Source organism: Diospyros lotus, chromosome 12, assembly GCF_014633365.1.
Source record: "Diospyros lotus cultivar Yz01 chromosome 12, ASM1463336v1, whole genome shotgun sequence".
Lineage (NCBI taxonomy): Eukaryota > Viridiplantae > Streptophyta > Magnoliopsida > Ericales > Ebenaceae > Diospyros > Diospyros lotus.
Genome location: NC_068349.1, coordinates 36,511,584 through 36,583,672, shown reverse-complemented (window position 1 = coordinate 36,583,672; position 72,089 = coordinate 36,511,584). Strand labels below are relative to the sequence as shown.

Here is a 72,089-nt window from a genome sequence, read left to right as displayed (position 1 = left end):
ATCAATCAACCAAGATTTGCGAAGAACCCTAATATTAGCACAACCAGTGTAATACCCCGAGAGCCCAGAGAAGTTAGTATATATCGAGGATAGTGTAAGAAATGAAACAACACCAGCTGGATACCTTTTGGACTGAATCTTGGCAAAAAATTCTCAAGTTAAACGTGCTTAACCTGGGGTAATCCAGGGATGGGTGACCCCCCCTGGGAAGTTCGTGTAGGCCCATCAGGGTAAGTTGTTCTGGTTCTTCCTATCGCTCGATGCGGGATGTTACAGGTGGTATCAGAGCCAACGCTTGGCGAAAGCGGTCCGATGAGGGCGGGGAGTGGCGCCGGGGCTCGAGGGCCTGTACAAGGAGCGGCTTCTAGCAGGCTTCTAAGGATGGCATCGCATGACGAGGACGTCATGTGCTCAAAGGGGGAGAATGTAATACCCCAAGAGCCCAGAGAAGTTAGTATATATCGAGGATAGTGTAAGAAAGGAAACAACACCAGCTGGATACCTTTTGGGCTGAATGTTGGCAAAGAACTCCCAAGTTAAGCGTGCTTGACCTGGGGTAATCCAGGGATGGGTGACCCCCTGGGAAGTTCGTGTAGGCCCATCAGGGTAAGTTGTTTCGGTCCTTCCTATCGCTCGAACGGGATGTTACAAAATGGTATCAGAGCCGACCCCCGAGCCTCTGAGCGCGGTGGTGGGGCAAACCTCAGCGAGGAGGCTGACTCTCGAGGGGGGCGTGAGGCCCCTATGGGGGGTGCGTGTAGGCACCTTAGGCGAATCCCATATCGGCCATGCAAGGGGGGAGAGATCTGGGACCGGTTGTAAGGTCGCATGACGGGGACGTCATGTGCTTAAGGGGGGGAGAATGTAATACCCCGAGAGCCCAGAGAAGTTAGTATATATCGAGGATAGTGTAAGAAAGGAAACAACACCAGCTGGATATCTTTTGGGCTGAATGTTGGCAAAGAACTCCCAAGTTAAGCGTGCTTGACCTGGGGAAATCCAGGGATGGGTGACCCCCTGGGAAGTTCGTGTAGGCCCATCAGGATAAGTTGTTTCGGTCTTTCCTATCGCTCGAACGGGATGTTACAAAATGGTATCAGAGCCGACCCCCGAGCCTCTGAGCGCGATGGTGGGGCAAACCTCAGCGAGGACGCTGAGTCCCCGAGGGGGGGTGCGTGTAGGCACCTTAGGCGAATCCCACATCGGCCATGCATCGGGGGGAGATCTGGGACCGGTTGTAAGGTCGCATGACGAGGACGTCATGTGCTCAAGGGGGGAGAATGTAATACCCCAAGAGCCTAGAGAAGTTAGTATATATCGAGGATAGTGTAAGGAAGGAAACAACACCAGCTGGATACCTTTTGGGCTGAATGTTGGCAAAGAACTCCCAAGTTAAGCGTGCTTAACCTGGGGTAATCCAAGGATGGGTGACCCCCCTGGGAAGTTCGCGTAGGCCCATTAGGGTAAGTTGTTCCGGTTCTTCCTATCGCTCGAACGGGATGTTACAGGTCGTATCAGAGCCGACTCTTGGTGAAGGCGGTCCAATGAGGGCGGGGAGTGGCGCCGGGGCTCAAGGGCCTGTACAAGGAGCGGCTTCTGGCAGGCTTCTAAGGATGGCAGCCCCCAAGGGGAGAAGGTCTGGGACCAGTTGTAAGGTCGCATGACGAGGACGTCATGTGCTTAAGGGGGGGAGAATGTAATACCCCGAGAGCCCAGAAAAGTTAGTATATATCGAGGATAGTGTAAGAAAGGAAACAACACCAGCTGGATATCTTTTGGGCTGAATGTTGGCAAAGAACTCCCAAGTTAAGCATGCTTGACCTGGGGCAATCCAAGGATGGGTGACCCCCCTGGGAAGTTCGTGTAGGCCCATCAGGGTAAGTTGTTCTGGTCCTTCCTATCGCTCGATGCGGGATGTTACAACCAGAGATTGTACAGTTGATAATACTTGACATGTTGTATCAAGTAAAAATGAAATAAAAAATCTAACAATTAATATTAAGTGCATTCAACATTTATAGTGTAAATTCAAAAACATAAATAAAGGGGCACTATATATCTTGATCAACGAGAGTATAATTTTTAATTTTTTATTTCATTTATTTGTGTATTTATATTTTATTATTTTTAAAATTAATTTATATTTTATAAATAAAATATTTATTTTTATTAGTATTTATATTATTTATATTGTTTTATGTTTGAATTTTTAAAAATAAAATAGTATATTTTAATATTTTAAAATCAAATATTAAAATAAATACCCCCACCACCCCCACGTGTCCCCCATCCCCCTCCCTGGCCCATCCCCACGTCCCCCCTCCCTCCCCCTCCTGGCCCGCCCCAACCCCCCCACGTGTCCCCCTTCCCTCTCCCTCCCCTGTGCCTACCCACCCCTTCCTCTTTCCCTGGCATGCCACGCATCCCCCCTTTCCCTCGCGCTAAATTGAAATTTCCCCGCCTTTTCGTCACGCGAAATTGAAATTCCCCCCTCTTTAAATCCCCACCTCTTTTCCCTCCCCGTCCTCTGCACTCCCTCTCTACATCTCTCCCTCCCTCCCTCGCTCTCACGATAAAGCAGTATAGTTGAGCTCTGCTTTTCTTTTACAGTGAGGTATTTTTCTTTTTTTTATCTTTATATTTTATTTATATCATTTTAATTGTTAGGTATATTTGAAATGTTTATAGGATAAAAAATATTTATGTTAGTTATAGATTGTTTCTTTTTAACTGATATGTCAATTTCATTGTAATATCCCGAAATATGGAGATAAATATTAATTATTATTTTTGGTATTTGAAGTCATTAAGAAATATTTGAGAAATTAAGAGAAAATAATAATTAATGTTGTTTGAGGCAATAGAAAATTAAGGGTAATCAATTAAATTTTTGAGAAATAGTTGATCATTATTAATTATCGTATTTGTGGTAATTATTGAATGTTTGCTGGTTAAAAAGGAAATATTAATTTATTTAGGTATTTGGAGATTTTTGAGAAAATATTTATTTATGATATTTTGAAGAAATAGGAAATTAAGGTGATTAATTAAATTAATTGGGAGTATTTATAAAAATAATAAAATAAAATATAGTAAAAATAATAATAATAGTTAGAATAATAATAAATGTGTAAATTATATTAATTTAATTTAAATGAATGAATTAATATATAAATATATATGGATATGTATAGGTGCGCACGGGGCATCAATTTGTAAAATCAGAGGAGAGAGAAAGGGAGGCCAATTATTATATATATATATATGTGTGTGTGTGTGTGTGATATGGTGTGTGTGTGGACGCGTGGCGCGCTGAGGGCCGTCGAAATTGCCTTGGCCTCCAAGCTCCTGGCTGTGTCATTTATAAGGCCAATTCGGCCACTTTTGCTGACAAAACAGAGAAGGAATTAAGAGGAATTAATGGGAGAAGAAGAAGGGCGCGAGCAGCCATGGAAATGGAAGAAAAAGTGAGAAAAATTAAGGGATTTTGGTGATTAATTGATGTTTAAAATTTTCAGATAAGTGGGTAAAATTAATATAAGTGTTATATGTTTAAATTATGGATTTTATACGGTTAAATTATACAGTTTATGCGGTTATAATTAATTAATTTAAGTCATGGTTATGTTAACTGTTAGGAAATATTTTACTTCGCATCGGGAGCGTAAAAAGGGCAAGAATCAGCCAAATAAAGGCAAGCTCCTAACTCTCTCATCGCGTTATTTATTTCCCTTGAAAGTTTTCGAGGTTTCTTGTACTCTAAACCCTCTCTCACCTTGACTTGGTTATGTAAAAACGATAATGAGATGCTATATAAAAAAAATATATATGATTTTAATAAGGATCGTATGTGAGTTGTAGTTATATTATTATTCGGTATCATTTTAGTAATGACCCTCTCACGGATCTTCTATGCTAGCGGGGGCTCCGGGAGGCGGGCCGTTACATTCATTATCTTAGTTATAGATTGTTTCCGTTTAATTGATATGTCAATTTTATTTTAATGTCTTTGTTATTTATATTTATTGCATGTATGTTATTGTTTATTTTATGTTTATATAATTATATATTTTGTATATATTATTATGTATTGTGTATATATTATTGATGATTTATATAAAAAAATTATTAAAAACGTGTAAAAAAATTATTATGTCAATCAGCATTTGTAAATGAAATATTAAGTAATTATAAAAAATAAAATGAATATACAATTTTTTTAAACATGTCGTAGGTAGTTATTTATTAAATATACTATAATAATTTTAAATAAAAAGCTTAATATTTATATTTTAACTAGTTTTTATTTATATTTTAATATTAAAAATACAAATATAATATTATAAATATTGTTAGTCAGTTAGGTATTTATTAAATAAAAAATTTTAAATTAAAAATAAAAATATAATGTTATAAATTTGTTTAAAAATACAATCAAAGATAAAAATACAACCCACGTGTCCCCCTCCCTGGCCCGCCCCCGCCCCCGCCCCCACCCCCACATGTCCCCCTCCCTCCCCTCGCCCCTGCACCCAACCCATCTCCCCTTTTGCTGCCATCCCCCCACCTCCCCCCATCCCCACATGTCCCCCTGCCAACCTCCCCTCCCCTCCCCCTACACCCAACCCATCTCCCATTTCCCTGCCATGCCACGCCACCCCACCCTCTTACCCTTAAATTATTTTAATTTCTTGCCCACGCCCCCTCCCATTTCCCTGGAACGCCACGCATCCCCCTCCACCCTTATTTAAATCCCCACCTCCCTTTCTCTTTCCCCTCCCCCTCCTCTGCATTTTCTTTCTGCTTCTCTCCCTCCCTCTCTCGCTCTCACGATAAATTTATATTTTGCAGTATAGTTGAGCTCTGCTTTTCTTTTACAGTAAGGTATTTTTTTTTCTTTTATCTTTATATTTTATTTATATCATTTTAATTGTTAGGTATATTTTAAATGTTTCTAGGATAACAAATATTTATGTTAGTTATAGATTGTTTCCTTTTAATTCATATGCCAATTTCATTATCTTAGTTATTGATTGTTTCCTTTTTGCTGATATGTCAATTTCATTTTAATATCTTTGTTATTTATATTTATTGCATGTATGTTATTGTTTATTTTATGTTTATATAATTGTATATTTTGTATATATTATTGTGTATTGTGTGTTTATTATTGATGATTTATATAAAAAAATATTAAAAAACATGTAAAAAAATTAATATGTCAATCAATATTTGTAAATAAAAAATTAATTAATTATAAAAAATAAAATAAATATACAATTTTTTTAAAATAGTGTTGTACGTAGTTATTTATTAAATAAATTATAATAATTTTAAATAAAATATTTATATTTATATTTATATTTTAACTACTTTTTATTTATTTTAAAATTAAAAATACAAATATGATGTTATAAATATTGTTGGATAGTTAGGTATTTATTAAATACAAACTTTAAAATTGGAAAAAAAATTATAATGTTATAAAATTTAATAAAAAATTTAAATAATATTTTTTTGTCAAATAAATATTAATTATATATAAAAAATTTAATAAATATATAAATTTTTTTGGGTAAAAACAGTGTTTTAAGTAATTATTTATTGAATATATTATAATGATTTTAAATAAAAACCTTAATATTTGTATTTTAATTAGTTCTTATTTGTATTTTAAAATTAAAGATACAAATAAAATGTTATAAATATTGTTGGTTAGTTAGGTATTTATTAAATATAAATTTTAAATTTGAAAAATACAAATATAATGTTATAAAATTTAATAAAAATTTAAAATATATATTTAAAAAAATTATTAATTATATATATAAAAAATTAATAAATATACAATTTATTTGTAAAAACAGTGTTTTAAATAGTTATTTTTTAAATATATTATAATAATTTTAAAGAAAAAGTTAAATTTTTTTTATTGAAATTTAGTTCTTATTTGTGTTTTAAATTTAAAAATACAAACATAATGTTATAAATATCATTGGTTAGTTAGGTATTTATTAAATTCAAGTTTTAAAATTAGAAATATAAATATAATGTTATAAAATTTAATAAAAAAATTAAAATATACATTTTTTAAAAAAAAATATTAATTACATATAAAAAATTTAATAAATATACAATTTTTTTGGGTAAAAACAGTGTTTTATTTAGTAGTTATTTATTAAATATATTATAATAATTTTAAATAAAATTCTTAACATTTGTATTTTAAAATTAAATTTACAAAATAATGTTATAAATATTGTTGGTTAGTTAGGTATTTATTAAATACAAGCTTTAAAATTAGAAATACAAATATAATGTTATAAAATATAATAAAAAATTTAAAATTACTTTGTAAATGAAATATGAAATATAAAATATTGATTATATAAACGTTTTTTAATAAATATACAAATTTAAAAATGTTAAAATAGTAATTAAGTTAATGTTATTAAAATAATCATATTTAATGTTATAAAAATGTAATGTTTTAGAAATATTTAGATTTAATATAATAAAAATCTAAATTTATTAAAATATTGCTATAACATTAAATATAATTGATGTTATAAAAACAGTTAGATTTAATGTTATAATTAAGGACATTAGTTTTTTTCAATTTATGTGATACTGCACTTTTATTATTTTTTATTTTCAATGTAATTATTGAAATAGATGTCAGGACATTCATCTCCCAGAGCAAGCAGAGGTAGTAGGGGTAGTAAGGGTAGGGGTAGCCGTCGATGTCATAGGGATACACCTTCTCCAGATCCTTCTATTGCTGCCTCGGACTCTTCTCCTTCTGTTTCAACACATGTTGTCCCTTCTACTCCATTTTTTCCCCAATCAATGCACCCACAGGCTTTTGTTCCCATGACTCAGTTTTCACAGCCTTTTGGTGAGATGTCATATCCGGTGGGATATATTCCTATTATACCCACAACCCACCCACCTGAGCCTACACCACAATTTACCCCTTACCCGTACACATTTATGCCGACATCGCATCCACACCCTTCGTCCTCTCCACTACCACAGAATGTTAATCCATCTCAACTTGAACCAACAGATGCAAACCAAGCTGATCATCGAACATAATTATCTTGTAATTAGAACTGTGATCAGTGAGTATATTAATATAATGTCAAGTTGTCTCTGGTAGAAATAAGAAAGGTCGTATCTACGGTCTCAGCTCTCAAGGGAATCAGTCTTACCCATCTCCATCTGGTAGCACCTTTAATAGTTCATGTGATTCCGTGACACAAGATTTTGAACAAATGAAACTACAATTCACCCAGATGAATGAGGAGAATCAGCAAATAAGGCAGACGATGTCCCAAATGAATACTGAGAATGAACAGCTACGGCAACAAATGCAGCATATGCTGACATGGAGGGATCAGATGAATCAAATGATGTCCACAATATTTAGTAATTCAACACCTCCTGAACCATCGAGAAACTCACCGAGTGGAAATCCGTTTTGTAACGATGAGGGTAATGAGGCTGAAGATGAAGAAAAAGGAGAATGATGAAAATGATGATAATGATTGTTAATTCTATTGAAGACTATTTATGCTTCTAGTAATGGAATTTATGGATTTGAGTTTTGTGTCCATATTTGTTATCTCACAAAACTCAAATATTATATAAATTATAATATTATATAAATTAAAAAATTTAATTGTGAACATTCATAAATAGTAATATTTATAAAAATATTTATTTTTATATAAAAATTAATTTATATAATTTTATTTATATTTCAGTTGTATTTAATTTAATTTAATTAATAAAATTATTTTTTTAATTTTTACATTCTTACATGATTTAAAATAATTTAATTTTAATTTTATTATTATTATTTTTTTAATTTAATTTAATTTTAATATATAGTTTTTATTTTGTAATTATTTATTTTTTAATTTTAATTTTTTAAATGATTTAAAATAATATAATTTTATTTAAATTTTAATATATATTTTTATTTATTTAATTTAAAAAATAATTTAGTGACGGGAGCCATGTACCACCCGTCACAGAATTTTGAAAAACTAATTTAATTTTAATTTAATTTAATTCAAATTTTAATATATATTTTTTTCTTTTAAAAAATTATTTAGTGACGGGAGTTCCCGTCGCTGATTAGCGACAGTAATTCCCGTCACAGATTTTCAAAAAAATAATTTAATTTTTATTTAAATTTTAATATATATTTTTATTTTCTTAATTTAAAAATTAATTTTGTAAGGCCCACTTCCAAATACTTGAAAGAAGGTCCTTACATAGATGATATAGAACAAAATTGAACTCAATTCATTTTATTTCTAGCAGTGGAAATTTAATAAGATTTAATTACATTCCCAATATCTCATAACTCTAGGCTCGTTGGCCATACAAAATAATAAGAGACTCAAATGCCCATAACATAATAAATTCTCATTATTACAACCTCACCAAATCACTAACTAGTATCTTTAAAACTAGGACACGTCTCCGTACACCACTATCCCTAGGCTGCAGTCCTACTGGACTCGCCCCCAATAACCGTCTTTCCTTTACCTGGAATGACCAAAAAGATCAAGTGAGCCACAAGGCTCAACAAGTTCGAGAAATAATGAACAATATATAGGATCCAAGAACACGATGACACCAAGAAGAGTAATCAAGGACTCCACAATTATCTACAAGATTCATAATTCATGAATTATCAATTCAACTCAATATATCATGTCACCATGTATCCCTATGCAAATGTGCATAAAATTTCAATGTCATTATTAATTCTCACAGGCTCGCAAGCCATCAATCAATACATGCAAGAGTGCATCATTTCATTATCAATACCAATTTCCTCGGCTCTCAAGCCATAAATCAATGCATACAAAAGTGCATAAGTTTCATAGATCCTCACAAATAAATATGGAGCCAACCTGCTGGGCTATGGCCACCTCGTCCCATGCCAAGTACTCTAGGGTACCCTTTCTCCCTCCGTGCAAAATAATAGGTGCGCAAAACATATATATATATATGAAACCTGTACATGTATGCATCATGTATGCATTTGCCAACCACATGTATTTAAATTCCTAATTCTACGATATTCATGATGTTAACATCACTTACCCATATCGGGTATTTTCTCCATCATCAGATAAATTCAACATATCTTACTTCATAATGTTTACCACATTCAAGATGTAATTTATGACACAAAAATGCTTAATGTAATTTACAACACAAGAATACTTCTTTGAGAAATGCTATTTAATATTAAATCTCGATTCACCAGTTGACGAGTATTATAAATTTAATAACTATTCTCCCATCATATGATTGTTGTGATTTCATTTAACCAGTTATAGTATGCATTTACTTGCATTCGTGCTCATAGCTCAAATTCATTATTCGACCCCATACAATCAAATGACCATACCACGTGAAATTGTTGACCAAACATAAACCTGAAATTTTTCTAAGGCAATGGCCCAAATAGAACATATTTTGAAAATATCTTCATTTTGAAAAACTAACTCTTGGTAATTTGATTACTAGCATTCATTGTTGTAAAAATGATTTTTAATGAATTTTTCAAGAAACGGAAACTATGTATTTCGATGGTAGTAAAATTGCAAATTCGTGGATTTGTACTAAAACCAAAATTCTAACTTTTTATTTTTATGGATTTTGATTTTTTTGATATTTTTATTGAATCCAAATGGGGGGTACTTTCTTATTTACATTTATGTATTAAAGTAAATGAAAGTAAAATATAAATTAAGGAAAATGCAAACATTTAAATAAATAGGGTGAGGGCTGATAGCTCCCATTCAAAGGCATGTGGGATGAGCTCGGGACCAGCTCGAGGTCATGAGCTTACGGCTTACGGAGAGAGATCAGGAGGGCTCACAGGACGGACAAGCGAACGAGCTCAAGGTCATGAACGAGCTCACGGTCAAGGGGTTGAGCAAGAGCTCGCTGGACGAGCTTGAGGTCAGGCGCGCGGCAAGAGCTTGAGAGATGAGCTCGCGATTAAGCTTATGGTCAGGGAGCATATAGGTGTGAGCTCGCGGCAAAGAGCTGGAACGAGCTCGCAAGAACATCAATGAAGTTGAACATGTATACATATATATAACTAGGTTTGTCGAACAGAACAAAACAGGGGCATTCGAATGACTGTTTAAGCATGAATATATGGTGGATTAGCTAGGCAGGGCATGCTCTAATAAGTTTTACAAATCTCTGAGGGGTATCAGCTCGTTACGCATGTTGCATATATGCATTTACAAGTGGGTCTCATATATGGGTGAACAACATATATATATATTTTCAGTTCAGCTTTTGCTGTTTGATGCAAGACCTTCGAAAACTTCAATAAAATCATTCGAATGAGTGGAAGATGACTTAGCATTTTACATTCTGACATAGCACATACAACTATAAGATGCATTTGGAACAACTACCTCATTCAAATGTGATATACACGCAAATATATATATATATATATATACAGTTAACTCTGTTTCTTCGGATGGAGAACGAGCAGAGGTTCTCATCCTTACCTAGCTATATAAAATGTCATTCACGAAGAAAGCTTGGGGTGAAAACAAACCCCATTTCGAGATCGCAAGAAGACCCGCAAAGAGATACAAAAGCAAAAGGTTGAACACAATGAGATAGAATGAACACAGTGAGCTAAAATGAGCTAAAATGGACACAGCAAGCCAACATATACGCATTAATCATGTTGGTAGAAGGAGATATATGAACGAACTTGAACTGAAAATCAAAGGGGAGTGCAAGAAGAACTTGCCTGATAACTTTGCTATGCAGAAAAATCCTCCCTTCCTAAAGCTACTATCAACCCAGACGAAAATACCAACAACCAGGAGGGAAAATGGAAGATAAGGAGAAGAAGTCTTAGATAGGAAATGAGAGTACGCACAAGAGAAAAGGTCTCCACTGCAGATGAAACATGAAGAGGGCAATGCACAGTCTGCACCTGCAACTTTGTCCAAATGACCTAATTGCCCTTCACCTTTACAATGGTCAAATGGAAGACCAAGGGCATTATTGACATTTGATGGCTAATTTATTTTATTATGATTTTCTTTCAAAAATTTCAAATCTCATTTTCCAATTGGGCTCAGCCCATACCATGGGTCATTCCATGGCCCAACTCATTAATCCAAATAAATTATCATAATCCAAGCCAATTCATAATATAATTAAAAATTTTGAACACATCACAATGGCCCAATTTATTTGGACTTTTCCCACATTGTTGGATCCCAATTAAATAGGCTACAAAATTCTTATTTCCACTTACTCTTTATTCCAATAAACAAGGGAGAATATTTTCAATCCTCAATTAATTAAAGCAAAAAATTTTTTGAACCCAAAATAAAATACCCAAAAATGTCTAGACCCCCTGACGGGTCGTTACAAATTTAGTGACGGGAATACCCGTCGCTGATCAGTGACGGGTATGCCCATCACAGATTTTTGAAATATAATTTAATTTTTATTTAATTTTATTTAAAATTTAATATATATTTGTTTATTTAAAAAAATCATTTAGTGAAAGGAGTTTCCGTCGCTGATCAGCAACTGTCATTCCTGTCACAACTTTTCAAAAAATAATTTAATTTTTATTTAAATTTTAATATATATTTTATTTTTTTAATTTAAAAATTAATTTAGTGACGGGAATACCCGTCGCTAATCAGCGAAGGCTACCGCCCGTCACAAATTTTAAAAAAATAATTTAATTTTAATTTTAATTTTATTTTATTAAAATTTTAATATATATTTTTATTTTTTAATTTAAAAATTAATTCAGTCCTGTCGCTGATTAGCGACGAGTACCGCCCGTCACAGATTTTAAGAAAATAATTTAATTTTAATTTAATTTTATTAAAATTTTAATATATATTTTTTATTTTTTTATTTTTTTATTTTAAAAAATAATTAGTGATGGAAAGCTCCGTCACAGATCAGCGACAGAGGCTTCCATCGCTAATCTGCGACGGGGTTTTCTGTCACTAATTCCGTCACTAAAACTTCCGTCGCAGAATTCCGTGACTAAATTTCAGCCGGGTTTTAGTGACAGAATTTGTTTGTCACTAAATCCGTCACTAAATTGTTTAGTGACGGATATTCTTATTTTAGTGACGGATTTTTCCGTCACTAAATTTGATTTTTCTTATAGTGATAGATGGTTATTAGACACAAAAGATAACCTTTTCTGTTTAGCTAATGGACATATGGAACAAGAAACATCCTTAGTGTTTTTATAGTTCAACAAATCTTTCAAATTTTCCATCTTATGAAATGAAATATGTCCAAGCCTATTATGCCAAGTATGTTTACTTAAAACATGGGCCATATGAGTAGAAGAAATACATGTTTTATCTACTAGTTGACATTCAGAATCAATAGAATCAGCATCAATGACATAAACCTCTGTGAAGATTACCCCTGCCAATCATCTTCAAATGTTTGACATCCTAGAGAATACATGTGAGAGAGAAGAAACTAAGACTCATACAATTTTCTTTTGTAAGTGCACGGACAGAGATCAAATTAAACTTGAATTGAGGCACAAATAGGACATTCTTAAGCACTAAACAGTGACTAAGCAATACATTTCCAGCATATAATATAGAAATTTGAAAGTGATCTGGTGGAGTAATATATGTGTTTTGAATTGGCCTTAAATGAACAAATGAAGATTGATTGAAGCATATATTACTAGTGGCCTAAGAATCCACTATCAAATACCTAGGATTATTGAGAATTCGACTCACGGAAATAGAAAAACAGGTACTTGATGCTTGGTCTTGGGAAGCATCAGGTTTTGCCCGTGTTTTAGCCACGTTTAGATGAGTGTTCAGCATGTTTAATAGATGCTGATATTGTGTAGGACTCAACGTTTGCATAAAATCTCCCATAACCTAATTACTGCTGGACAAATTTTGATGAGTCTCACATACTTGATTAACAGTGGAATTCATTTGATTATGATGTATTTGACCAGGGTTTCTCTACTTGAACTTATATCCAAGAGAATACGCGTGCAACTTATAACACTTGTCAACGGTGTGACCATGAAGCCCACAGTGTATGCACAATGATCTTTCTTTCTTTGTAGACCGACCATGACCAGTTTTATGCATATCATGTTTAACATTGAATAAAGCATAATCATTCCCAACAGTCTGATTTAATACATTCCTCTGATTTTCTTCTTGAGAAATTAGAGAAAAAAACTTTATTAATGGGGGGAATATGATCCATTAATAGTAATTAACCCCTAACTTGAGCAAAAGAATCATGCAAACCCATTAAAAACGACATCACATACTCCATGTGATAATGTTCTACTAATGCCCTAGTGCCTCCACATGAACAATTTTCGCATGTACAAACAGGCCTAAAATTACCAAGTTCATCCCAAATAGTTTTCAATTTGGTAAAGTAAGCACTTACATACAATGAACCATGAGTTAGGTTCATTAATTCTCGCCTCAACTGAAAAATTCGAGGACCATTACTCTGCTGGTACCTCTCTTTAAGGTTTGTCCAGATATCTTGGGCCGACTCAAAGTATATGACACTTGCGGAAATTTCCTTAGACAGAGAGTTAAGTATCCAAGAAATGACTATATTATTGTTCCTTAACCAGGCATTAAGTAAAGGTTCATCACCTGTAGGTTTCGATATAGAGCCATTTACGAACCCTACCTTGTTCTTCATCGACAAAGCAATCACGATCGCGTGGCTCCAGGAGGCGTAGTTATTTTCGGTTAATGGCTGGGACACCAAGACCAAGCCGGGGTTGTCAGAATGATGTAAGAAGAAAGGACTCATTCTATCGTCAATGGTGGAATTAATCCTTGACGAGGAAGATGACAGATTCTCTGTTGCCATAGATAAAAAATGAACAAACATTTTTGTTAATTAAAAGGAATTGTAAGATTCGCGATTTCCAGACGAAATCTTCGATAACAGATCTCCGAGCAAGGGAGAAAAGTTGTAGATCCAAAAAAAAATTCAGATCTCTCAATCTCAGAACAAAGAAGATACGAAGAGAAAATCAAAGAGAAAATTCCAGATCTCTCAATCTCCTAATAAAGAAGATACAAAGAAAAAATACGAAGAAATCAAAAAGGGAATTCGAACAAAGAAGACTCACAGAATCGTTGATCTTCGTATCACAGATCTTCGAAGATTCGAGGAAGAGGCGAAACGAAGTAGCAAGATTCGAAGAAGAGGCGATGCAAAACATGCGGCGAAAAACAACCTAGGGCTCGACAGAAAGAAGCCCTAGGGTTTCAAAATCACTCTGATACCATTTCACGAACAGAGAGAGAGACAAAAGATAATAAAATGCTTCATTAACCCATTTGGGGTTTCAACTACTTTATTAAATATTCCTAGAACTAATACATCAAAATGACAAAAATGTTGTTGTTTATTCAGTAACAAAAATCAAAAATATAACAACACAAAACTATTACAAAACTATTACACAACTAAAATACTCTAATACCTTCTTCCACAGTTAAGACACCAATACCATTTGTTTTCACGTAGCCATGGTTGACATAGTTAATCATCAAGTCTGGATGCTTCATGGCTAGGACCCATGTGTAGGCATTTAGGGCAGCTTTTGATAATGCGTATGCAGTAGAAAGATAGGTTGGCCAGCTCTTGGCTTCTGACAAACCCTTTTTGAAATCTTTCATGAACACATTCAATACCTCATCCACTCTGTCTTCAATAAGTGTACTTCAGCATTGCTTAGAACTCCCACAGCCCATTCATTGAGTACAAACTGAAATAAGAGACACAAAAGCACTGAGGTTAGCTAATTGTTACACTGCTGAAGTTTCTTAGACAAAATTAATCTTACAAGAGACTCAAATTGAAAGCACTTCAGTGTACAACCTTCCATCTATGGGGATGAAATGATACCCACATGTAAAATTTGGGAAAAGACTAGATAGCATTCTCATTAGAAGCAAAAGGGTTGTGAGCGGATCTAAGAAAGGAATTAGTTAGGAACACTTTCAAGGGTCGTCGCCTCTTGAGTGATGTGAGAAGAAGACCAATAGAGACTCCTACAAGAAAAGTGGATGGAATGAAGTAAGTAAGTTAGCAAAAAAGGGAGAGGAAGACCAAGGAAAAACTTAATGGAAGACTCTTAGAAATTATATGAGTTAAAAGAGCTTTATGGAAGATAAAACAATAGATAGAAATAACTAACAAACTAGAATTCATCTAGCCAACCCTATATTATGGGACTAAGGCTTGAATAGCTAATTGTTACACTCTCGAAGTTTCTTGGATAGAATTAATCTTACAAGAGACTCAAATTGATAGCATATTGTTACCATAAATTATCACCATTGCTTTAGGGTATAACCTTCCATCTATCAAGAAATGATACCCATATGTGAAATTTGGGAAGAGGCTAGATAGCATTCTCATTCGAAGAAAAAGGTTTGTGAGCAAATCTAAGAACGGAACTAGTTGAGAACACTTTCATAAGTCATCGCCTCTTGAATTAAAAGCAATTATCTTTTAATTCAAAATAAATTTACTTTTTACATGATTTAGAGAAAATATTTATATCATAAAAATATTTTTGTTAATCATCAAAACTTAATTAATATGAGCAAGTTAGCTCAACATATAGGATTAAAGCTTTTATGGATAATGTTTATTCTAATATTCTAAAATCTTTTTAGAATTATAAGTAATTGCCTATTCTTTTCATAAAACATTCAGAGAGATTTTCAAATGTCAAAGTTATTTAGTTTGTACGTTGTGTATAACTCCTAAACAAGAAAATTTACACTTTTTTAGTTTAAAGAGTTTTTTTGAACTTCTAGAGTTTTTTAGTCTTTTTGATGAACTTTTTCTAATGACAACAATATTCATTTGTAAAGAAATTAATTAATAATTATTTTGTGTGAATACTTTTAAATTGTTATTACTATCTAATTATGGGATTTTAGATAACTCATATAGGAGAGTGAAGTTATAGAGAGAGACTCGGCAAAAAGTTTACAGTGAAAGTTTTTTCATGCATTCTTTCTAGGATTTTGCTATTTATACATTGCAGGCTACAAACACATGTGCAAATAACGAAAATATCTCTCACCCAATTGCAAATTTACATCCCTTTCCCTTGGTTGCCTCATCTCTCCTCTCTTTCCTCTTCCCATATATGGTTGCCTCCAACAATTGCTAGTCACCTCGCCTTTTATGTGTCAACCATCGCCACATCCTCCCTTTCCACGAAGGATGCAGCAGTGGTCGAAGCGCGAGAAGCAAGGTGATAGGCGATTGCTGGAGGCGGCCATGAGAAGGAAAAAAAGAGTAAAATTGTAATTCTTTATTTATTTATTTATTTTTTTTTGTAGCCTGTGATGTACAAGTAGCAAAATCATTCTTTCTTATGTAACTTAACCTTTTGGTCAATACCAACTCTGGCATATTGAACCTTTCAATCAATACTAACTTTGGAAGATTGACTCAGCAAAAACGTTTTATTAGATAATAATGTTATAGTGGATGTGTAGTAATATAAGAAAAAATAAAATTAAAAACAAAAATATATGTAATAAAGTTGGAATGGCACATGTTGAAAGTAAGATTTGAGAGTTATGATTAAGATCATTTGAACATATGATAAGAAAACTAATAAAAGCACATGTGAGGAGAGTGGATGAAATGAAAAAAATATGTTGCAAAAGGGAGAAAAAAAAACCCAAAAAAAGAAGTGAAAAACGTTAGACAATATATAAGATATAATGGCCTTATATAAGATATAATTATTTATAGAGATACTTGAAGATATAAAATTCTTTCTTGTATCTAAATAATACCATCTAAGGAGACAAAGAGTCGTGATTATTGTTATTATTGTATGGTATAACACTATATTTATGTGCAACTTTTACTCTTTGTTTTTTTGTGAGTGTGTTGTCAATGGAACCTAGATGCCTCGTGAGATTGTGTGACAAAGAAAAAAAACAAGGAAATTGTGAAACTCCCTATTTGTGTGGCCAGTTTGTGGTGAACGTGGTGGTCAAGTTGCCTCATCTTGCAAGAGAAGAAATGTTTAAAGAGCGTAGAAATTTTTTTATTCCAACACTCTAATCCTTAAATTAGAGTCTGTAAATGTTAAAAATTCGAGAGCAATATTCATACCAGTATCAGAGGCATTCATTTTTTAAAATATGAGCTTGCTGATTTATAAAGGGATATGGAGCAATTTCAAGTTTTCAAAAATTATGATTCGTACCGATAATATTTATCTTGACATTTGTAGTTTTTCAATGAAATATATACTTACACAAGAAAAATATAATTTAAAATCTCTAAAGCAGTGTTATTTAGACTATAACATTCAGTTACATATTAATTTTAACATATTTTATTTTCATTCACATATATGTATATATATACATACATATGTATATATACATGGAAAATATTTTTTTTGAAATGAAAAAAAAATATTTAAACATGTATTTTATTTTATTTTTATTTTTTTCACATTTTCCTTTTATATTAAAATAAATGAATTTAGGATCGAAAATAAAATCAAACCATCAAACACACAAATGAATACAAAAGTTTTATGTGAAAATTTAAATTGAAAAAAAAAATTATGGGCAAAAAGAACAAAATATCACCATGATGATATTGTTATAATAATTTTAGTGTATTGAGTAATTATTTATAGATCTATAATTCATCCATAAATATATACAAAAAAAGATTTATATAAATTTATAATCTGATCAAGATGAGTTATGAAAAAGATAAATTTTTAATTGTAAATGTGTACTAATTATAGTCAAATTTAAATTATTAATTATAATTATCTCATTATTATTATATTTAGATATTTCACTAAATGAGTAAATGAGCTTGAGCCCGAGACAAGACGAGCCGAGCCCAAGCCTAGCTCACATGACTTGAGCTCAAGACTAAAAACAAGTTCACAAACCAAGACTGAACTCAACAAATCTCTCAACTCGGTTCAATTCCAATTCTATATATAACACGCACGTTAATAAACAAAGTATCAATACACTAACACTTATTATAGAATCTCATCCCAAGCACAAGCGATTCAGGAAACATTTTATTTAAGGGACATTACGGGTTGCCCACCCGATCATCCCGCTAAAGATGATTGAATGATAGATACCATTATCGTAATCTCATCATTCAAAGGATGAGACTTCACCCTTGGAAAAGAAAAGGCCAGTAGGGCCATCATCGGGCAGGAGGGCAAGTTTCACTGGACATTCAGCACCTTCTTCTACACTCCGATGGCCGGTATTTCCGTTAATGTCGGTTTTGACGTGACCAGGACAGACGCAGTTGATCCGAAAACCCGGGTTCTTCTTCGCTAGGATTCTCGTGTAGGAGTTCATGGCAGCTTTGGACATTGTGTAGGCCGAGAAGACGACAGGCCAGCCTCTGGTCTCCAATGATCCTGCTTTGAAATCTCGCAGGAACTCATCATTTATCAGCTCATCGATCTTCTCTTCTGTAAGGCTTTCCACATCATTTAACACTGTTCTAACCCACTCGCCTGGTATGGCCTGAAACAAAGATTTTTCGACCACATTCTAAGACCCAATGTCAAGCCAAATTTGAAGTGGCGAAATGAACATGGAAATAGGATTGTTCAATATTATGATTTTTACAGTTCAAGGGCTACATCGGTTATGAAGAAGGTACCTGTAACCGCCCTCCCATAGAAGAAACATTGACGATCCTCGGCGAAACAGATAGCTTTAGGAGGGGGATAAATGCTTCGATCATCCTCTTTGCACCATAGTAGTTTGTTTGCAAACACTCTTCAGCCATCTCATATGTCTGAGTCATCGCTCCGGCCAAGTTGTCATGGGTCAGTGCTTGAGGCTGAATCAACAATGGCATATCAAGCCTTCATCTAATTAAGTTGGGTCGGATATATGAATTTTAACTTGTTAATCATTTCTATCAATGCTAAAGGTCAAATATTCACAATCCTTAGTTAATAAAGACACATGTATAAGAACTTGAATTTAAATTAAGTTTATGAGATTAGAAGACGGAAGATTTGCACATTCAAGGTATTAGGGGGGCATAGGAAAAAAAAAACAGAAAAATCAGATTCCATAATCACAATTGCATCAATTTGAGTTCATTGATTGAGAGCAAAAGAAATGTGGTATAAAGACTCACTCCTCCCTTGGCCATTGTTGACTGGAAAACTTCCCAGTCCATGATGAGTCCCCCAATCCCAGCATTGTTCACCTACAAGGATTTGAGCAATTTAATTATTTTTCTCAAGAAAAAAACTAACTGAATATCTCAAAAATAGAGCAAGATATGAATCATTATGTGGGGTAGAACCATCTTTCCAATTAAATGGCATAAATGATCACTGAATTTTATACTAAAGTACAAAAAAATTCATTAAATTTTAATTTAATATATAATTCCATAACTACCATCAATTGTAATTAAAAGAGACTAACGAAATACTGATATTTTTATACTTTAATCTAAAGTTTTATGATATTGTTTTGCACTTTAGTGCAAAATTCAGTCTTTTTTTATATTTTAATGCAAAATCTAGTAACCCTTTTGTATTTTTTGGCAAAGTTTAGTGGTTATTTGTGCTATTTAACTATTTACGTTATTAGCCACGTTAACATCCTATTAACCTTCTTTAAAAGCAAATGGTGGTAGTTATTGAATTGTATACTAAATTGAAATTTAGTAATATTTTTACAATGCAAAATTCAATGACCGTTACTATTTAGTCCCATCTTTCCCTACTCCTTTCTTCTTTGTTTTCTGCTTCGTTTGATAGCAACAATTATACAATCAGGAACCTTAATCCCACTAGGTAGAGAAACAAAAAATTATAAAAAAAAAAATGCTCATCAGAACTTTGAATTCAATTTTTGATTCCATATTGCCCACAAGTTGAAAAGGGTAATACAGTTTGAGAAGGGGTGGAGAAAAGATTAGTATCAAATAAGCACCTTGATACAGCTAAAGTTAACTGTCAAGAGCCAAGCCAGCAGTTCTTAACCCAATCCTGGGAAGCTACCCAGAGAGTTTTGAACAGAAGACAAGCTAAGATTGCACAGAATTATAATAACAATAAAGTAGAAGAAGAACAACTGAGAAGGAATTAAGAATTGATTAGTGAATCCTACCAAAATATCAAGTCTTCCAAATTTGGTCTTGATGAAATCAACAAGGGAAGCAATACTAGATGGTTCCACCACATCAAGCTGATGGAAGAAGACATTATCAGAAAGGCCACACCCTTTGAGTTTCTCTAGAGCCTCAAGTCCCTTCTTCTCATCTCTGGCTGTTAAAACCACCAGGACCCCATTACAAGCCAACTGCCTACATATTTCAAACCCTATTCCTTTGTTTGACCCTGTAACAACTGCATATCTACACAACAAAAACAAGAAAGAAATGAATAACACAAGGTGGGGGATGGCTAGTTTAGAAACTAAGATGCAGCAGTGAAATTTCCAAGCAAAAGTACCTGTTCTTGTTTGGGACTGCCGGTGTTGCCTCCGCCATTGCTTAACAGAATGGACCTGCCCAGGGGATTCGGTTTCAGCAAATGGGTTGTTGGGTCTTCATTGCAACTTTAACTCTTTGTTTCTTTGTGGGTGTGTTCCCAGTGGGACCCAGATGCCTCATCTCATTGTGTGACACAGAGAAAAACAACCAGGGAAATTGTGAATCTCCCAATCAGTTTGGCCGTTTGAGGTTTGACATATTTAGAATTTTCCAAAAGCAAAAGGATATTCTTACAAATCATGCATGTGAAGGTTTCATTATATCGCTTGTTTGAGACCGCTGGTGTTGCAGCCGCCATTGCTGAACAGAGCGACCTGCCAAGGGGATTTGATTTCAGCAACTGGGGTTGTTGGGTCTTCATGCCAACTTTTACTTTTCGTTTCCTTGTGGTTGAGTTCAGTGGGAGCCAGATGCGTCATCTGATTGTGTGATAGATTCTAAAAAGAAAATGTTATTGGTACATTATTGTGTATACTTTAAACTATACAATGATATAGTAATGTTTAAAATGCCTTCACCCAAGATGACGAGACATAATGAGACGAGAGATATTTATATCATTTATGTACCTTGTGTAACCTAAAGTGTACATAAATAATATACAAATAGCATGACCCATTCAAAAATATGGACATTATCAAACACTGATTTTTTTTATGATGTCCAAGCAACATAAAATTTGCCAGACTCGGGCAAATAGAGAGAGGGGGTATGGGCCTCGAGGGTGGAACTTAACACACCCGCGCCTTCTGCTAGTCCAACACAGGCAACATATCATCCTTTGTCAAATTCCCTACGTGTTTGGCCAGTTTGAGATTGACATTTTGAATTTTCCTTGGAGCTAAAAGGATATTTTTACAAATCATGTACATGTGAAGGTTTGATTATATTTGTTATATTATCAAGATGTATAATGATAAATTTATTTAATTAAAAATATCATCGTCAAATTGTCTAATCCTACAAGAGAATAAACAATTAGAGAGCTTAAAAAAGTTTTCTCGTAAACACTCTGATACGTAAGTCAAATTCTATAAATGTTAAAAATTCAATAACAGTATTCACACCAGTATCAAATATATATATTTTTTGGAATGAGAATCTACTTATTTATAGAGAGGTATAGATAATATTTATCTTGACATTTTAAAATATGATAGGATTAGAGCTTTTATGGATAATATTCTAATATTTAAAAAAAAATAAAATTAAAATTCTTTATATATAATTGTCTATTTTTTTCGTAGAACATTTAGAGAAATTTTCAAATATCAAAATTATTTAGTTTGTACGTTGTGTATAACAACGTATCTAACTAACACCATCTAATAATAATTGAGTTTTTTTTCATTTACATATAAGGAAAGCAGGTGAAATAAAAAGAATATGTCACAAAAGAGGGAAAAAATACCCAAAAAAGTAAATGAAAAACGTTAGACAATAAATAAGATATAATGGCGTTATATAAGATATAACTATTTATAAAGATACTTAAAAACCTAGAATTCATGTATCTAACACACACCATCTAAGGAGACAAAAACTCGTGATTATCACTATTGTTGTATGGTATAACACTATATTTATGTTCAACTTTTACTCTTTGTTTTTTTGTGGGTGTGTTGTCAGTGGGACCTAAATGCCTTGTTTGGTTGTGTGACAAAGAAAAAAAAACAAGAAAATTGTGAAACTCCCTATCTATTTGGCCAATTTGAGAGGACATGGTGGTCAAGTTGCCTCGTCTTGCAAAAGAAGAAATGATTAGAGAGTGCAGTAAAATTTTTATGAAAACACTCTGATTTTTAGATTAGAATCTATAGATGCTCAGAATTCAAGAGCAGTACTCAAGTAGTATTAGAGGCATTCTTATTTTAGAATATGAGTTTGTTTATAAAGAAAGGGGATATGGGGCAATTTCAAATTTCTAAAGATTATGATTCATACCGATAATATCTATGTTGATATTTATAATTTTTCAAAAACATATTAATTTTAAAATATTTTATTTTCATTCACATATACATATGTATATAGACATGGAAAATATTTTTTTGAATTGAAATAAATATTTAAACATGTATTTTGTTTTATTTTTATTTTTTTCACATTTTCCTTTTATATTAAAATAAATGAATTTAGGATCAAAAATAAAATCAAACCATCAAACACACAAATGAATACAAAAGTTTTGCATAAAAAATATAAATTAAAAAAAAATTATGGGCAGAACTAACAAAACATCACCATAATGATATTGTTATAATAATTTCAATATATTAAATACTTATTTACAGATCTACAATTCATCTATAGAAGTATACAAAAAAAAGATTTATATAAATTTATAATTTGATCAGAAGATGAGTTACGAAAAAGATAAATTTTTAATTATAAATATGTATTAATCACAGTAAAATTTAAATTATAAATTACAATTATCTCATTATTGTTATATTTAGATATTTCACTAAATGAGCTCAATCACATAAATTTTAAATTAAAATGTTATTTCAACATTTCATTTGGATACTTTTAGATATTTTAGTATTAACATATTATATTTTATGTCACACCAATATAAATATATAACAAGGGTTGCAAATGAATCAAGTCGTTCTTGAGCAGCTCAATGTTCAACTCGACAAAAATTCGTTCGATTTCATTCATTAAGATAAACGAGTTGAATTTAAGTCTAACTTTAAAACTTAATTTATAAGCGAATTAAGTTTGAGGTTAGTAAAATTTAACTCGTTAAACCTCACAAACATGTTTAATTATAGGCATATGAATACTAATAGACTAAATTAGAGACTCATAAACATACTGGTGAGCCCAGGCTCACCAGCAGATGCTCGAGCTTAAGCCCAAGATGAGCCGAGTCGAAGCCCGAGCCTAACTCACATGACTCGAGCTCAAGCCTAAAATCAAGTTCGCGAGCCGAGACTGAAGTCAACAAACCTCTCAACTCGGTTCAATTCCAACCCTATATATAACACATTAATAAACAAAGTATCAATACATTAACACTTATAGAATCTCATCCCAGGCACAAGCTATTCGGGAAACGTTTTATTTAAGGGACATTACGGGTTGCCCACCCGATTAGCTCGCTAAAGATGACTGAATGATGGATATCATTGTCGTAATCTCATCATTAAAAGGATGAGACTTCACCCATGGAGAAGAAAATGCCAGTAGGGCCATCATCGGGCAGGAGGGCAAGCTTCACCGGACATTCAGCACCGTCTTCTACACTCCGATTGCTGGTATTTTCGGTAATATCGATTTTAACGTAACCCGAGCCGACGCAGTTGATTCAAAAACCCGGGTTCTTCTTCATGAGGATTCTCGTGTAGGCGTTCATGGCAACTTTGGACATTGTGTAGGCCAAGAACACGACAGGCCAGCCTCTGGTCTCCAGTGATCCTGCTTTGAAATCTTGCAAGAACTCATCATTTATGAGCTCATCTATCTTCTCTTCTGTAAGGCTTTCCACATCATTCAACACTGTTCTAACCCACTCACCTGGTATGTGCTGAAACAAAGATTTTTCAACCACATTCTGGGATGATCAGTTACAAATCTAATACCCAATGTCAAGCCAAATCTGAAGGGGAGAAATGAAAATGGCAATAGGATTGTTCAATCTTGTGATTTTTACAGTTAAGAGGCTGCATGGGTTGTGAAGAAGGTACCTGTAGCCGCCCTAATCCAGAAGAAACATTGACGATCCTCGGCGAAACAGATAGCTTCAAAAGGGGGATAAATGCTTCGATCATCCTCTTTGCACCGTAGTAGTTTGTTTACAAGCATTATTCAGCCATCTCATAAGTCTGAGTCACCACTCCAATCCCGTGGTCATGGATCAGTGTCTGAGGCTGAATCAACAATGGCATATCAAGCTTTCATCCAGTTAAGTTGGGTTTGGTATATGAATTCTAACTTGTCAATCATTTTTATCTATGCTAAAGGCGAAGCATTCACAATCCTTGGTTAATTAGGACACATATATAGATATCTATATATGTATATTTCTTAATCAAGGTGATTGCAAAAACAGATTAAACCCAGCTTCTAATTCTTAGATTATGAGATTAGAAGAAAGTTACACGTGATTTTTCATGTCCTGATGAGATTTGGAGCACAATGAAGATTTGCACATTTCAAAGGATAAGGGGGGGGGGGGGGGGGGGGGGGGGGGGGGGGCACCAATGGAGACTTGGATTAAATGGCATTCTCCTTGGGGAAAAGGGCATAGAAAAGAAAAGAAAAATCAGAATGCATAATCACAATTGCATCAATTTGAATTCTTCATTGATTGAGACCAAAAGAAATGAGGTATAAAGGCTCACTCCTCCCTTTGCCATTGCTGATTGGACAACTTCCCAGTCCATGATGAGTCCAGCAATCCCAGCATTGTTCACCTACAACGATATGAGCAATTTAATTATTTATCTCAAGAAAAAACTAAATGAATATCCAAAAAACAGAGCAAGATATGAATCCATTTAAGTGTAGACCATCTTTCCAGCTAAATAGCATAAATGGTTATTAAATTTTGTACTAAAATACAAACTTATCACTAAACTTCAATTTAATAAATAATTTCATAACTATCGTCAATTTTCATTAAAAGAGGCTAACGAAATTGCTGACATTTTTATATTTTTGTATAAAGGTTAATGACATTTTTTTTTTTGTACTTTAGTGCAAAGTTTAATGACTTTTTTTGTATTTTACTACAAAATTTAGTAACCTTTTTGTATTTTTGGACAAAGTTCAATTGTCATTTGTGTTGTTTAGCCATTTACGTTGTTAGTCACGTCAACATCTCCTTTAATGGCAATTGACTGTAGTCTATAGAATTATATATTAAATTAAAATTAATTTAGTAACTTTTTAACTTCAAATTGAAATTCAATGACTTTTTTTGCACCTTAATATAAAATTGAGTGATCATTTATACTATCTAACCCCATGTTTTCCTATTTCTTTCTTGTTTGTTTTCTTCTTCATTTATGGGATAGCAACAACTACAATCACGAACATTAATCCTATTAGGTAGACTCAGCTATACAAACATATAATTTACAAAACTTTATTTTTCTAGTTATGTTTAAGGGTTCTTTTGGCCTAGTTTTCTTTAATCTTCTTCTTTTGTAGTAAACAAAAAAATATAAAAAAAATGCTCATCAAAACTTTGAATTCAATTTTTTATTCCATATTGCCTACATGTTGAAAAGGGTAACACAGTTTGAGAAGGGGTGGAGAAAAGATTAGTATCAAATAAGCACCTTGATACAACTAAAGTTAACTGTCAAGGACCAAGCCAGCGGTTCTTAACCCAATCCTGGGAAGCTACCCACAAAGTTTTGAACAGAAGACAAGCTAAGATTGCACAGAATTATAATAACAATCCTGAGAAGGAATTAAGAATTGATTAGTGAATCCTACCAAAATATCAAGTCTTCCGAATTTGGTCTTGATGAAATCAACAAGGGAAGCAACACTAGATGGGTCCACCACATCAAGCTGATGGAAGAAGACAAGATCAGAAAGGCCACACCCTTTGAGTTTCTCAACAGCCTCAAGTCCCTTCTTCTGGTCTCTGGCTGTTAAAACCACCAGGACCCCATTACAAGCCAACTGCCTACATATTTCAAACCCTATTCCTTTGTTTGACCCTGTAACAACTGCATATCTACACAACAAAAACAAGAAAGAAATGAATAACGCAAGGTGGGGGGATAGCTGGTTTAGAGACTAAGATGCATCTCTGAAATTTCCAAGCAAAAGTACCTGTTCTTGTTTGGGACTGCTGGTGTTGCCTCCGCCATCGCTGAACAGAAGGGACCTGCCCAGGGGATTCGGTTTCAGAAAATGGGTTGTCGGGTCTTCATTGCAACTTTTACTCTTTGTTTCTTTGTGGGTGTGTTCCCAGCGGGACCCAGATGCCTCATCTCATTGTGTGGCAGAGAAAAAAAACAGGGGAAATTGTGAATCTCCCAATCTGTTTGGCCGGTTTGAGGTGAACTTCGTGGACAAGTTGCCTCATCTTGTAAGAGAAAAACGGTTAGGCGGCGCATAAAATTTTTATACAATCATTTCGATGTTCAGAATAGAATTTATAAATTTTAAAAATTCTAATATTTATATCTGTATTAGAAACGTATATTTACTATAATATACGTCTGCTTATTTATAAAAGATATAAAGTAATTAAGAGTTTATTAAAATTAAGATTTGTTATGGATAATATCTATTTTGATATTTGTTGAAATACCCTATTTCAGCATAAGGTGACATGCTTGTCACGATTAGAATATTAAAAATTAGCTTGATAATAAAAATAAGTTATCAAATCGACCGGAAGGTGTGACCTGAAACCTTGATGTCTAAAAAAAATGATATGATATTGATGAGTATTTCGAGATAAAATTTATGGTATTAAAATAAATCGGAATCGAGATTCTTTTCAATACAGTTACGATTCAGGTTAAAAAATAGAATCGTCGTAGGAGACTTTCAAAAAGTCAACGGAACCCTAAGAGGGCTCCAGTTTTGCGTAAGGATCAACCCTAAAGTAATTTCGAGATAAAGCAAAGGTCTTGTGAAAACGCAAAGGTAAAATCGTTCTTATTGAGTAATTTTGAAATTATTAATTGTGAATTTTCAGTATTTGAATTTGAATGAAATTTACTTCTGATGGTGTAATTGTAATTGTGAAATGCTCAAAGTGAGATTTAGAATTAATCGAGGGATTTATATATAATTTTCTTGATTTTAATAAATTATACATATATATTATGCATAGTGTATTATATAAATTATATGTGTGTGTTGAGTGTATGCGTGGTGGGCAAGAATTCTACAAGAAATATTATATAATATATATATAAATTAGAGTGGTGGCCAAGGGGCGGCCATTATAATATATGCGTATATGCGTGGAGCTGAAGTTAAGACAATGTATAAATAGGCTTAAGTGCAAGGGGAGATGGCAGGGAATGGATAAAGAAAAAGAGAAAAATAGTAGAAAGTTTTTAAAAAAATTTAAAAATTTATTTGAATCTCAAGGAATGTGTTGGGATTCGAAATTTAGCATTTAAAAACTTGACACCAGAGTTGAGATTGAGCTCGAACTTCGAGGTATTCTAAATTACATTTAAGGTGAGTGTTCTTATTTAAAAACTTGGTTTATTATGAGTAGTTTACTACCAAAACTTGGCTTGTTTATATAAATGGTTTGATTTGTTAGTAGTTCAATCAAAAACTTAGTTTATTTTGGGTAGTTCGAACCTATACATGATTTGTTTATACAAATGATTTGACCTATGATAGGTTGTTTGCATATAGATAGTTCATCCAGAGTGATTATTTACATGTGCATTGAATTTTGTATTTTAAATTATGTGCATGCAAATGTTAGTTTTATATGATGCATGGTTGGTGATAGGACATTGGCATGTTTGTGTGATGTCCATATGGGATATGGGTTGTCAACCTGTGTGTGGCACTTGAGTGATAGCACTCGGGATGCATACCAAGGATTAATACTATGTGACCCACTTGGAACGGGGCTGAGACAGACTTCACCCTACGGTGCTCAAGTAGCGAGACTGAGAATGGACACCACCCCAGATTCTTTTGAAAAATAGCATTATTGCCTAGATGAATGTTGATTCCTGAAATAGTGTTGATCATCTTGTGGCTAGAGTTGTGTTGAGATCCGGAATGCTTTTGTGTGGGAGCGAAATGCCTAACATGATATAGGGGTGATGTTTGGGTTCATGCGTTGAGATTGTCCCTCTTAAGCAAGATTGTGTTATGTCGATGTGTCGATGTGATTATGTTGCCTTTAGAGAGATTGCATTTTCCCCGGTTAAGGTTAAGTGCTATGTGGGAATCTCTTGGGTTGGGACATGTCAGGATATGTCGATTGTTTCATGGTCTTGCATATATTTCTAAAAATGTTTTGCACTCTCACTTAGATGATTCAGCATCTAATTTGGACTATATCCTTGAAATATTCAAATGTTTCAGGTAAAAACAACGGCGCTAAAAGAAAATAGGTTATCGAGATATAACCGTCATTTACGTTGGTGATCTTTAACGTATATTTTGTCTATATTAAAAGTGTTTAGTAGTTGTTGTTGAAAGATGAGTCTCTATATATTTTGATTTGAAATGTCATGTCAAATGATGATTCAATATCTAGGTTATGAATAAAGTGATGGTTCGATATCTACATTATGAATAAAGTGAATTCGATTATGTATACTTAAAGTTTCGATTCTACTTCCGTTGATGTGATGATATTACTAGTCTTACCTTATTCTTTTAAGTTAATATGCTGAGATGATAGATTGGGATTCGATTTATATTGCGTATATGTTGAGAGAAAAAAATATTTTTAAAATCTCAAATTAACGTACGCTTTAAAAAAAATCAGAGCGTTATATTTGTAATTTTTCAATAAATATATACTTACACAAAAATAATTAGAGAATTTAAAATCTCTAAAGAAGTATCATTTAGACTACAACATTCAATTACATATTAATTTTAAAATATTTTATTCTTGTTCACATATTCATACATATATACATACATATGTGTGTATATATATATAAATTTTGAAATTAAAAAATATTTAAACAAGTATTTTGCAACGATTTAAGAGGAAGGAGAGGCGATAAAGACGGTTGCTGGAGAAGGCGACATAGCGGCGGCAAGAATAGAAGACTCAGAGAGAGAGACAAAGAGAGGTGGAGGCGGACGATGGCTAGAACGGCGGAGGCGGAGGCTTTAACGGCTATGTATGAAGAAAGAGAGAGAGAGAGAGAGAATGAGGCAAAAGTGAGGGAAGGAGAAAAAGAGAGGGAGGGGGGAAGGATAAAGGGAGTATGGGCAGACACTTAATACAGAGTATGGGAACAAGTCACCAACTTGTTCGTGTAGTATTGTGCTTAATAAACGAAGTATCAATACATTAACACTTATTATAGAATTTCATCCCAAGCACAAGCGATTCGGGAAACGTTTTATTTAGGGGACATTATGGGTTGCCCACCTGATCAGCCTGGTAAAGATGACTGAATGATGGATACCATTGTCGTAATCTCATCATTCAAAGGATGAGACTTCACCCATGGAGAAGAAAAGGCCAGTAGGGCCATCATCGGGCAGGAGGGCAAGCTTCACCGGACATTCAGCACCTTCTTCTACACTCCGATGGCCGGTATTTTCGTTAATGTCGGTTTTGACGTAACCGGGGCAGACGCAGTTGATCCTAAAACCCGGGTTCTTCTTCGCGAGGATTCTCGTGTAGGCGTTCATGGCAGCTTTGGACATTGTGTAGGCCGAGAAGATGACAGGCCAGCCTCTGGTCTCCAGTGATCCTGCTTTGAAATCTTGCAGGAACTCATCATTTATCAGCTCGTCTATCCTCTCTTCTGTAAGGCTTTCCACATCATTCAACACCATTCTAACCCACTCGCCTGGTATGTTCTGAAACAAAGATTTTTCGACCACATTCTGAGGTGATCAGTTACAAATCTAATACCCAATGTCAAGCCAAATCTGAGGGGGAGAAATGAAAATGGCAATAGGATTGTTCAATCTTGTGATTTTTACAGTTCAGAGGCTGCTTGGGTTATGAAAAAGGTACCTGTAACCGCCCTGCTGCAGAAGAAATATTGACGATCCTCGGCGAAACAGATAGCTTCAGAAGGGGGATAAATGCTTCGATCATCCTCTTTGCACCGTAGTAGTTTGTTTGCAAGCATTCTTCAGCCATCTCATAAGTCTGAGTCATCACTCCGGTCCCGTGGTCATGGATCAGTGTCTGAGGCTGAATCAACAATGCCATGTCAGGCCTTCATCCAATTAAGTTGGGTCCAATATATAAATTCTAGTTTGTCAATCATTTCTATCTATGCCATGCTAAAAGGCGAAATATTCACAATCCTTGGTTAGTTAGGACACATGTATAAGAACTTGAATTCAGGCTGGGAGCCAACAAGAAAACGATCATGTGACATGTTAAATATATATATAGATATATATGTATACTGCTTAATCAAAGCGATGCAAAAACAGATTAAACCCAGCTTCTAATTCTTAGATTATGAGATTAGAAGACAGTTTATGTGATTTTTCATGTCCTGATGAGATATGGAGCACACAGAAGATTTGCACATTCGAGAGATTAATGGGGCACCAATAGAAACTTGGATTAAATAGCATTCTCCCTAGGGAAAAGGGCATAGAAAAGAAAAGAAAAATCAGAATGCATAATCACAGTTGCATCAATTTGAGTTCATTGATTGAGAACAAAAGAAATGAGGTATAAAGACTCACTCCTCCCTTAGCCATTGCTGACTGGAAAACTTCCCAGTCCATGATGAGTCCCCCAATCCCAGCATTGTTCACCTACAAGGATTTGAGCAATTTAATTATTTATCTCAAGAAAAAACTAACTAAATATATCAAAAACAGAGCAAGATATGAATCTACTTAAGTGTGGCAAGACCATCTCTCCCTATTTCTTTCTTCTTTGTTTTCTTCTTCGTGTCTGTCAGTAACAATCACAATCACGAACCTTAATCCCAATATGTAGAGTCGGCCATATGAACATATCCTTTGCAAGGCTTTATTTCTCATGTTATGTTTAAGGGTTTTTCACCTACATGCTCATCACAACTTTGAATTCAATTTTTTATTCCATATTGCCCACATGTTGAAAAGGGTAACACAATTTGAGAAGGGATGCAGAAAAGATTAGTATCAAACAAGCACCTTGATACAGCTAAAGTTAACTGTCAAGAGACAAGCCAGCAGTTCTTGACCCACTCCTGGGAAGCTACCCACAGATTTTGAACAGACGACAAGCTAAGATTGCACAGAATAATAACAGTAAAGTAGAAGAACAACTGAGAAGGAATTAAGAATTGATTAGTGAATCCTACCAAAATATCAAGTCTTCCGAATTTGGTCTTGATGAAATCAACAAGGGAAGCAACACTAGATGGGTCCACCACATCAAGCTGATGGAAGAAAACAAGATCAGAAAGGCCACACCCTTTGAGTTTCTCAACAGCCTCAAGTCCCTTCTTCTCGTCTCTGGCTGTTAAAACCACCAGGACCCCATTACAAGCCAACTGCCTACATATTTCAAACCCTATTCCTTTATTTGACCCTGTAACAACTGCATATCTACACAACAAAAACAAGAAAGAAATGAATAACACAAGGTGGGGGGATAGCTGGCTTAGAAACTAAGATGCAGCTCTGAAATCTCCAAGCAAAAGTACCTGTTCTTGTTTGGGACTGCTGGTGTTGCCTCCGCCATTGCTGAACAGAAGGGACCTCCCCAAAGGATTTGGTTTCAGCAACTGGGGTTGTTGGATCTTCATTGTAAGCTTTACTCTTTTGTTTCTTCGTGGGTGTTTTCCCAGTGGGACCCAGATGCCTCTTCTGATTGTGTGATCAAGAAAAAAAAAAAAACAGGGAAATTGTGAAACTCCCTGTTTGGCCGATTTGAGGCTTGTCATATTTTGAATTTTCCTAAGAGCAAAAGGATATTCTTACAAATCTTGTACATGTGAAAGGTTGTTATATTTGTTGTTACCTATCTCTAATAATAAATTTATTAAATTCGCAACATCGTCAAATTATCTAATTCTATAAGAAAAAATACGGTCAAAAAATATAAAAAAAATTATATAAATACTCCAATACTTAAATTAAACTCTATAGATATTAAAAAATTAAGAACAATATTCACACTAATATTAAAGACGTACATTTTTTAGAATGTGGATTAACTTATTTATAAAAGGGTATAGAGCAACTCTGAATCTTCTAAAATTAAGATTCGTATAGATAATATCCTGACAACTTAAAATCTATTAGGAATAGAATTTTTATGGATGATGTTTAATCAATATTTAAAAAAAAATAGAATTAAAAATTTTTATGAATAATTATCTATCATTTTTATGGAACCATCAACAATGTCAAAGTTATTTACTTTGCGTATTATGCTAAATCTTTTTAATTTCTAAAAAAAAATTACATATTTTTAAGCTTTTTTTTTTTGTGGTGTTTAAGCTTTTTTGATCTTTTTAATTGACTTTTACTTGTGAAATGATAATATTTGTTTGTAAAGAAATTAATTATTAATTATTTTGTGTTAATACTTTTCACTGTTATTAAATATTACTATCTAATTATGAGATTTTAGATCACTAAGACCGGAGGGTGAAGTTATAGAGAGAGACTCAGCAAAAAGGTTGCACAGAGAGAGAGAAAGCTTTCTTTTTCATTCATTCTTTCTGATCTTTCAGTCAATACCAACTCTGGAAGATAGACCACAAATTGCGGTAAGTTTTTAAATTCATATGTTGAAAGAGCAAAGACTATCAGCATTTTAAATACAACCATATATCAAAAAGATGGTTTGACAGCAATAGTGTCACAGCCTTCAACACTAATCATATTTTTATATTAGATGATAATGTTATAATAGATGTATAATAATATAAAAAAATAAAAATATATATAATAAAGTTAGAGTGGCACGCATTAAAAATAAGAAAAAAATAATTAAAATAATTTGCGCATATGATAAGAAAACTAATAGAAATACCTTAAAGGCGAGTGGATGAAATAAAAAGAATATGTTAAAAAAGAAAGAGAAGAAAACTAAAAAATATAAGTGAAAAACTTTAAACAAAACATAAAATATAATGTCTTTATATAAGATATGATTATTTATAAAAATACTTGAAGATCTAAAATTTATATATCTAATATTATCTAACGAAATAAAAGACTCATAATTATTGTTATTGTTATATGAAATAACATCATATTCATAATCATATATTAACTCACACTCAATATCAAGAGTTCCCAACTCCCAAGCAAAGGAGAAAACCTTTTCATTCTAGAAATATTATATCTACTAATTGACAAAGAAAAAGAAATCCATCACTAGAGTTCAATATTTACAAATGCAGTTGTATTATATACACATATATAAGAATTATGTAAGCTAATATACAAGCTAAAAATCCTAACTGCATAGTTTCACAGTAAAAAATATGAAATATCCAATGCTATTATCCCCTGAATAAGACATGAAATAGCAATTTTCAGAATTCATATTCAGCAATACCCATATTACAAAATGTAATTTTCAGAAACCTGATGCTTCCATTCTAGAAAAATACATGCCAGAAGGGCCACCCCCAGGAAGGAGGGCTAATCTCACCAGACTTTGGGCACCTTCTTCCACAGTTAAGACACCAATACCATTTGTTTTCACATAGCCAGGGTTGACACAGTTAATCATCAAGTCTGGATGCTTCTTGGCCAGGACCCTTGTGTAGGCATTTATGGCAGCTTTTGATAATGTGTATGCAGAAAGATAGGTTGGCCAGTTCTTGGCTTCCAGCAAACCCTCTTTGAAATCTTTCATGAACACATTCAACACCTCATCCACTCTGTCTTCAGTAAGTGTTTCAGCATTGCTTAGAACTCCCACAGCCCCTTCATTGAGTACAAACTGAAATAAGAGACACAAAAGCACTGAGGTTAGCTAATTGTTACACTGCTGAAGTTTCTTGGACAGAATTAATCTTACAAGAGGCTCAAACTGAAAGCACTTCAGTGTACAACCTTCCATCTCTGGGGATGAAATGATACCCATATGAAAAATTTGGGAAGAGGCTAGATAGCATTCTCATTAGAAGCAAAAGGGTTGTGAGCAGATCTAAGAAAGGAACTAGTTAGGAACACTTTCAGGAGTCGTCACCTCTCGAGTGATGTGAGAAGAAGACCAATAGAGACTCCTACTAGAAAAGTGGATGGAACGAAGTAAATAATTTAGCAAAAGAGGGAGAGCTAGACCAAGAAAAACTTAATGGAAGACTCTTAGGAATTATATGAGTTAAAAGAGCCTTATAGAAGATAAAACAATAGATAGAAAAAACTAGCAAGCTAGAATTCATCTAGCCTACCCTATATAGTGGGACTAAGGCTTGATTAGCTAATTGTTACACTGTCAAAGTTTCTTGGGTAGAATTAATCTTCCAAGAAACTCAAACTGATAGCATATTGTTCGTGTAAATTATCACCATTGCTTCAGGGTATAACCTTCCATCTATCGAGATGAAATGATACCCATATGTGAAATTTGGGAAGAGGCTAGATAGCATTCTCATTCAAAGCAAAAGGTTTGTGAGCAGATCTAAGAAAGGAACTAGTTGGGAACACTTTCATGAGTCATTACCTCTTGAGTGATGTGAAAAGAAGATCAATAGAGACGCCTATGAGAAAAGTGGATAGAATGAAGTAAGTAATTTAGCAAAAGAGGGAGAGGAAGACCAAGAAAACTTGGTGGAGGACTCTTACGAATTATCCGAGTTAAAAGAGCCTTAATAACTATAAAGCTAGAATTCATCTAGCTATTTGTTTAGTTGACTGTTCTGTTAAGTTTGTACCTGTAACTGCCCAACACCGGAGGAAACGTTAATGATTCTTGCTGAATCTGATAAGAGGAGGAGGGGAATGAATGCTTCAATCATTCTTTTTGCCCCATAGTAGTTTGTTTCCAAACACTGTTCAGCCAAACTGTAAGTTTGTGTTGTAATCTCTTTCCAATTGATCTTTCTCCAGTCAATTTCAGCTCCTTCTCTCTGTAAACACTAGAAAATAACTCAATCCTCCTAACTAACCCCAACTTAACAACAACTAGAGAAGGAAAGGTAAACAAAGGCATGCCATGTTGCCATAGTTTCGACCACAAGTTAGTTCCAAATTTGGGTTAGTATGTACACATAAATAAAAGAACCCTAGGGGTTCTTGGAATCCACTTAAAAGATGTTCCAAGTAAATGGGATCTTGAAGGCGTACCCCTCTTGAAGCTGCTAATGCTTCAGAATCCACTATGATCCCGCCAACTGCCGCATTATTCACCTGCAGATTTCAACTTTGCTCATCATTTCTTTAGCTAAAAGTTATGTGCAAATATCATTTCCATTGGTTAAATTCCAGCAAACTTCTCTGCAGCTTCAATCTATAAAAAGTTTACCATCTAAAAGGAAAATATTATAAGGTAAATGAAAATGGCAGTCCTGGAGCTCAGAATCCTCTGCCTCAAATTGTTTCAATTCCAAAGAGAGACCTTGCAAGTCAAAAATTGTCACTAACCTGGGGATATAATTAACCAATTTGTTAGGGAACAAATCAAAACAAAAACAAATTTTGGGCTAAATTGCATAAATGATCACTGAACTTTTTTATCAAGGTACAAAAAAGTCACTAAACTTCAATTTATAACCAGAAGATCATTGAACTTCAATTTAGTATATAATTCCATAACTACCGTCAAATGTTGTTAAAAAAAACTAACGAAATGCTGATGTTTTTATACTTTAGTGCAATGTTTAGTGACGTTTTTGTGTTGTTTAGTCATTCACATTATTAGTCACGTCAACATCCCATTAGCCTCTTTTAATAGCAATTGAGGATAGTTATGAAATTATATATTAAATCAAAGTTTAGTGACCTTTTGGATACAAATTGAAGTTCAGTGACCATTATGTATCTTAGTGCAAAATTTAGTGATTATTTATACTATTTAGCCCAAATTTTGTAACACCCACCCAAGATAACAATGAGAGGCACAGGGATTTAATGCTGTTCGACAATATGCTTACATTTGCAGGTGAAAGGAGAGCATAAATTATAGTGAACAAAGAAATACAAAAGAGAAACTCTGGCTCTCAACCCGAAACCCCAATACGCTCAATCTCACTGAGATTCGCTATTTATAGAGAAATGATAGGACAGAAATCCCAAGCTCACAGAGTTTTGGATTGTGTATAGAAATCATATTCCCAACATATTTATAATTGAAAATCAACCCAATTCGAACTCAAGGCAATCTCAACACAAATATCAACATATATGCAGCAAGAAATGTACCAAGATATCAAGCTTCCCAAACTGGGTTTTGATGAAATCAGCCAATGAAACAATGCTACGAGGGTCTAATAGGTCAAGCTGATGAAAAAGCAGATGACCAGAGAGACCAAACCCTTTGAGCCCTTCAAGGGCTTCAATGCCCTTCTTCTCATCTCTGGCAGTCAACACTACCGTCACTCCATTGGAGGCCAACTGCTTGCAAACTTCCAACCCTATCCCTCTATTTGCTCCTGTCACAACTGCATACCTGATTCATATACCCACATATACATACACTTATACCAAGCATGAATAGATTGATTTTTGTGCAATGGAGGAGATAAGAAATTGACATAACCACTGGTGACAGTTTTCCTGATTCATATACCCACATATACATACACTTATACCAAGCATGAATTGATTGATTTTTTTGCAATGGAGGAGATAAGAAATTGATATAACCACATTGGTGACAGTTTTCGCCGGGGGGGGGGGATGGAAATATTAATCTGGCAATAGCTCACTGATTAAGAAAAGGTAACAGCCATTGATGATGATGATGTACCTCTTTGTTGCAGGGAAGGAGGTTGCTTGTTCCATTGCTGATCATATGATGCCTTGTGTGTGTCCACTCATGATATATATATATATATGATGCCTTGTGTGTGTGTGTGTGTATCATGATTCCCAGTTAAAGGTGGACTCAAGAAATCTAGGAACTTAATCTCCCTGTTTTTTTTTTTTTAAATATTTAATTTTTTTATTATTTTAATTACACTTTTAAATAATATATTTTTAAATAATTTAATTCTTATATTTTGAGTCTTTTTTATTAATCCCTTACACTTACACTTTCACAATTATATTTTTGAGATGTACAATTAACTCGAAAATACATAATCAAAAATATAATTAAAATAATAAAAAAATTAAATTATCACATGAAAAGAATATTAAAATATATAGATTAAATTACTTAAAAATACATCATATCAAAATAATAAAAAATTTAAATAGTCATAAAAATATAATAATTAAATTATAAATTTAGCCAAAAATCTAGGTCAAACTAGATAATTCTCATCTTTCCATGGCCCTTCTATTGAGTGTAGAAAAGATTTTAAGCTCAATATCATTATTATACAAATATTTAAGAAATGGATGATGATTGATTGATGGTAAACATTTCAGCCTTTCTTAGTGTGTAATCAACCTTAAATATGTTACTCTCTCCAACATTGTTCTACCTCTTAATGTCCAATAACCCATCATTATTCTTAATAGATTTTCTAGATTCTATGTTTTCATTTTTAAGCATCTATCAAACAAGCTGTCATACCCAACATTTTTGTCTTATTTTGTGGACGCTTATGTTGATTGTATGAGCCCAAAATTTAGAAATTCTAATTAAATGAATGGTTTGGATTATGTGTGGAGTGAGTGTAATTAATTTGCAAAAGATGTCAGCTGATGGAAACTTGTTAACAACTATGATATCTACTGGCATCTCTGTTCTGAAGAAAGAGAAGAGCAGAAAGGATTAATAATTCTCATGGATTATGCATTTGAGGACCCAATGTGTTACTTTAACCATTAGCATTTTGGTGTAAAAATATGTGAAGATATAACTTTATGATTGTTGGAGGCATTTACCATCAAGATCAAGACGATTTTTAGGGGTGGATTTATAAAAGGTGATTCACGAACGAAAATTTATATAATTAAACTCGTTACCAAGTTTATGATTGACAGAAATTTGAGTCTTTTAAATAAAATTTAATGTGATCACGAAAAAGGAATATTTAGGGATGGATATTGGAAATATAGAGCAAGAAAAGCAGAAAAACTAACTACATTGGGCAAATTGCTAAACTCTAGTTTCTCTCGAGCAATAATTAGTTGTGGATCTTTCTTTGAAATTGTACTCTTGCTTGCTTGACTTATTTCTTTTTACATTGTGGTACATTTTTATCACTAAGTTATCATTTAAGTGATCTTGTTGTTGTTAAAATACAACAATAAATTTGAAATTTGTTTGCAATGAGAGAGTATTTCAATTGTAATCTTCGAGAGACCTACAAAGAAAAAAACCAATTAAGGATGTGGGTGAGTCTCTCGCACAGACCCTCTAATGCTTAAATCAATCTCATACTTAAAGTGTAGAATATAGAAAATAAGTAAAATTGTAGTTTAAACAGAGTTGTGAGCCTACCTTTACTAAAAGAGGAATCCCCTATTTATAGTAGGCAAAGGAAATTGACAAATGGAGAAAGATCTACAATCTCTACCAAGTATCTTAGTCTCTCTCTTGGATTTGTAAGCTAACATCTCAAGGGTATGATTGATTTTGTCCTTCATAATTTTGCATGAATAGTATTTGGAGATCAAGTTTCTTAAGATTTATAGTCTCCCAAAAAAGTTCTTACGCAATTGGAATATATGTTTTTGAGTCTGGATGGCCCACGAGAATCTTCTAAGTAGCAGTTGACGAATGATTTGTGAATTCTCAAGAGAATATCTCAAATATAATAAGAGAGGCTCCCGAGTAAGGTCACTCGAATTGGTGTCCCTTGATCTTGATCATCCAATAACTTCATACACCCATGACTTGTTTATATAGATTTCTTCTTTCAATAAACTTTTAGACCACTTTCTTTAGACTTGGGATAGATCTCAAACACATAATGAATTAGTTATGAGTTGAAAAATAAGCAAACCGTTTATACAAGTGTTGATCACTCATCACTATAAGTCCCACTAATTTAGTTATGGGGCGATCACCCCAATAATTTGTTGGACAATGTAATTAAATTATTATAGTTATATCTCGAAATGTGACCACAACTAAATACACAAAAACCTTTGTGAAAGTGAAAATGTATTACCAATTATCTAGTGATTAAAATTGATTTTTTTTTTAATTTTATCCATGAAAAAACTCTATTAAGAGGTTTTGTAATATTCTTTTTTTCTTAAAAAACTACATTTAATGAATTATCTTATTATCATAAAAACACAAACTTCCATATTGAGATTAAATTATGTTAAATTTATTTATATCTCATTTTTTTCTTTCTTATAGTTTATGTGGGCCTTCCTAACAAACTTCAATTAGGATTTAGTCAAACCACCAAGTGGGGCAAGTGAAATGGTCCATATCATGTGTGATGGGTACACAACCCAATTGAATCATGAGTCTATTTCTATTCATAAAATTAATAATGATAAAGAAAAACAGTATATGTCACTTGACAAAACAACTCAATCTATGATTGTCATTATTTGTTAAAAAATATTTTTTTGAAAAGTGTTTTTTAGATTTTTTTATGTTAGGCTTCATAAAAATATCAAAGTCAAAAGAAATTACTTTGGAGCAATGAAAAGTAATTTCCTAAAGCTATAACAAAAATTGAAAAATGACTTCCCAAGTTGAAATCGAGAATTCACTTTCTACACCTACAAAATTGAGCAACGATCTAGATCTCATAACTTCTTCTCTACCTTCATTAAGCTCTTCTTACATCGTTGTATCCTCTTGAGATCTTGCATGTCCGTTGACTCATTTTGGATTGTCTTCTCTGTCCATCAACCTCTACATGCGTCATTGTTTCCGTTGGGCTCCGTTTCTGTCTAGATCCACCTCTCTATGTCATTGTCTTTGTCTCTTTCTATTGAGCTCTATTTGCGTCATCATCTCTATCTATCTCTAGTCAAATTTGCCTCTCTCATTGTGTGAACATCGCCATCACTATCTTGCTCCACCTGTCACCATCGTCTAACCCTTTGTCCAACTCTCTCTCTCTCTCTCTCTCTCTCTCTCTCTCTCTTTATATATATATATATATATCACAATAACATATATAATAAAATTATAGTTTAATCTTTATTGTTATTATGTATTTATTATGCTTTTTTTATCTTTATGTTATAAATTTAATGATAAGAAAAAAAAATATTATACTTTTCTAAATGCCAACCAAATACCGAAAATGGTTTTTCAACAATATTTTCAATTCACATCCAAACAACAAAAAATACACTTCAGAAAAACACTTTTCAGCAAATTGTTTTCCAGAAAAATGTTCTCCCTAAAGAAAATACTTTCGGCCAAACAAACGGAACCTAAAAGGCAAAGCAAATGGGTTTTACAGCGAGCCATTGAAAACTAATTCTAATGATTTACTTTGTTCAATTCTCCGGACCTGTTGTTGGCCTTCATATCATCTTCAACAAACATATCAATGGCTGCCATTGAAGATCATGCACCAGCCACACCAGGCAGCACCTGATCAAATGAAATTGAGATACAATCAGACAGGCAAAAACTGCATCTCTGGAACATCAAGAACCAGCTGCAGCTGCAAGCGTCGCTCTGACTCCATCTATGAATGGAGTGGGAGAAAAATCCAGCGTTCGCATCAGTTTAGTGATGTCCATGGATATGTCAGCCGGGGACTCAACACCGCGATCAATCTGTGTTTGACAGGTAGGAAAGAAAGAACAGAAGGATGCATCAGTGGGAAGGAAAGTAACAGTGCAAAGAGTTTTTGAGTCCAATCGGTATTGCAAGTAGTGTCAAGAACACACTTTGATCCATGACAGAAATGGTGTGGCCATGTTTTTCCTTTGGCTTAATACATAGGGTATTCTCTCAATAACTAAAAAATATGACATTTGGTCGCTGATATACAAAATGTCACAATTTTGTAACTCAATGATTAAAAATTGTTATTTTAAGTGCTTGCTGTGACGAAATGTTAGCCGATCTATGAACGTGTCCATTTTCACGAATGACACACCATGTGAATGACCAATTGCAGTATTTGAAGACTAATTAGTTTGTTGTGCTCCCTCAATAATTAAGAAATATAATATTTGATCTCTAATGTACAAAACATTAAGGCTGCGTTCTCTTTATTATTTTCAAGTCATTTTTAGTTTTTAATTTTCTAAAATAATGAAAACGTGTTCTCCTTATTATTTTTAAAAATACATTTTTTAAAACAAAAAAAAAATTATAAAGAAAACTCAAAACAACAAAAAGTTATTTTGAATGTTTTCAACCAAAACAAACTTAAAACTCAAAACACATTTATTTATTTATTCATATTTTATTATTGTAATGGAAAAAAATATTATAAAATTCATTAACTTTAAAATGTATATATTTTTTTAATAATATATTAATATTAAATATTTTTAATTTATTGAATAATCAAATTTATTGAATAAAATATAATAAAAAACTTATTTTCAAAATTTCTAAGAGAACACGTTTTCTAATTTTTTGTTTTGAGGAATAGTTTTTCAAACTGACAAAGAGAACGCGTTTTCAATTTTCTAAAAACAGACTATCAAAACAAAAAACTGAAAATAAATTCAAAACTCAAAATTGAAAATTAAAAAGCAAAGAGAACGCAACCTAAGATTTTGTATTTTAACTACTAATAATTATTACTTTTAAGTCTTTACTCAGATTGAAAGTAAACATAGCCGCTATCTATACCACATAAGACATAGATATAGAAAAGAGAAAGTGTCATGTCATAAAAAAATCATATCAACAACATATCAGATTAAAATTTATCTTGATGAAAAAAAGACCAAATTAACCATAACTTAAAAAACTCTAAATCCCATATAAATAAAATCTCAAATACCTACATCTTCGAATCATTAATCTAAAAAACGCTACCTTATTCTATTTTCGATCACAAAATATGACAAAACTAATCTCCATCCTTTCTCTTTATTAAACTTGATTCCATCACTCCTTCAGTCTCTTGTTTATCTCCTCTTTTCTGTCTCAAGATACAGACTTAAAGCAATAATTTGTAATAGTTAAGATATAAAATTTGATATTTTGCACATCAAGAATCAAATGTCATATTTTTTCATTATTGATGGAGCACAACAAATCAATCAACCTATTCAAATACTATCAACTGGTCATCCACATGACATGTCACTTGCGAAAATGAGTGCATTCATACATGCACTAACATTCTATCATGGAAAGAACATGAAACAATAATTTTTAATAGTTAAGATACAAAATCTTAACGTTTTGTATATTTGAGATCAAACACCATATTTTTTTAATTGTTGAGAGAACGTCGTACATATTAAGCCTTTTCTTTTTCCTTTTTCAGTGCAAACATAAATGGTAGCACCAATTGGCTCAAGAAGAACATACACAAGATGAAATCATGAGAAAACAATAAATGGGTTGCAAGGTCACTATAATGAGGGCACAAGAAATATACATGTTAATGAACATATTTATCGGACAGCAGGAAAAGATTGAAATTTGAATGAAGTACATACCGATGATGCAGATACTGGTTTAATCAACGAGGTGTTGTAACCTCTAATATGTGCCACAGCTTCGGCCATGTGAACACGCGATACCCTGTCTGGTCCACCCACATTTAGGAACAATTGCATTTGTTTTCCTTCTGCAAAAATGAGCATAATGTTAGGTTCCTAGGGCTAGCCTAAGGTTTGTAATGCAAATTGGAAGGGATCAAGGGGTTTAGAGTCAGAAATGGAGGGAGATTAGAACAGAAGAGGGAGGGATGACGAACATAACTGAAGGAGAACATGAGAGATCGAGAGAGATGGAGAATTGAGAGGGAAATTCTGAGATTCAATTATCATCTAAAAAACCTATCATTCTCTAAGTAGCACAGCCTATTTATAGGTTGTTCTATCCTACACAACTACAAGGTACAAACTGTTACAGCAAAGTACAACTAAAGTACAATAAAAAGAAATGCACCTCCAATATCTAATTACTACTATACCCTTGGGGTCATGACACATAAAACCATCAGGTCAATATACATGTAAACAAATAGGAGTGACAAATCGGCATCTTCAAAGGTACACTGAGGGGAAACAAAAATGAACTCAAAATAAAATAATAGAGAAAAACAATTACCATATCATTAATGGTCGGATGTAAGACTTCATGCACATTGGTATTTTAAGTAATAGTACATTAAATCTATTTTACTCTTGTTGTAATATAGAGCCAATGGGTTGGGATTGAGGCAAGTAATATAACTAAAACAGTGCCTCTGATATCTTTCCTCGTAAGTTAATAAAGAACAACATATCAAGTTAAGTCTCAATAATACTAGGTGGGGTCAGCTATATGAATCCTAGCTTGTTAAGTCCCTCTTAGCTCTCATATATGAGACATCTAAAACGTTGTTGTCAGTAAATATCTTACAGGAATAAGAATCAAATAAGTAATTTATCCAAGCAAAATCTGATCCAAGAGATGCATGAAGATATGAAAAAATTTGGCCTCTGGAGGAATTAGGCTTATGCAACAGGCATGCCTCCTTTGGCAAAACAACTAAGAAAACCATACTTTGGCAACCAAAAAATTTGGCCTCTACCATACTTTCTTTATGATATTTCTTAAATCTACACTGTCTAATATGAGCATGGTGCCCAAGACCTTAGGTTTATCATGTGTCAAGTCGAGAGACAACCCATAGTAATGAAACACAATTGTCTTGTAGGTCTCCTTATAGACTTGAACAGAAAAGATTCAGCCACAGCACTCAAATTAAGTGCTAGAGTCCATTTTAGATCAGATTCATGCTTTATAACACAGATAAAGTTGAATTTTAACAAAACATATAAATTTTATCTTCATTTCCAGAAATTTTTGGTCTCTCATATTCAGAATAATAACAAAGAAAACAGGTTGCCTATGAAAATTTTGCAAATCAAAGAATATAGCAGAACCACCAGACATGTAAAAGAAAATGGAGAACCTGAGATCCACACGTTAATCAGTTTTTTTATGATGGTAACAACATCCTTGACATAGACTGGGCAACGAAACTCATCATGAAAGAACTCCACTGAATCTCCTCTGCCTAGGACACCATCCATCCACTGCATCATTGATACATTGATCATCAGTGGTCAATCATACATTGCTAGTATCTGAAGAAGAATCTAATTAATGAATTATACAGTTTTTACTCAGAAATCTATCAAACAGGGTATGTGATCAATTGCGCATGGATGGTGCTTTGTTATCTCAAAGCATAAATTCGTCTTTGAAGTGGAGGCACCAACTCATTACAAGAGAACACAAGGGGAATTTTTGAATAACACTATGGTAAGCATAATGATAAAGCATAAAGGCAGGTAAACAATCCTAAATATGGCTATTGACACTAGTTTGATTTTAATATGCCAAAACATATTGCGAATAAATGAATATACTTAACTAAGCATATCCATGAACATTTTGGATACAACCCAAGGGTACAATTAATGATTCTACTTGAGTGTTGCACAGATTTTTAGTTGCGAAAGGCATATCGAAAAGAAACTCAAGTAGACCATCCAAATGTCAAGCAAAGTGATGCAACCAAAGTAAGATTGAAACTAAGGTTTTGGTTTGATTTATATTGAGTTCAAAAATCGCTTTCACAAAGTTTTTTTTAATGTCTAACAGTATCATTTGGCTACTTGAAGCTTTCCTTTACTCTTTTAACTTTTCACGAAGATTTTCATTCAAGTTTTTGTATTTGGAAGTATTCAGCATGGATTTTCCAAGGAAGCAAGCTAGACAGCTAGCTGATGTATTTATAAGAAGTATGAATAAGGACAGCCCTTGTACGTGTGTACCTGAATTGGCAGGGACTTTGGAACAGGGGAGATAGTCTGTGGCCCATAGATAATACTGCTTCTCAAGATGGCAAAGTTGAAGCAGTTTGTGCAGATGAACTGCTCTGCTGCAACTTTAGATTTCCCATAAACATTCACAGGGATAGTCTCGTCCTCTTCCTTGTAGAAAGACTTTACCCCTTCATAAACTGCAAGTGAGTACCATCAATTGCAACCTATCCACAGGATGGAATAGAATATAGAAAATATAAAAAAGTAAAATAACAAGTCCAGTAAAGAAAACAATATCATGATGTGGTCAATCCAGCTGGAATTCCATCGAGGAATATTATGAAAGATGACCCTAAGAAAAGTATTTACATCTGATGAGCAATGACCTGTTAATATTTCCTTGGGGTCTGTGGTGAAAAAAAAAAAAAAGAAATTATCCAGCTGACTGATAGTGGTATGAAACAATGCTACCAAGTTCACAATTCATTATGGTATGTGATAGAGGTGAAAGTAAATAAGGCATTACTTTCCTTCACAAGAAGGATAGGCTCTGTTGGAATGCTATTGAGGGTCATGGTTCAATTTGAAGTGGGCAGGTTGAAAACGAATTAGAACAAATTGGTGACTTTTTATTTTGCTTGCGTCAATTCCATATCTCCTAATATCACTGGAATGGAATTCATTAAAACACCTGAATTAAGCATATTTATTTTCCCTGCTCACAACTTAAAAAAAAAAAAAAAGAATAGTTTCCACTACATGAGACTCTTTGCCTTGCAAGGGTCAGGGAAGGGTCATTTTTTGCGCACAGCCTTATCCTTGCTCTGCAAAGAGATGATTTCACAACTTGAACCCATGACCTTCCAGCTACAAAAGAGTAAGCTTACCTTTGCTACTAAAGCAAACTCTCATTTCCTCAATTACAACTCATGACATTTTAAACACACACACACATTTCCATCCTTCATTTCAAGTCTGTAGTACAAATTTTAATTAACTCTAGACTTTGCTTCATTAATTGCCTTATTTGCTTCTTTTCTTGCCAAAATATACTGCTGGAATTATTGCCGGAATTATGTTGATCTAATCTTGATCCTAGAATATTCTAGGATCAGTGTTTTATGTAAATAATATGTAAATATAGAAAGTTAATTATAGTAGGATGCTGTCATTTATTTCCTTCCTTCTTTGCTAATAATCCTCTCCTTAAAAGAGGATGTTGTTTGCATTCATTAGTATGAAATTAAGACATTTTCTGGTCTAATTTCTAAGTTGGTATCAGAGCAGTAATTTAGGGATTGAATCACAGCCGTTCACTGTGAAACCCTAGACTGCCCATCAATCCCAGCCGTTGACCCAAGATCTGTTGGCCATTGTCGACCCAAGATCTGTTGGCCACCTCTGCCTCTCAATCGGCTGTCGTCCCTTTGCAGAAGTTGGAAGCCAGATATTGTCGCTGACTAAGGAAGACGAACTGCCCTCGGAGCCAGCTGCTGGAACAACAGCCGTCGTCAACGAAGGTGCCGCAGACCTGCTTGCTGCTGTATCGGATTGTATTTCCGATCTCAGATCCACTTGCGCCATCCCCAAACACTGCTGACCGCATTCCCGAACACCAAATTGCTCGCGGTCTTTGTGCCGTGATTGCTGTTCGCCATCAGTTGCTGGCTGCTATCTCCCAGCATCACCACCTCCTAGCGTCACTGCAGCCATTTTTCTGATTGTTTTTTGTCAACCAGTTTCTTCTTCCTAAACCATGTCTGAAGTCACCTTGGGAACCACTACACCCTCTGCTGCTATTGTCCCAACCAAACTACCAGCGACCCAGCCAACCCATTCTGTCCAAATCACCACTATCCGCTTAAATGGTGATAATTTTTTTCGCTGGACTCAATCAGTTCGAATGTATATTCGTGGGCAAGGGAAAATTGGCTATCTTACCAGAGACGAAAGAACCTGCAGCGGATGACCCATCCCATTCCATTTGAGATGCTGAAAACTCCATGGTAATGACATGGCTGGTCAACTCCATGGATGAAGATGTCAGCTCCAATTATATGTGTTATCCTACTACAAAGGAATTGTGGGATAATGTAAATCAGATGTATTCTGACCTGGGAAACCAATCACAAGTTTTTGAATTGACTCTGAAATTGGGAGAGGTCCGTCAAGGAGATGATTCAGTAACTAAGTACTTCCATTCTTTGAAGCGATTGTGGCAAGATCTTGATCTCTTCAACACATATGAGTGGAAATCTACAGATGATTGCAACCACCACAAGAAACTCGTTGAAGACAACCGTATTTACAAGTTCCTTGCTGGTCTTAATATCGAGTTCGATGAAGTGCGAGGACGGATCATTGGCCAGTCTCCCTTTCTGTCTATTGGTGATGTATTTGTCGAAGTTAGAAGAGAAGAAAGCCGAAGGAGTGTCATGCTAGGAAAAAAGACCACTGGTGAGACACTTGAAAATTCTGCTTTAATTGCTAATGCTACTGCCTACAAGGCTGCAAATTACCAGCGTAAAAATGATGAGAGACCTCGGGTCTGGTGTGACCATTGCAACAAGTCACGCCATACTCACGAGACTTATTGGAAAATTAATGGCAAACCTGCTAATTGGAAAAGCAGTAAGCAAGAAGACAAGAGCCACCGTGGGGTCCCTACTGCCAATGAGGTTGATACCGATCCCTTTAACAAAGAGCAAATTGATCAACTTTTGCAACTGTTAAAATCCAATTCCTCATCTGGTATTCCTAGTGTTTCCTTGGCACACACAGATAGAAAACCTAACGCCCTTTCTTGTCTTCATTTCTCTCCATGGGTTATAGATTCCGGAGCCTCCAATCATATGACTAGTTCTTCTCATTTCTTTAATACCTATACTCCTTGCTCCGGAAATGAAAAAATCAGAATTGCCGATGGTAGTTTTTCACCTATTGCAGGCAAAGGACTTATTAAACTGACTGAGAATATTAATCTCACTTCTGTCCTTCATGTTCCTAACTTAGCCTGCAATCTTTTGTCGGTTAGTAAACTGTGCAAAGATTCTAACTATCGTGCTATTTTCTTTTACTCTCATTGTGAATTTCAGAACCAGAGTTTGGGGACGACGATTGGGCGTGCTAGGATGATTGAAGGTCTTTACTATTTTGATGATATCTCTATCAGTAATAAAAAAGCTCAAGGCTTTAGTAGTACTAGTTCAATTCTTGTTCCAGACATAATAATGCTATGGCATCTTAGACTAGGCCATCCTAGTTTTGCCTATTTGAAACGTTTATTTCCTGAATTGTTTAAAGGAATGGATTATTCACTTTTTCAATGTGACAGTTACATCTTGGCAAAAAATCATCGTTCTACATATATACCAAAACCCTACCAAGCATCCAAACCTTTTTATATAATTCATAGTGATGTTTGGGGACCATCTAAAATTTCTACTTTCTCTGACAAACGGTGGTATGTTACCTTTATTGATGATCATACACGTTTGTGTTGGATTTATTTGATGCACAAAAAATCTGAAGTAGAATACTTATTCAAAAAATTTTACACTATGGTAGAAACTCAATTTCAAACCAAAATTGATATTTTACACTCTGATAATGGCACTGAGTATTTTAATGAGCACTTGGGGGTTTTTTGGAAAGAAAAAGGTATTCACCATACATCTACTTGTCGGAATACTCCTCAACAGAATGGTATTGCTGAACGTAAAAATAGGCATTTACTTGAAGTCGCACATGCCATAATGTTTTCTATACATATTCCAAAATATTTATGGGGTGAAGCTGTTTTGACGGCATCCTATTTGATAAATCTGATGCCCACTAAAGTGTTAAAGTACAAAACACCTCTTGAGTGCCTGAAAGAAGTTTTTCCCAACACACGATTACATTCGGATCTTCCTATCAAAGTTTTTGGGTGTACTGTGTATGTTCATATCCCTAATCAATTTCGTTCCAAACTTGATCTTAGGGCTGTCAAATGTGTTTTTTGGGGTTATGTCTCACATAAAAAAGGTTATAAGTGTTATGATCCTCTCACAAACAAAATCCATATCAGTATGGATGTTTCATTTTTTGAAAAACAACCTTATTTTACCCAAAATTCTCTTCAGGGGGAGATACATGAAGTTGAAGAAAATTTTTGGGATGTTTTTGTCCCACTTCCAAATGCAATATGTCCCACTCCAGAATCACATGTTTCTGATAATGGTCACTTAGGAGATTCTGGTTCTTTGGTACCAAGTAAAGGAGTTTCTCGTGCAGGAGGAGAAGTACTACAAACCGATTATCACGATCTAAATTCTGAGCTTCAGGTTTATACTAGGCAGAGATCTCATCAAAGGAACAAAGACCTGAATGTCAACTCTACACAAAACCAGTCTAAAAACCCGAGCAATGGCACTGTAAGAAATCCCATTTCAACGTCTAATTTACTCCCTTCAATTGTACCCAATAGTTCCCCAATTGATTCTTCAACTATTATCGATTATTCTCCTACTATTCTTGATCTTGATATTCCTATAGCAATTAGGAAAGGTGTCAGAAATTGCACTAAACATCCTATTGCTAAATATATCTCTTACCACAGACTATCAAAAACTTATAAAGCTTTCACATCTAAGATTTCACACTTGTTTATTCCAAGGAATATACAGGAAGCTTTGAATGATCCGAATTGGAAATTAGCAGTCATAGAGGAAATGAATGCTCTAAGGCAAAGTGGCACTTGGGAGATAGTTTACCTGCCCAAAGGTAAGAAAATAGTAGGGTGTAAATGGGTGTTTACGATAAAGTGTAAGGCTGATGGGAACATTGATAGGTACAAAGCCAGATTGGTGGCTAAAGGTTTCACCCAGACTTATGGGATTGATTATCAAGAGACATTTGCTCCTGTTGCTAAAATAAACTCTATCAGAGTCCTATTGTCTTTTGCCGTAAATTCAGATTGGCCCCTACACCAGCTTGATGTAAAAAATGTGTTTCTTAATAGTGATCTTGAAGATGAGGTTTTCATGAGTTTGCCTCCAGGATTCGAAAAGAAATTTGGGAGTGACAAAGTATGTAGACTGAAGAAATCTCTGTACGGTCTCAAACAGTCACCGAGAGCATGGTTTGAACGCTTTGGAAAGGCAGTTACCAGTTATGGCTTCCTTCAAAGTCAGGCAGATCACACTATATTTTATAAATACTCAAAAGATGGTAAAGTTGCAATTTTGATTGTTTATATTGACGACATTATTTTAACTGGTGATGATGAGACAGAGTTAGCAGCCCTCAAGAAGAAACTTGCAAAGGAGTTCCAAATTAAGGACCTGGGCATTCTAAAATACTTTCTGGGAATAGAGTTTGCAAGATCCAAAGAAGGTATTTTCGTCAATCAGAGAAAATATGTACTTAATCTTCTTGGACAAACAGGTTTACTCGATTGCAGGGTGTCAGAGACTCCCATTGAGCCTAATGTGAAATTACAGGCTGCCAAAGCTGAAGAAGTGAAGAACAGGGAACAATATCAGAGACTTGTGGGCAGGTTAATCTACTTGTCTCATACGCGTCCCGATATTGCTTTTACAGTTAGTATGGCAAGCCAATTTATGCACTCACCAAGGCCAGAGCATTTCGAGGTGGTCTACAGAATCCTAAGATATCTTAAAGAGACACCTGGCAAAGGATTAATGTTCAAGAAACATGGCCACCTGCAAGTTGAGATCTACACTGATGCAGATTGGGTAGGAAGTATTGACGATAGGAGATCTACTTCGGGCTACTGTTCTTTTGTTGGGGGAAACCTAGTCACTTGGCGAAGCAAAAAACAAAATGTGGCGGCTAGAAGTAGTGCAGAAGCAGAGTTTAGAGCTGTTGCCCATGGAATTTGTAAGGGAATGTGGATCAAACGAATACTTGAAGAGCTGAAATTTTCTCATTCAATACCTATAAGAGTCTATTGTGACAACAAGGCTGTCATCTCTATAGCTCATAATCCAGTATTGCATGACCATACAAAACATATAGAAATAGACAAACATTTCATCAAGGAGAAGATCAATGCTGGAATTATATGCATGCCATATCTTCCAACCACCGAACAAATTGCTGATGTTCTAACTAAGGGTCTACACAAGAAGCAGTTTGATAAACTTATTGGCAAGCTGGCTATGAAAGACATCTACAAACCAGCTTGAGGGGGAGTGTTGGAATTATTGCTGGAATTATGTTGATCTAATCTTGATCCTAGAATATTCTAGGATTAGTGTTTTATGTAAATAATATGTAAATATAGAAAGTTAATTATAGTAGGATGCTGTCATTTATTTCCTTCCTTCTTTGCCAATAATCCTCTGCTTAAAAGAGGATGTTGTATACATTCATTAGTATGAAATTAAGACATTTTCTGGTCTAATTTCTAAGTTATACATATTCATGTTTGCTTAGTTATAGCATGTATGTCTAGTCTTGTAACAAGCTCTCTTGATTTTAATTTTTTCTTGTACCCCTTCAGTTCACCTTCATTTGGAACTTTTCCCTTCAACTCTCCTGTCATGGTATATTATTGTTGTTGAATAGTAGTAGTCAACACAACCACATCTGGTTAGGCCCTTCTTCTATAGTCCAATCTCTTCTACCACTTACATTTTCCTTTGAAATAGCTTGTTTTCACATTTTAAATCCCACCATTTGATTCTTGGCTCTCATTTCATATTGTTCTTTGTTGGTTGTGAAGCTCCAAACGGCGTCATTGTCTTTAGCTGGTTGGAAGGCCACGTGCAGCAACCACATGCTGCCATTTGGCAGCTGCTGGATGGCTGCACGTGGCAACCATCGGCTGTCCTCAGCTGGCGCTTGATCTCGCCCTCTTTTCTTTTGCCCGATCATCTCCTGCTCGTCTGCCATTTTCTGTTGGAATAATCAATCGTGCTTGCACGATTTGATCTCATTCATCCATCTATACTTTATGAGGCTCAATCCCAGCCGCTCCTCATTGCTTTTAATCTTGCCTCGAGATGTGATCCCAGACAGACGGGAAAAATACGAAAAAGGCAAAAAGAAAGAAAGAGAAAAGTGTGATCGGGTTGTTTTGGGGGTTAAAGGCTCTCGCCTTTGGCTAGGGTTCTTCTCTGGTTTGCTCTCTGTTTCTCTTTCTGTAAATGATTGTATAGATCATATTTTATGGTTCGGTAGGGTTGCCTTTAATCTGTATTAAGTGATTCATTGGCAGTTTTGTTTTTCTCGAACCATTGTTTGTATCGAGGGTTTGGTGAGGGCTTATGTGGGTGTAATCTTGGTTTCATCTCATAGTGCAGTGAGCTCTTCTCTCTCGAGCTCAACGTGGACGTAGCCTCGGTTTGAGGTGAACCACGGTAAAAACTCTCGTGCCTGCTTTCATTTTCGTTTTCGTTTTCTGTTTTTCGTTTGATTTCAGCTCTGTGTATGTTTATTTCTGCTTCCTATTTTGTCCATCGATAGTCTGAGATTGGAAGTTGTAAAACCCTAAGGTTTCCTATCGGTTTCCAACAGTGGTATCAGAGCCATGTTAAAATTCGGCTCTTAGGGTTTTTGTAATTTCAATCTGTTCGTTTTTTCCTTTTCTGTTTTTCATCTATTCTTGCGGGTGATCTAGAGTTTCTCTGAGAGAATCTGTTTTTCAGCGGGTTTGTGCTGTGTTGATTCTTTTCTGAGTTTAGAGCCCCTAAGTAACCTTCGTACAAGGCGAAGATGAACTCTACCCGATTTGAAATCGGTATATTTGATGGGAAAGGAGATTTTGGAAGCTGGAAGGAGAAGATGAGAATGTTACTCTCTCACCATAAAGTGCTTATAGCACTTGAGATGCATGATAGCAAATGGTCCAGCTTGCGAGGACTGAGGAAATCAGAGAAGAAGCCTTCAATCTGATCTTCCTCCACCTGGGTGACAGTGTGATTCACAAGGTAGATGGTATGTCCACTCCCTTAGAACTCTGGAATAAACTAGATACTTTATTTTCTGTCATTACTGCACCTAATTTAGTATATCTAAAAGGCATGCTATTTAACTTTAAAATGAGTGCATCAAAGACAATGGATGAGAACATAGACGAATTTACTAGGCTTGCATTATTACTTAGAGGTACTGATCAAGCATTAGGAGACTCTAGTGAAGCTATGATTCTATTAAATTCATTGCCTGATGATTATGATGTTGTTAAACATGCATTAAGATACACTGGTATAGTACCTAGTCTAGACCTTGTTATTTCAGGCATTAAGGCTAGAGAACTGGAACTAGGGACATCAAAGAAATTTGGAAACAATCTTTTTGTAAAGGGGAAGAATGAGAAAAAACATTCTACTGGTAATAATGATCATGCTAGTGGGTCAGGGCAAAAGGGTAAGAAGAAAGATAAAAAGGGTAAGCAAAAGTGGAAATGCTATCACTGTGGGAAAGAGGGACACATTAAGAAATACTGTTATGACTACATTAAGAAACAAAAGCAAGGGGGAAATGTAAATGCTAACTCTAGTAATTCAAACTGTTTAGCTGAGGTTCTTACTGTTTCAAATGCTTCTATCGATAATGAATGGATCATGGATTCAGGATGTTCTTTCTATATGTGTCCTAACATTGATTGGTTTCATAATTTTGATAAAAATGAATCTGGAACAATGTTTATGGAAAATAACCAATCATGTAGGGTTAAAGGTATAGGAAGCATATCCCTCAAATTGCATGATAACAAAACCAGAACCTTAACTGATGTAAGATATGTTCCTGGTTTAAAAAGAAATTTGATATCTCTTGGCACATTAGATGAATTAGGTTTCTCTTATAAAGCAGAAAATGGATCAATGTATGTGTTTAAAGGAGATGATCTAATTTTAACTGGTGCTAAGAAAAATGGATTGTATGTTTTGAATGGTTGTTATTTCCCTTTTAATAATATTAATTCTGCATGCATAGTCAAATTTGATAAGACAGAATTATGGCACCTGAGACTTGGCCATATGAGCCTAAAAGGTCTTAAGGTACTGTCTAACCAAGGTTACCTTGGTTCAGTACCAGTGGGGTCCCTCGATTTTTGTGAGTCATGTGTTCTAGGCAAGCAACACAGGCTGAGTTTCCATAAGGGAACTCACCTGGCGAAGGTATGCCTGGAATATATACATGCAGACTTATGGGGGCCTTCTCAGGTCGCCACTTACGGTGGTAACAGGTATTTTCTTTCTATTATTGATGATTTCACTAGGAAGGTTTGGGTTTTTCTTTTAAAATCTAAAGACCAGACTCTAGAGAAGTTTAAAACTTGGAAGAACATAATTGAAAATCAAATAGATAGAAAGATTAAAACCTTAAGAACAGACAATGGTCTGGAATTCTGTAACAAAGAGTTTGATGAACTCTGTAATACCCAAGGAATACTTAGACATAGGACTGTGAGGTATACACCCCAACAAAATGGGGTAGCTGAGAGGATGAACCGAACTCTTCTTGAAAAGGTTAGATGCCTCTTATTCACCTCCAATATGCCAAAATCCTTTTGGGGGGAGGTTTTATCCACTGCAGCCTATTTAGTAAATAGAAGTCCTTCCACTGCCCTAAATCTTAAATGCCCTGAAGAAAAATAGACCGGTAGGAAATTAAATCTTGATTACCTTGGGGTGTTTGGTTGTGAAGCATATGCTCACAAATCAGAAGGTAAGTTAGATCCTAGGTCCATTAAGTGTGTGTTTGTTGGTTACCAAGAAGGGACCAAAGGTTTTAGATTATGGGAAAGACAATCTGGTGGGATAAAAATCATTATTAGCAGAGATGTCATATTTAATGAAGCAATTTTCCCTTGTAAAATTGTAAACTCTGAAGATGCCAACTTTAATAGAAGTCCAAATGATTTTATCATTCTAGGAGGGTCTCAAATTGAGGTGGAGCAGGCTGAAGGTTCCCTTCCAGCTGCTCCAACAGAATCCAACCTAGAGGATGTCCCCATCCCAAATGAAAATCAAACCTCTGATCATGATGATGATCAAGAGGAACAAGAAGATGAAACTGAGATTGAGGTGGAGCATCACAGCTCTGCCCAAGATCTCAGTGATTACCATCTAGCCCGCGATAGGAGCAGGAGGGTTTCCAGACCCCCTGCAAGGTATGCCTATTCAGACTTAGTGTTTTGTGCCCTTGTGACAGCTCTGGAATTAAGGAGCAGTGAGCCTTCCACATATGAGGAGGCTGTCAGCTCCAAGGAAAGTGTAAAGTGGCAGCAGGCCATGGATGAGGAAATGGCCTCACTTAAAATTAATGGCACCTGGGAATTGGTGCCTAGACCTCAGAATCAGAAGTTAATTCAGTGTAAGTGGTTGTATAAGTTAAAAGAAGGTATATCTCCCACTGACCCGATTAGGTATAAAGCAAGATTAGTGGCAAAGGGGTTTACTCAGAGGGAAGGTATAGATTACACTGAAATTTTCTCCCCTGTAGTTAAATTCAAAACCATTCGCATGATGTTATTAGTAGTTGTTCAATTTGACATTGAATTAGAACAATTGGATGTTAAAACAGCTTTTTTGTATGGAGATTTAGAGGAGAAAATTTATATGACCCAACCTGTTAGATATATTGACTCAAATAAGCCTGAGCATGTCTGTTTACTGAAAAAATCCCTTTATGGCTTAAATTAATCCCCAAGACAATAGTATAAAAAGTTTGATAATTTTGTCTTAGGAATTGGATTTGTAAGGAGTCAATATGATAACTGTTTCTATTTCATTCTCTCAAATGTCCCAATTTATCTATTGTTATATGTAGATGACATTCTGTTAATCAGCAAGTCTAAGTCTAAGATAAATGAATTAAAACAAATGCTTAACACAAGTTTTGACATGAAAGACTTAGGGTCAGCTAAGAAAATTTTAGGAATGACAATAGAAAGGGATAGAGGAAATTTCAGCTTAAAGGTACATCAAAATGACTATTTAATGAAAGCTGTAAAAACGTTTGGCATGCAGAACTGCAAGCCAGTAAGTGTTCCAATAGCTGGACACTTTGTCTTAACTAAATCTCAATGCCCTTCGTCCAACTCTGAAATCATTAAAATGGAAAAGGTTCCATATGCTAATGCAATTGGAACTATCATGTATGCTATGATTAGTACAAGACCTGATCTAGCCTATGCTATATTATCCCTTAGCAGATTCATGTCCAACCCAGGTAAACCTCATTGGGAGGCTCTTAAATATTTATTAAGATATATACACGAATCCGCTGAAGTTGGACTAATTTACAAGAAAAGATTTAATTCTCTTGATCTTGTTGGATATATAGATTCTGACTTTGCAGGGGATAGGGACACCCGAAAGTCCACTACTGCTCTATATTTCACCTCAGGTGGAAATTGCATCAGCTGAAAATCACAGTTGCAGCCTCTGGTTGCTCTGTCTTCCACTGAAGCTGAGTATGTAGCAGTGACTGATGTTGTTAAAGAAGTTGTGTGGCTTCAAGGTATCCTCCAGGAAATTCACCTGCTTCAAGGTAAGGCTGAGGTGTATTCAGACAGTCAAAGTGCAATTCACTTGACCAGAAATCCAGTCTATCATGAACGCACAAAGCACGTGGATGTCAAGTATCATTATGTTAGAGATTTGGTTATTAATGGCACTATTTCTATACTAAAAGTGCCTACAGAAAATAACCCTGCAGATATGGGTACAAAGTTGCTAAATGCAACAAAGTTCAAGCATTGCTTGGATCTGTTGCATGTGGGTATTGGTTGATCTTATCAACCAGAGCTATAAAGGAGAGGATTGTAGCATGTTGCACATTGTCATGAAGTTCGGATTCCATCTTCTGTTTGGCACTTCAAGGTGAAGTTTGTTGGCTATGAAGCTCCAAATGGCGTCATTGTCTTTAGCTGGTTGGAAGGCCACGTGCAGCAACCACATGCTACCATTTGGCAGCTGCTGGATGGCTGCACGTGGCAACCATCGGCTATCCTCAGCTGGCGCTTGATCTCGCCCTCTTTTCTTTTGCCCGATCATCTCCTGCTCGTCTGCCATTTTTTGTTGGAATAATCAATCATGCTTGCACGATTTGATCTCATTCATCCATCTATACTTTATGAGGCTCAATCCCAGCCGCTCCTCATTGCTTTTAATCTTGCCTCGAGATGTGATCCAGATAGATGGGAAAAATACGAAAAAGGCGAAAAGAAAGAAAGAGAAAAGTGTGATCGGGTTGTTTTGGGGGTTAAAGGCTCTCGCCTTTGGCTAGGGTTCTTCTCTAGTTTGCTCTCTGTTTCTCTTTCTGTAAATGATTGTATAGATCATATTTTATGGTTCGATAGGGTTGCCTTTAATCTGTATTAAGTGATTCATTGGCAGTTTTGTTTTTCTCGAACCATTGTTTGTATCAAGGGTTTGGTGAGGGCTTATGTGGGTGTAATCTTGGTTTCATCTCATAGTGCAGTGAGCTCTTCTCTCTCGAGCTCAACGTGGACGTAGTCTCGGTTTGAGGTGAACCACGGTAAAAACTCTCGTGCCTGCTTTCATTTTCGTTTTCGTTTTCTGTTTTTCGTTTGATTTCAGCTCTGTGTATGTTTATTTCTGCTTCCTATTTTGTCCATCGATAGTTTGAGATTGGAAGTTGTAAAACCCTAAGGTTTCCTATCGGTTTCCAACATTCTTCATCCATTTCTTGATATGGGCATCAAGGACCAAAAAGCTACGTTGAGTGGTTAGAGATTCTCCTGGTATAATTTTAAAATCCTTACATTTTGTGATCCTTTTGTCTCATAAGGAAATAGTGGATTTGGGTAGTTGGTAAGCCATTTTATTATATTTGACCGCATCTCACTCCTTGCTAATAGTATTATAATAAGCTCGTCTGCACTTCAGCTGTGCACAGATTTTTTGTGGTCAACAAAAGAATCATATCCAAAAATAAATCCAAGAAAAATATTTTTCAACAAACTAGGATTGTTTAAAAACAAAAAAAAAAAAAACTCTATACCCAACTGTTTCACAGCTAAGATCCCAAACTGCAGACTATAAGGCTCTTAACCTTTGAATCTGTGTGGCATATGAGGTTCATAAGATGTTTGGCATGCTTTACCTTGATCAGTTGATAGATGAATCAGAAGAGTATTATTCTCTCTGAAAGACGATAACCACTTCACAAGAGCAGAAGGCACGTTAATGGACATGGCAGCTGCAGGATCTGTTTCACAAGCACGAGGAACTGAGAGAGCAGCACAATTGACCACCACGTCAGGCTGTTAATCAAAATCAATATGTATCAGCTTTTCAAAATAGTGAATAGATTCTGTTAATATGACAAATAGGCAATAGGATGCATGTAAATGGTTTAAGCTAAGATGATATTATTATCTGCCTTCATAAGATAATAGAACCATAATGAAGAGAACAAATGAAAAGCACGTAAAAATGGGAAAGAGAGAATCGACAACGAAATGTGAATAATATGAACTCTCTTCTGGGTTTAGATCTTGAAATAGAACCTGGCCAAATGCTTGGGAGACAGAGTCGAGGCCATGCCCGGAGCGTAAATCAAGGGGGAAAGCGAGCGCCTGGGGAATGGCGGTGAGCAAGGGCTGTGGAGGAGGAGAAGAGTGGTGGGTGAAAGCTATGTCGAACGAAAGGGCCGGATCTTCTATCTGCGAAAGGGATTGCAGAAGATGCTGGCCCAAGTAACCGCTTCCTCCAATCACTAACACTCTCTTCTTCATCATCTTCTTCCTTCTCTCTCTCTCTCTCTCTCTCTCTCTCTCTGAATCTGGTACAGATTTGGCTGGATCTACGGTTTAGCAGGTTTGCTCAATGCCACGAAGACAACAACGCCGTTTTGGCTCCGACACAGTAACGCCGGTGCAATTTTTCCCCCTCCTCCCCCTTCGTTCTGTAACTTTATACAGAAACCACCGCAGCTTCTCGTTCTCTCCTCGCCGCCGCCGATGCCCTCCCTGTTTTCCGCCCGGACCTCTTTCTGTCCGCCGCCGCCATTTCACCGACGATTTTTATTTTTTAAATCAACTTTTTTTTTTTTTTTCATGAAGACTGTTCAATCAATCTAGGCAAAGTAAAAGGGTCTAAGATAAAATAGAATTGGACCTGAAATTAAAATTAATAAAAAATTTAATCAAATATTACATCGTGGGATTGGATCGAGTGCGATTTTGTTCCTCCTTTAACGGGGTGATTATCACCCTCACTATTTTTGCCCGTTATTTTTTACCCTCACAAAAGTAGTGAGGGTGATCATTAAGGGAGTGAACAAAATCGCTCTCGATTTGATCAACTCCTAAGACACATTTTAAGTGATTGAGTCATGATAAATTAAGATTCATATTAATAGGTCATGAATTTAATTTTTTATCCTGTCTAATTAGATAAAATTTTCATTTATAATTTATCTCACATGTCAAAATCAAAAGCAAGAGAGACAGAAAACCATGCAAAAATAGTAATCCCAAGAGTGGGATTGGATCAACTTGGTTTGATCGATTATATCTTATTTAATTTATATTTGTAGTAATACAATGGTTATATTGTTTCTGTAACTATATTAATATAAATACTATTGCAGCACATATTATCATATTTATAATATTATTGACGATTTCTTTTACGTGATTTTATTATGTTATAAGATGAATTTTCTTTTGTTGGTTTCTAATATGTTGTTGTTATGTTATTATTTTAATTTTTTTTGTTACGTGATATCCTCTAATGTAGACTTTTTGAAATGTAATTTATTCAAAAAAAATACAACAATATTATAATATTGCTAAGTTAAAAACTTATATATATATATATATATAATTTATTCAGTCTTTGAATTAAAATTGGGACCGAATGGAAGACAGATTTTTTTTAATTTTCAGACTAAAAATTGAACTAAACTTATCCAGACTGAATTGAGCTTTCCGATTGGATCCAGATCGAAATTTGAACACCTCCACTTCCAACATACATGATATAAATTGTGCTTTTTCACCAATTAATATGAAAAACATGTTTAGTTAACCATCAAGTTTGATCTTAAGAGCAATAATTAAAGTGTAATAAATACACATTAATTAATTAATTTTCATAAAAGAACCATTACGTTTATTTTAGTTGTGTTATTTCTACTAAGTTTCATGTTAAGCTCATGTTAACCATAATAATTCTAAGGGCAACAATTTTTTTTAATTTTAACAATTAAATTTAAATTAGTTTAATTGAATATAATTTTATTCAACATGTAAAATCAACTCAGCATACTAAGTGTGACATCTAACATGTTAAATCAGCATTGACACATTTTCTCTAAATCAATTTAGACCTAATTGACAAAATTAAAAAAAAAATACAAATTCACTAAAATAATTGAATTATTTTCATAATTAGCCCTAATTTTAATTATTAGAGTGCTCAACAAAATACTAATTATTAGAATGTCTTAAATTCATAACCGACAACATTATTATAAAAATGTCTACCACAAAAAAAAAAAAATAAAAAAAAATCATTTCATTAAAGGCTTCCAATACTCAAATTCGTGACTTGAGATTCACTAACCCTTCACCTATTATCAGACTATAACTTTGTTTATGATTATCCCAAACTATAAACCCTAAATCAGCTTTCGAAAGGTAAATCACAGGGCCTATCTATACAAGAATCTAAGTCCTAGTCATTGCTAAAAGAAGAAATCCTCCTGTCCTCCGTTTGGAATACCAAACATTTTACCATTTGTTCTCAAATTCATTTTTGATAATAGAACTGTGTAATCACAAATTTAAGCATCCTATTGAACTAAATGCCATCTCACATACAGAACACAAATACATAATATCACACTCGCAGGGGAGAAGAATAAGTTAAGTCTATCCTAATTCCTATTGTTTGCTCCTAGAAGGGAAAATGAGAGAGAGAGAGAGCACAAATACATAATATCACAGACTCACAGGGGAGAAGAATTAGTTGAGTCTATCATAATTCCTATTGTTAGCTCCTAGATGGCAAAATGAGAGAAAGATAGAGAGAGAGAGCTGTCACCGGAGACGAAAGAAAACACGGTGGGGGACGTCGGCGTTGCCAATGAAATGCCGCCTTGATGCTGTACAATAAACTATCAGCCAACCAAACAGAGAATGGTGTGCCCTGTGTAAAACTAAAGCACCTTACAATAGTTAGAGGGCATGGCACTTCGCTTTTCAATCTCCTCTTCCATAGGGCGGCGGTACCCATTGGAAGGAGACGGTGACTGTAGATTAGCTGTCATCTTGGGAAGGCCGGGACTTGTTGACAAGCAGCTCGATTTTCTGGTCATGAGGCCAAACACAAGGACATCATTAGGGAACCATTCCAGCAGCAATAACAACAACAACAACATATTAAGTATAAGGTTGAGAAGGAACAACATTGCCCTTTTGCCCTTTACTATATAGCTATTGCCATGTTAACATCTAAAATGACTCCATCTAGTACTAGAGATATGGCATTGCATTATTTGATTACCATATGGTTTTAGCTGCCCCAAGCAAAAAGGAAAGATCTATACCTTGACTGATTTGTTAACTTCTTCAAGTTTATGTAGCAACACGTCTGCAGGCAGGACACTTCCGTGCTCAACTGAAGCATGGTGTGGGGAACCTATGATCTGCATGGTGAAGAGTCATTGAGAACGAGAACCATACTTAACCAGACAATAAAGAAAGAAAGAGAACAGAAAAGGCAGCGACAGTAATGTTTATTAATAATACAACATTAACAAAAGTTCCGATGAAGTTGAACTCCTGTATAACTAAATCAATATTACATAAATGCCTCGCTCAAAGATGCAAGCTGAAGAATATAGGTAACATCCATTTTCTGCCACTAACTTTGCTTATTTGCTCAGTATCAGCCCAAGCCTTAAAATATAACAAATTCCATCGAGTTCCAAACTGTAAAGCTGGGTCAAACTTTGGTCGTTGCTTCTACATGAGTATGCTTTGCTTGTATACTTGAAGGCAAGGTCAATGGACTCAAATAACTTCATTACTGAAGTTTGAATCCTGCAGCAGGTTGACAAGTTGGTCCTGGTCCCAGATATATTGTGTCGCTAAAGATTGAAATGGCATTAGATCTGGCCATTCATATGTGAACAGGAAAAACAAGGCAAACATTCATGGAGGCAGCTTCTTTGACAAACAGAAATACTTTACAGTTGGTAAAAACTAAATAAAACGGATCCATACCTGTAGCAAGATGACTGGATTGGATGACTTAATGTAATTCACGTCACAACCTCTCTCTCTCTCTCTCTCTCTCTCTGCACATTCCATCAATTTCTAGCTTCTATACCGTCCAGAGCTCACACTGAATTAATGAGTCAACAGCTTGAGAATGACAGCATATACTACTATCTTCATTGCTTTGATGAAGGTCTACTAGCATTCAATTTCATTATTTCATGATTAGGTGATTCTCCCAATCAGAGGTTCCGGATGAATTTCATCCCAAGCCCTAATCCCACTAGGTGGGGTCTGATTTTTGGAAGAATTTGCGATTAAAAAAAATACTTTCACCTCAAACCTAGAATCCTCACTAAATAGCAGTAATTCGATGAGCAGAGCAACCATCTTGCACATTTTGCAATGGTATGAGTTGAGAAGATCATAACATTTTTGTTATTACCTTCTGACTTTTGTATGGTGATCTCAACACGGCTGGACCCTCAGCTGAAGATCCCATATGGACAATGGTATCCCGTTCACTGATTTGAGGATGTGGTTTCCAGCTTCTGCCAACATCTTGTATCATCTTGGAAGCTTCAGATACAATGATCTTAGAGAACATTGAGACAATGGTTTAGTTACATGTTGAATTTTGTCAGATAGAAATAAAACATAAAAAGGAGGACCATATGTGCAAAGAATTCTTGCTTTCTGGGTAATTGAACTCAAGACAAGTTCACAAAGTAAGCAATATTATAGAGTGAAGTTACCTTTCGCAAAAGTCCCGGGTTATAAACCCCTTGCACCTGCAATTGATCTACAGGTGCAGCTTTTCCCCGTGCTCTGCTTTCAACTAGGAAGGTATGGATACCATACAATGATTGCAAGCAGCCTACACATCAATATACGAACTCTGTAAGACATTTACTCTGGAACTAATGTCTTAGGCAAAAGCCAGAATGACAAATTAAACTCCAACGAGTTTGAGGTAACAAGAATAAAGCTTAAACTTCATGATCTAAGCAGAATGCTGCTTTGTACCAATTATGCCTGCTATGCTGCAAGAGCATAGAAACAAGACACAAGGTTGGACAAAACAGACAAGTGACTCATGTCACAGCTATAACAGTGCATATTAATATTCAATTGTATCTTCCTAAGTACACATAGTTATGATGAACCCCACCACTACTTTCCAGAGTATACATGTAAACGAGCAACATAATTCTGTCAATTTTTTTTATAAATATTAGAATCTTTAAGTTGAAAAAAGTGAGAGAAGAGTGCGAGTTCAGAATGATCAGATTAGCCTATTTGATGAAATCAAACAAAAACAGTAATCTACTGTTGCTCGAGACAATTATAGCTCTATTTTTCTCTATCAACAGCAATAATTTTTCACAAAACCACATTTCATGTACTTCTTTATTACCTGAGTACAAGTTAACTTTGGCCTCCCCCATTGAGCATTTCCCCTCAACATGATTTTCTTATCACCTCCATAAGAAAATTAAATAAAATTACTCAAAGTTAGGCTACTAAGAATGAAAGTAGGAAACCCTTTCCCATCAAGTAGATATCTGGCCCCACTTTTCTTTGTATTCTACCACATTTTATTTCTAAAGATAACAAAAGTTTTTAAGTGTGGGCAAATGATTCACTGTGTATTTTCTAACAAAACAAATTCCCAACTTTTAAGTCACTAGATATGCACCAATATACCAGCTTTTTTCCAAAAATTTGTTAGTAAAATCATAAGTTAGAATGCAGATTGTAGGAGACAATCAAGGTAAACCCCTGTAATTAGTTTTAACTACCTTGAATAAGTTATATTAGTGGACATGTTCTCATGTTGAATAACCCCTGATACTTATGCACTGGAAAATAAAAAAATTAAATTAATTGAGAAAAAAAAAAAACAATATGGATAACTACAAACAAATCACTAATTACCAAAAAAGAATATAAAAATTCCATCCAGTACCTTGTTCAATGATAATGTCAATCACCTCCGACAGAGGTACATGCTTTTCTATCTTTATTATTCCCCAAAAGGGTACAAAGGAAGGCCTTGTGACCTTTAGACAAAACAATAAAACCACAAAGAATTAGCTCCAAAGCACTTTCGCTGTTTAAAATTAACAGGAGATAGTTATATAAATTACCTTGTAAACTATTTCATAAGGAGTAACATACAGTTTGCGTGATGAAATGTCCTTCTGTAGCACATATCTTCTGATGGGCAGATAAAGCAACATGATGATTCCAATTCCCCAGGCTAAAACCAGGAGCAAGGATATTAAAACCCATGTAACAGTGTCATACTCAACATTTTTTTCAGCCAGTTCTTTGAAAGAAGCTTTATACAGTATCTGCCCGTGAGCATCCCCTTCTTCATCTTCATTAATCTCTGATACAGGATCAGATAGCAGCAAATCCTTTGCGGAACCATGTTTCGGCAGCACATCTGCGTGGCCCGTCAACATTCTACGAGTTCAAACTTGCATTAAAATTCATAATTTGTTATCCATAAACAAATAACGGAAAACTTTCTGTGTCTGAGGCAATTACAGTTTCAGTAGACCACAGGAACATGTGCCAAGAAAATTTTAGCACACAAACGAATGTGAACTTTGACTCTTCTATTCTCACATCATTGCAAACCCAAATCAGTAACCCAATACAAGCTTTCTGGATCAGTTAAGCTGATTTGGAAATCACTTGCTCAATTTTCCATGGTAACCACACTGCTAGTAAGAAAGTACATGGATATATATTATAGTATATTACATACCCTGCAGCGCAACAGCTTTACATGCAACATTATTACTGGGAAGATATATCCTTGGAACCATGATTGAAAATTATGGAAATTTACTTAAACCCAACCGACAGAAGTAAGTAAAATTCCAGTTCCTTTGAACTTTTCCCTCCCATAAATCCTAGTTCCAAGCTTACCTACAAGTTACTTGACGTATCAGCACGTTATTTTCTCTTTTCAAATAACCATGACACGATTGTCCGATACAATTCTTCGTTCAGCGCTCAGAAACGCCCGGAGTACGATGGATAATTTGAAAATGACAGGAACTGAAGCTTCCGAGGCTTCCCTTTGAGAAAAACCCCAAGTATGTGAACACATTAGACAAGAGGTCGGTGGATGTTCGTTTACCTGGAGAATTCTCTGAAGGTTAAGTGGAATTCAGAGGTAAATTAGGGTTCGAATTTGAGATCCAGCGAAGTAACCGAAGGGCGAAGTGTCGCTGTGCTCTGCTTCTGGAGAATTTTTCCTGTTTCCGTTTTGATCACCGTCCTCTCCTTGAAGATTGATAGAGGCCGGTAAGTGGTAACTATGAGCGCCCAAATGGAAAGCGCCTATTATTTAGTTAATTGTGCCGGTGCCCCTAATTTATGGTTTAATTAAGCTACACTCTCGTTATCCGAAGACGTTTGCACTTTAACCCTCGGCGGCTTCTCACGCCGTTAATAAATAATGCAAGATTATACAAGTCACCCCGGTTGTCGTCTCATTAATTAGTAACGTGAATAGGTTGGTTTAATTGACAACCTTTATTTTTTAGTTTTTATTTTAAACATAAAATTTAAAAAAATATCACTATTATTGCCGCTTGAACACAATAATAGATTTATTTACTGAAAACATCATCGATAAACTACTTAAATTCTGTAAAAAAATATAACAATCAAATAACACTTGAAAATTTTCGAATAATCAGTTCAATTGCTTAAGTCAAATATTAAATATTTAAATGTGAAATCAATATTAAATACGTATTTCTATTAAAGTGAGGCCTTATCTATTTATAAAATAATATGAAATTTTTCGAGAACTACTGTGATTAAGATTGTTACGGATAATATTTATCATAATATTTTAAGATCTTCTAAGAATCTTATAGATAATATTTATCTTTTTCATAAAATTTTTAAAGAAATTTTTTGATATTATAACTATCTTATTTGCACTTTATTTGAGACTTTTCTCTCTAATTAAGAGAAAATTTACACATTTTAAGCTCAAAATATTATTTTGAGCTTTTAAATACTTTTTATCTTTTAATGGGACTTTTTTTTTATGACACATCAATTGTTATTATTGCTTGTATATTTTTTTATTAATTGTTGCTAATTGTTATAAATCAAATTAACTAAACTAGAAGGTCATAATTTGAATAGTTTCAAGTATATGGTACGTTAATTGTAACTTAGAAGGTAGACAAACTACTATGCATGGAGCCTTGTAAGCAACTTTAACTCATTTTTTGAATAAAAAATTTAACTTATTTTTTGGACTTCTGATAACATATAAGAAACTCTTTAAAAAACAATTATTAATATTGTTCTATCGAAAGCCTTACAAACTTTTCATAATCAAACTTCTTAAAAGTATGGGTTAATTATCTTTTATTCTATTTTCAATTATTTATCAAATTTTTAGTCTTTTTAATATAAAATCTGAATCATCAAATATACACTACCATTAGCCTCTCGTTAAAAGATGTCGTTAATTTATAAAGCATCATTCTCAACAAAATGACATAGTTTAAAAGCGATCAATTGATTGAAAAATATGATTTGAAATGCCATATTATTTCTCTGCTTGCTAAAATATGATAGATCGAATTAGACATATGAGTGATGCCTATCAAGAATTTGATATATTTGTCAAGGTAAATAAATATATTGATGTGTTATAGAAAAAAGTTCATTAAGAAAAATCTAAAATAATTTTTAGACTAAAAATAAAAAAATGAAATTATTGGCCTTTAGGAGAACACGATCTTTTGGATAGTAAAAAGACGCATCTCTGAGAAACTATGACTGAACACATTCGAAAGAATCAAGAGACTATCAAGTCTTCTAATGATTGTTTTGGGAGACTTTCACAGTCACCTAGAGACTGTAAAAACCTTAAACTTGTCATGTAATTTTTTTCTTGATAGAGGGGTCTTAAATAAAATACAAATAGGATAATTCTGACATATGAAAATCTCTCATAAAGTTATGCAAAAATGATAAATATTATCTAATAAAATCATAATTCTAATTAATCATAAAATATTAGGATAAATATTATCCGTAAGAATCATAATTCTATTAGATCTCAAAAAGTTTCATGTTTCTCTATAAATATGTGAACTCTCGTTTCAAAATAGTATATCTCTGATGCTTGTTTCAATACATCATTCAAGTCTTTAGTGTCTAATTTAAATATTAAAATATTTGTGTGGAGATTTCTCTACACCCGCTGATCGTACTCTTTTTTTCAAAGTCCAAGTGGCTTGATAAATATTTGGTCATAGTATTGAAAAAAAAATTAATACATAATTGAAAATAGAATAAAATGTAAGATTTTTTTTATATAATGAACCTTAAAAATATTTGATAATACTATTTGTACATAATGTTTTGACACTAACAACACTTCTTCATAAATTTATCAATTGCTTATCAAAAATTATAAATATTTTTGATATATATATTATAATGGCCTACCTCCCGAAACTCCATCTAGTATAGGAGATCTGTGAGAAGGTCGTTAAAGAAGTGACACGGAATAAAACTTAGCTGAAAACAAACATTTCACCACCATGGAATAACACCAATTTTCATACAACTATTCATAGCATTACTCACCCAATATTGTTAAAATTGTTGGGTTTGTGTTTCCTAATGAGGCCCAAGGTCGTGACAATTTTTTAGGCAAGTATTTTCTTCATAGGCTTCGGCCCAAGATTTGAGACTCATGTCCATCTCCACCTTTAGGCAGCCCATTTTAGAAATCGAGCCACAAGCCCTAATCCCACTTTAGAGGAGAAATGGGCCTCAACCCATTTGCTCAAGTGGGAGAAGCCTACCATTCTTAGCTTTCATATAAAAGGTCATTCTTTGCCCTCTTGTGTGCAGCTGAAACCTTCCATCTTATGTTTCCTTTCTTGGCCAATTGCTTCCTCTCACCTTCCATGTGCAACCGATTGTGATTGGGTCTTCTTGCCTTTTGTGGGTTGATCTATCCTTTCATTCTCACGGCCGCCTTTCCTTGTGTACAAAAGGCGATCCTTCGATGCCGATCTCAACCTCTACATATTCGAGACTTAGGTCTCTTTTATGGGTAAGCTTTCTCTCTTTGGTTTGTGTTTTTGACCCGCCATCTTTGTGACCGATCTACCTTTGTGGTGACCTACTTTATGTGGCTTTTGATCGATTGGGGGAAGAAGGCTTCATTCTATTTCGATCGAGAAGTGTTGGGGGTTTTTTGGGTTGTTTGTTTGGGGGCTTCTTTGTGGCTTTGTGGTCTCTATTCATTGGCGCTACCAAAGTGGTGAATGGACATACCAGATTTGAACCTTAAATGATTCATCAGGAAGTTTTACTTACTGTTCTTCGTGTTCTTGTTGTTTGGTTGAATCTGGTTATCGAATCTGGTTTACACTAACCCTCTATTTTGCAGTTATATTCCGCTAACAATTAGTATCAGAGCCTTGTGTGGCTCCTAGGTTGTGCGAAATCAAAGCCAAATTGGAAAAACCCTTTTGTTTTTCTTGACCGATTTCGTGGTAAGGGTTTCGTTTAAAATCTAGTTTTGTTTCCTTTGATTGCTTTGTGCCGAGTTAGATTTGGGATGATCCAACCCCATAGCTGAGATTGACCTTCGGATGAGGTCTTTCCTGATCGGCGCGTGCAAGCCCACACGTTGCCCGACGGGGCATGTAAAGTTGCAGCCGGTGGCGCATGGAGGCCGACAAAGGCCCAGATCCAGCCCAGGTTTAGCCCAAATCCATTTTTAGATCTATTTCAGTTCCAGATCTCAGATTTGAGATCTATTTTGATAACCTATGTGGGTTTATATATTTTTTTATGTGATTTACTTGTGATTATTTAATTGCTTAGTGCCTTTAATTATTGCTAAGTAAATATGTGATATATTTGTGATATCTGTGAAATATGCATTTACTTGTGGTTGTTTTATTGCTTAGTGCTTCATTATCCTACCTAGTAAATCTATTATATATCAGAATTTGTTTATGATCTTTATCTTGTATCAGCTTGGTATTATGTTTGATATCTATTATTCAGTGCCTATATAGCTTGCTGTGTGCAATCAGTTTCAGAATATTGTTTTTGTTAGTAAAATCAGTATATTTGTCTCTGTATAATCCTGTTCCTATTTTGATTTGATATCCCTCTATAAATCTGTTGCCTTAGTTAAATGTAAACTGTGAGTTTGCATTAAGTTAACTAGGCTGCATATTTTCTGTATAGTACATATATTTAGTGAATATGACCACACACTTCGAATTGGAAGTTTTCAATGGGAAGAGGGATTTCTCGATATGGCAACAGAAAATTAAGAGAATTTTAGTATAACAAAAAGTCTCTAAAACTATAGATGAAAAATACCCTAAAGATACTAAAGAGGAACAAAAACTTGAAGCTAATGAACTTGCTTATACTTCTATAATCTTGCATCTCTCTAATGTAGTGTTAAAGAAAGTAGGAAAACTTGACACAACTAAAAAACTTTGGAAAAAATTGGAGAAATTATATGTTAAAAAATTCACCCTTAATAAGCTTTATTTGCTTGAAAGTTTTTTTAGTTTTTAAGATTGACCCCTCTAGGGACCTAGATGACAACTTAGATGTCTTTAACAAGTTGGTTCAAGATATCATAAATTGTGGTGAAACAGTGTCGGGGGAATATAAGTCAATTATTTTGTTAAATGCCATTCCAGATATTTATAAAGAAGTTAAAAATGCCATTAAGTATGGTAAGGACACGTTAACACCTAAAATTGTTATAGATTCTCTTAGGAGTAAAGAAATGGAACTAAAACATGAGAGTGAGAGAAAATATGATGAGGTCCACATGATGAGAGGTAGGTCTTAGTTAATGAGTCAAGAGGAAGGTAGCAAAAAAGGAAAAGGTAGGTTAAAATTCAAAACCCAAGGGAAGGGTAAGAAGTGTTTCAGTTGTGGAAAAACCAGACACTTCATTAAGAATTGTTATACCTAGAAGGGCAAACAAAAAGAAAAGGAGAAAGATCATGAAGAGACAAATGTGGTTACCTCTTATGATCCAAGTGAGGTATATTAAAGAAATGATGTGGTAGATCCTAACCTAAGAGGTAGGATGAGAGAAATCCAAACCTAAGTGGTAGGATGAAGTAGATCCTAACCTAAGTGGTAGGGTGAGTGAGATCCTAGCCTAAGTGGTAGGATGAGTGAGAGATTCTAACCTAAGTGGGAGGATTAGAAAGATCCTTAGCCTAAGTGAGAGAATGAGTCAATGGATAAGGATTGTGTGTCTGTCATTCCATTTTAGAGAAAGGTCAAGTATCCTTATTTCCTCCACCTCGAGCAAAGTGGAGAGTCAATCCTAACCTAAGTGGAAGGATGAGGTAGATTCTAGCCTAAGTGGGAGGATTAGTGAGATCCAAACCTAAGTGGAATGGAGAGAAAGCTAGCTCATGTCTATGCATTCTTTACAAGTTTATGCATTTGTTGCATGTTTATTTCCTGTGTGGATGAATGCATTTGTTGCATTTTTTTGCATTTGTTGCAAGATTTTGCATTTGTTACATGTGCTTGTTTCTTGTTGCCTGTGTGTGTTGGCTTCATTAGGAATCAAGGTGGAGATTGTTGGGTTTGTGTTTCCTAGTGAGGCCTAAGGCCGTGACGATTTTTTGGGCGGGTATTTTTTTCATAGGCTTTGGCCTAAGATTGGAGACCCGTGTCCATCACCACTTTTAAGCAGCCCATTTTAAAAGTCGGGCCACAAGCCCTAATCCCACTTTGGAGGAGAAATGAGCCTCAACCCATTTGCTCAAGTAGGAGAAGCCCACCATTCTTAGCCTTCAAGCCCTTATATAAAAGGGCATTTTTTGCCCTCATGTGTGCAATTGAAACCCTTCATCTTGTGTTTCCTTCCTTGGCCAATTGTTTCCTCTCACATTCCATGTTCAACTGATTGTGATTGGGTCTTTTTACCTTTTGTGGGTTAATCTATCCTTCCATTCTCGCGGCCACCTTTCCTTGTGTGCGAAAGGCGATCCTTCGATGTCGATCTCAACCTCTACATATTTGAGACTTAGGTCTCTTTTAAGGGTAAGCTTTCTCTCTTAGCTTTGTGCTTCTGACCTGTCGTCTTTGTGACCGATCTACCTTTGTGGTGACCTACTTTGTGTGGCTTTTGATCAATTGGGGAGAACCTGTTAGATATAAGCCCTTAAGATCAGTTCTAGTGACACAATAGGGCTTGATCTTGTAATTCTTTAAATACTATTTAATGGCAAGTTTTATGTTTAATTTAAATTGCAATATGGTTTGAATTGAACATACAAATATCCTTTAGTATAATAAGGAGTGGATACCATTCTTAATTGTTAAGAATAATCGAGACGGATAATCCATAATACGTTATACTATAAATATGTTCCTGGCCATAGAGTTCCTAATCCGGATAATTAACAACTCGCAAAGGTTAACACATCGTCTTCCTCCTTATTCGGTATAAGATACCGAAAGATAAGATTGGTGGGTCTCGTACCACTTTGTATGAGATACAAAAAGAAGATGAATGGGTGCTCGTTATAAGAATGAGTTCACTGAA

The 72,089-nt window shown here is 34.6% G+C and overlaps 4 protein-coding genes, 1 long non-coding RNA gene and 1 pseudogene across 10 annotated transcripts; 1 reads left to right on the top strand and 5 right to left on the bottom strand.

Annotated features, from left to right (window-relative positions):
• Nucleotides 1-18,034: 18,034 nt before the first annotated feature.
• On the bottom strand, nucleotides 18,035-32,108 carry LOC127787646 ((+)-neomenthol dehydrogenase-like; annotated as a pseudogene).
• On the bottom strand, nucleotides 24,516-26,672 carry LOC127786959 ((+)-neomenthol dehydrogenase-like). The gene is made up of 3 exons (XM_052314771.1): nucleotides 26,431-26,672; nucleotides 26,086-26,332; nucleotides 24,516-25,055 (listed from the first exon to the last, which is right to left on the bottom strand). The coding sequence occupies exons 1-3, from the start codon at nucleotides 26,466-26,468 to the stop codon at nucleotides 24,918-24,920; spliced, it is 423 nt and encodes a 140-aa protein (XP_052170731.1). The 5' UTR covers nucleotides 26,469-26,672; the 3' UTR covers nucleotides 24,516-24,917.
• On the top strand, nucleotides 27,648-30,426 carry LOC127786962 (uncharacterized). The gene is made up of 2 exons (XR_008020085.1): nucleotides 27,648-27,801; nucleotides 28,675-30,426. It is a non-coding gene; the product is annotated as an uncharacterized LOC127786962 (long non-coding RNA).
• A 1,669-nt stretch (nucleotides 32,109-33,777) lies between the features above and the next one.
• LOC127786955 ((+)-neomenthol dehydrogenase-like) lies at nucleotides 33,778-37,291 on the bottom strand. The gene is made up of 5 exons (XM_052314765.1): nucleotides 37,175-37,291; nucleotides 36,628-36,874; nucleotides 35,554-35,616; nucleotides 35,142-35,336; nucleotides 33,778-34,204 (listed from the first exon to the last, which is right to left on the bottom strand). Exons 1-5 carry the CDS (start codon nucleotides 37,207-37,209, stop codon nucleotides 33,836-33,838), a joined length of 909 nt encoding a protein of 302 aa, XP_052170725.1. The 5' UTR covers nucleotides 37,210-37,291; the 3' UTR covers nucleotides 33,778-33,835.
• A 3,299-nt stretch (nucleotides 37,292-40,590) lies between these two features.
• LOC127786953 (uncharacterized) lies at nucleotides 40,591-59,299 on the bottom strand. Its single transcript, XM_052314763.1, has 6 exons — nucleotides 58,754-59,299; nucleotides 58,348-58,507; nucleotides 45,271-45,458; nucleotides 44,403-44,526; nucleotides 42,937-43,067; nucleotides 40,591-41,082 (listed from the first exon to the last, which is right to left on the bottom strand). Exons 1-6 carry the CDS (start codon nucleotides 58,982-58,984, stop codon nucleotides 40,951-40,953), a joined length of 966 nt encoding a protein of 321 aa, XP_052170723.1. The 5' UTR covers nucleotides 58,985-59,299; the 3' UTR covers nucleotides 40,591-40,950.
• A 101-nt stretch (nucleotides 59,300-59,400) lies between these two features.
• Nucleotides 59,401-65,797, bottom strand: LOC127786956 (uncharacterized). Of its 6 annotated transcripts, XR_008020082.1 has the most exons (8): nucleotides 65,631-65,797; nucleotides 64,624-64,945; nucleotides 64,443-64,536; nucleotides 63,229-63,350; nucleotides 62,919-63,068; nucleotides 61,801-61,899; nucleotides 61,425-61,561; nucleotides 59,401-61,356 (listed from the first exon to the last, which is right to left on the bottom strand). XR_008020082.1 is itself a non-coding variant. In XM_052314766.1 (7 exons), exons 2-7 carry the CDS (start codon nucleotides 64,942-64,944, stop codon nucleotides 61,511-61,513), a joined length of 837 nt encoding a protein of 278 aa, XP_052170726.1. In that variant the 5' UTR covers nucleotide 64,945; nucleotides 65,631-65,797; the 3' UTR covers nucleotides 61,344-61,510. The 6 variants fall into 6 exon arrangements, 4 of the variants coding, with proteins under 4 accessions (XP_052170726.1, XP_052170727.1, XP_052170728.1 ...); XM_052314766.1 differs by having other exon boundaries at nucleotides 61,344-61,561; XM_052314767.1 differs by having other exon boundaries at nucleotides 61,344-61,561; nucleotides 65,417-65,790.
• Between the last annotated feature and the right edge of the window lie 6,292 nt (nucleotides 65,798-72,089).

Coding starts and splice junctions, on each gene's coding strand:
- LOC127786959 (XM_052314771.1), bottom strand. CDS start 26,468: ATGGCGGAGGCAACACCAGCAGTCCCAAACAAGAACAG. Junction 26,333..26,430: donor GCAGTCCCAAACAAGAACAG/GTACTTTTGCTT, acceptor TTTGTTGTGTAG/ATATGCAGTTGTTACAGGGT. Junction 25,056..26,085: donor TCGGAAGACTTGATATTTTG/GTAGGATTCACT, acceptor ATATCGTTGTAG/GTGAACAATGCTGGGATTGC.
- LOC127786955 (XM_052314765.1), bottom strand. CDS start 37,209: ATGGAACAAGCAACCTCCTTCCCTGCAACAAAGAG. Junction 36,875..37,174: donor TCCTTCCCTGCAACAAAGAG/GTACATCATCAT, acceptor TATATGAATCAG/GTATGCAGTTGTGACAGGAG. Junction 34,205..35,141: donor CCGGTGTTGGGCAGTTACAG/GTACAAACTTAA, acceptor CTCTTATTTCAG/TTTGTACTCAATGAAGGGGC.
- LOC127786953 (XM_052314763.1), bottom strand. CDS start 58,984: ATGATGAAGAAGAGAGTGTTAGTGATTGGAGGAAGCGGTTACTTGGGC. Junction 43,068..44,402: donor GATTAACGTGTGGATCTCAG/GTTCTCCATTTT, acceptor TCATTTTTGCAG/AAGGAAAACAAATGCAATTG. Junction 41,083..42,936: donor AACCAGTATCTGCATCATCG/GTATGTACTTCA, acceptor TGTCAAACACAG/ATTGATCGCGGTGTTGAGTC.
- LOC127786956 (XM_052314766.1), bottom strand. CDS start 64,944: ATGTTGACGGGCCACGCAGATGTGCTGCCGAAACATGGTTCCGCAAAG. Junction 64,537..64,623: donor CTTATGAAATAGTTTACAAG/GTAATTTATATA, acceptor TTTTGTCTAAAG/GTCACAAGGCCTTCCTTTGT. Junction 61,900..62,918: donor CACCATACAAAAGTCAGAAG/GTAATAACAAAA, acceptor TTCACCATGCAG/ATCATAGGTTCCCCACACCA.